The sequence below is a fragment of the Chenopodium quinoa genome, unplaced genomic scaffold (genome assembly GCF_001683475.1).
Source record: "Chenopodium quinoa cultivar QQ74 unplaced genomic scaffold, ASM168347v1, whole genome shotgun sequence".
NCBI classification, from domain to species: domain Eukaryota; kingdom Viridiplantae; phylum Streptophyta; class Magnoliopsida; order Caryophyllales; family Amaranthaceae; genus Chenopodium; species Chenopodium quinoa.
In genome coordinates, this window is record NW_018743218.1 from 2360092 (window position 1) to 2432180 (window position 72089).

The 72089-nt window shown below is 35.9% G+C and overlaps 3 protein-coding genes and 1 long non-coding RNA gene across 4 annotated transcripts; 3 read left to right on the forward strand and 1 right to left on the reverse strand.

Moving 5' to 3' along the window:
* The first annotated feature begins 6325 nt into the window (after positions 1 to 6325).
* LOC110734736 (ABC transporter B family member 1-like) lies at positions 6326 to 15192 on the forward strand. Its single transcript, XM_021914880.1, has 10 exons — positions 6326 to 7899; positions 7996 to 8050; positions 8172 to 8347; positions 8449 to 8649; positions 8759 to 9018; positions 9109 to 9425; positions 9516 to 9739; positions 11549 to 11922; positions 12345 to 13059; positions 13496 to 15192. The coding sequence occupies exons 1-10, from the start codon at positions 7459 to 7461 to the stop codon at positions 14780 to 14782; spliced, it is 4050 nt and encodes a 1349-aa protein (XP_021770572.1). The 5' UTR covers positions 6326 to 7458; the 3' UTR covers positions 14783 to 15192.
* Positions 15193 to 20667: 5475 nt separating this feature from the next.
* On the reverse strand, positions 20668 to 24926 carry LOC110734737 (zinc finger protein 593-like). Its single transcript, XM_021914881.1, has 2 exons — positions 24228 to 24926; positions 20668 to 20924 (listed from the first exon to the last, which is right to left on the reverse strand). The coding sequence occupies exons 1-2, from the start codon at positions 24482 to 24484 to the stop codon at positions 20822 to 20824; spliced, it is 360 nt and encodes a 119-aa protein (XP_021770573.1). The 5' UTR covers positions 24485 to 24926; the 3' UTR covers positions 20668 to 20821.
* A 2606-nt stretch (positions 24927 to 27532) lies between these two features.
* LOC110734777 lies at positions 27533 to 28270 on the forward strand. The gene has a single exon (XM_021914926.1). It carries the CDS (start codon positions 27533 to 27535, stop codon positions 28268 to 28270), a length of 738 nt encoding a protein of 245 aa, XP_021770618.1.
* A 9686-nt stretch (positions 28271 to 37956) lies between these two features.
* LOC110734703 lies at positions 37957 to 40635 on the forward strand. Its single transcript, XR_002513878.1, has 3 exons — positions 37957 to 38348; positions 38854 to 38961; positions 40269 to 40635. It is a non-coding gene; the product is annotated as an uncharacterized LOC110734703 (long non-coding RNA).
* The last annotated feature ends 31454 nt before the right edge of the window (positions 40636 to 72089 follow it).

Genomic DNA, 72089 nt, shown 5'->3' on the forward strand with positions numbered 1-72089 from the left:
CCGAAACATCTGTAGTGTACAAAATAGGGCATGTCCAGAAGACCCTCCTATATTATTGTAGTAGACTAATTGAGTTATTAAAGCTTTTTTGTGTATGCTTTTTTTTATTTTTTTTTTATTTTTTTATCAGGATCGATAGCCTGCTAAAGTCCATTGTAGGCATCACTAAGAACGTCGATGCTTCCACATGGATTGCTGTTGTCGCTAAGCTATATCCGTAACCTTAGAGACCTTGCTTGGGCACCCTAAATTCCTCAAGCCTAAATTCGATATAGGGTAGACAAGCTTTTTTTTTTTTTTTTTTTTTTTTTATTGGGGGTTTCTAAGGTGTGCCTTTATATTTTTTTCAAATTCTAAGGTGTCCCCTTGCCTTTTATTTCTTCATGATAACCTAAACTTTTTATTCCAAACTACCACGGGTGTTCCATCTTGCAAGGATTACTTAGTTATCCAACAAATGACGAAATAAGTAAATAAAGAAACTGATTAACACTAAGCTAACAATAAGTTAACAATAGGGATATGATGGTTTTAAAAAGTTGAGGATACCTTGTAGAAATGTTAAAAAACGAGAATATACACCTTAAAATTTGAAAAAATAAAGGGACACATAACTTAGAAAAGCTTTTATATATATATATATATATATATATATATATATATATGTCTCCCCTAAACCAAACCCGATGATGAACAACTTTTTACCGCCATTATTGGTCAGGTCGAGTATTTAATCTCGGGAGTGCTTAAAATCCACATTCAGTCAAACACAACTTACAAATCAGTCAACAAACAGTCCAAACATTTATTCAAACTCAATCCAACTCACATTTCAGCCCAAACCCTTTTTAATTCATTTCGTATTATTTATTAATTAAGCTCAATTAATAAAATAATAAAACCCTAAACCTGAAATAAGCTCAGAATAGTTGAAACGGCGCCTAAATATCACGTACTTAATGCTTAAGAAAAAGGTTAAAATGAATTTGGACAGATTTCTGGAAAACAGATTTTTCGTGTCATGGCAGAAATGCCACGCCACGGCAATTCCTGCCGTGTCACAGCAAATTGCATCGTGTCACGACAATTTCTGCCGTGACACGACAATTTCTAGGGTTTCCTCCGCGGCTCATTTTATTTCTTGGGTTTCGTGCCTCACCCTTCACATTTTCTCTATAAATACGAGGCTGATTTCTCAGTTTCGGGGCACCAAACAATTCTGTCTTTCTCTCTTATACACCAAATAATTCTCTCTCTCTAATGCTTTACCCTAAACACTAGCCTTCCCTATTCTTTCACAATACGTTCCTTAAGCACTCCCCGAAGTCCATATTGTACCCGAAGTTCTAAACTTAAACCAAGGCGTGAAAGGTAGAACTGTTTGAGGGTTTGGCCCTAAATCAACTCTACTTTAATTTAATTTCCATTCTTGTTTATTATTTTCCTTAAAGTTACTAACGCGTTCATTGTTTCATAGTTACAAGCAAACGCAATCAAAGTAAGGAATCATGTTCCTTTTGTTCCTGTTATATTTCTAACGGTTTTTGTTATGTTTTTCATATACTAATCGTTATTATGGTTAAATTGCTTCCAATATTAATGTTGATTTTATTATATTATTGATCACCATGCATATTGCATGTTTAAAGGGAATATGTAATTGAACATAACGCTTAATAAGATAATTTGGGCCACCGGTTTAGGATCCTTTTTAATCTTGTTTCTTAATCAAGTGGTCACAATATTTTAGAATTATATGTTGCATTAACATTCAACCAATTTATCCTAATTTAGTTTGGAGCAAATTAAATCTTTGTTTGTGTGCCTTTGAGATCGCAGGAATTACTTTTCACAATAAGAATCGAGTAGAGGTCAATACGGGCAAACGTGACTCCATGACTCACTTCGTACCATCATCATCCCCGATCCTCCTTTCGTGGTTCCGAACCATATGGAGTTAGTAATCTCATGGATTATGAATGGGGTGTAACCTTCACGAGTTAATCGTTGTTGCCTTTCGTTGTCCCATTATCGTGGTTACCTTAAATGATCCGTGAACAGTTTGCAAGTTCCTTATAAACTTGTTGGCGGCTCCCTACTTTGCTTTGTCCCTAATCGTGTCCCTAATCGTATGTTAATTCCCACTTCCTAAGAGTGCGAAGCATACTCACAACATGCTAACGTAGGCGCGCTTCGAATGACGCCTACAATATATATATATATATATATATATATATATATATATATATATATATATATATATATATATTTAGGGAGGGATCCGATGAGAATAGGTCTATATGTGATAACCCTATTATATATGAGAACAAATCTCAACCATTGGATACCTCATGATTCAACTGTTGAGATTGCTCACATAGTAATGGCAAAAATGTAAATTTACATTTTTTTTTGTTTGGCTCATTTTGATCAATAATTTTTTGTTCAATTATCAAATGAGCAAACAATTATTTGCTCATTTATCAAATGAGCAAAAATTCTTTGTTCATTTATCAAATGAGTAAAAATAAAAAAAAAAATTTAAGTTTTTTTTAACGTTAATTTTTTTTTTCTCATTTATATTTTTTTCTTATTTATCAAATGAGCAACATATATTTGTTTATTTATCAAATGAGCAACATTTATTTGTTTATTTATAAATGAGCAATTAATATTTGTTCATTTGATAAATAAGCAAATAATATTTGCTCATTTGATAAATGAGAAATAATTCTTTGTTCATTTATTTAACAAGCAAACAATATTTCTTTGTTTTGTTTGTTCATTTATCAAATGAGCAACTATTCTTTGTTCATTTATCAACTGCGCAAAAATTCTAAAACATTCAAACTAATATGAAACCTTGAACTTACTTACTATATCTGAAAATGTAAACAATTGTTGGACCATAAGAGACCAACAATATACTAGTTTATATTATGCACTTCATTTTCTGCCTATTTTTGAAGTAGATAGTTCACAAGGTTAATTTAATACATGTTGTTTTGCTCATATCCTTCACAAATGAGCAAACTGAAATTAAAATGAGCAAACTAAATTAAAATGAGCAAAAACACATACAATAAAAATGCATAAATGAAGATGAACAAACTTATATTAGAATCTCAGAAAATTGCTCCATACTATCATCACATAATACAAACTCATTAAACTCATTTTCGATCGCCGAAATCTTTCCATTTCACTGGAACACGCGACCATAATCGTCGTTGAGTGGAGCTCGAAAATGACATGATTGGTCTGAATTTTGAGCTTGATTTCTTTGTTATTGATGTTGCAAAGTTAATAACAATGATGCTAAAGGCGATGTTGCTGATGGCGAACATAATCGTCGCCGATTGGAGCTTGAAGACACAATTATCGACCTAAATTCGAGCTTAATTTCCTTGTTTTTAATGGCACAAAGATGATGGTGATATGAGCACAGTACAAAGACGCCATGGTTGATTAGAAGCTGAGCTTAATTTCTTTGAAATTAATGGCGTGAAGTTGATGATGCATACTGAACAATAGGTGAGAGGAGAGAGAAAAAAAGAAATGTGGAGGTGAAAGAGAGAAATAAGGGGGTTGGTTTAAAATACTATTTTGGTTTTGATTTTTTAGGGAATAATCACAGCCCTTAGATTAAAAAAATTCAAAGGTCTAGATTTATTCTCACATAAGTTGGGGTTCTCACATGATCCCATTTATATATATATATATATATATATATATATATATATATATATATATATTATATAATCCCCCATATTTTTAAATATTTTATATATGAAATTTTATTTTATTTATAATATTTATTGGTATTTTTCCAGAATTTATTTTAAAAGTTTCAAATTATTATTTTTGGGTTGATAAACTATTTTATTACATAAGGATGTTTTATGTGTTCGTTCTACAATTTATGCCCATACAAAACAAAAATCCAATCCATTTTTATTACTTAATTGGCCCAATATTGTCATGAGGCCCAATTTTACCCTACAACTCTCTCTTATAAATACCCCATGAATCCCCAAATTTTCTCCACACAAAATGGTTAGTCCTTATTTCTTTCCCTTTTATTTTATTTTTCCTTTTCTTTTCTTTTCTTTTTCCTTTTTCTTTTTTTTTCTTTTCTTTTTCTTTCTTTCCCTTTTCTCCTTCCTATGTGAGCAAAGCTCACTATTTCCAGCCACCTCCGGCATGCCGCCCTACTACTGCCGTCGCCGCCACCTGGTCGCCGATGACCACCTAGCCGACCTAGCTGGCCCACGTGGCCTCCTCCCCTTATTGCTCCTTTGTTTTCTTTTTATTTTGTTCAATGTTTATTAAATTGTTTTAAGTTTGATTTTTTTGTTTGAAATTAATTTAATTAGTATGAAAAACTATATTTTGGTGATTTAAAGTTATAATTTCAGATTATAATTGTTGTTTTTATGTTCAGATTTTATGAATTATAAACCAAGGGTTTTAATTTATGTAAATTGGGATTTTAGGGTTCTAATGAGCAATAAAATTGGGGCATTTGTTCCTATTAAATTTCTAATGATTAATTAAGCATAAAAACATGTTTTAAGGGGAGTTTTAATCAAATTTATATTGCTAAATATTAGTTTGGGTATTAATATTTGAGTATTGGTTGTTTTCTAGGAGGTGATTATTCCCTAGGAGACTTTTAATTGATTAAAAGTGGCACAAAGGATTGTTTACATGAGGCACGTACATGTTTACTTCGTTGTAAGTAGTATCATGTTAAGGTACCAAAAAGGAAATAACTTAGTTTCATGTTTAGGGAACTCTTGGATGGAAATTGTTTGGTTAAACATTGAATTAATTCATGTGCTTATGTTTATGAGACATGTTTTGGTGAATTGATTGTGTTTGTAATCACATAAAGTGAAACATGGATGAGCAATAAAACTCTGGAAAGCGTGCAATTCTAGAATATTGACAATTATGGGTTGGGGTACACGGTGGTAGCCCATGGCTTTCCGAGACTTGTTTGATAAACATGCACTCTTTTCTTTTGGTATTTACATTTTTATTTTATAACGAAAGTTAGATGGGATCCTAGGCTAACTTTGTGAGAATGGAGTCGCGCCCATTCTTGTATCGTGCTATATTTTTATTTTAAATGGTCATTTGGGACCAAAATAATTTAGTGGGTTGGACAACCTCGTCTATTTCTTACTCCAAATTAACTTAATTAAATTAAGTATAAAGAGTCAAGTGGATTGGAATTGATTAGTGAGTATGTTGAGTTGATTGAACTATTTTGGTGTGGAGTCTTGGTTAATGAGTTTATGTTGAATGCTATTTATTTTAATTAGTTGAGCATGCTAGGTTGGAATTTGGATAGATTTTAGGATAAAATTGTTGGTTTAGTGTTTTATTTCTGATAAAATATCAATATTTTTTTTCTACAATTTAAATTATAACCCTATTTTACAAAAAAAATTATAACTTTCAATAATTATTATCTTAATAATTTATTATTTTTATATCATACTATTCGTGTTAAAGAGTATTTCAAAATAAATGCATTTATGATCGGTGGCACTATATTTTTTTAGTTTACAAGTATGATTGTCAAGTGATTATTAATCCATGAGTAGAAAATTCGAATAATATAAACATTTTTCTCATATATAGTGTATACTTCTATAATATATATCCTATGTCAAAATATCCCAAATCAAAAGGGATATACACATCTTACATAAGAATGTTTGTATCAATGATGTGTTTTAAAATTTGGCATATAGATAAAAAATTTATTTAAAATTCAATTAACAAACCGAACATCTCCACTAGAATTAAAATTCCAAATAGATAGGCAAAAAATTCCAAATAGATAGGCAATCGTCTTTAAAAAAAAAATCCTAAAAGTCTAGGAGCCGAAGACTTACTTTCAAACCGAGGGTTTTGAATAAAGTCTAGGAGTACTCAAATTATTAAATGTCAATGGAAATTAATTACTCATCCGATTATGAACATTTAAAGCAACTAATGTATCAGACGTGGATATATTTAGACATTAGTGATAATGCCTTTGAGAAATAATTATTCCTTATTTCCTCAAAATTTAAAAAAAAATTATTCATTAAAATTATTTTATAAGTAGCCAATTAATGTAAGATTTTAAAAACATAAGGATATATATTATAGAGGGAATCCGGGGCATCACCTGGGGTACGTAATAGTAATAATACTACTTTTGTTTTTTTTAGTTGACACGTATTCCTTTTTGGAAAGTTTTTTTTTTAATTAACGCGTTTCCTTTTTGGGAAAACTTTGTAATGTTTAAAGACAAATTAACCCTTACTTTGCTTTACTTTCCTCCCCACAATATACACTATATCTCTCCTTCATTCACCATGGATAACATCTCAGTTTCTCTCACCTCTCCCACTCTCCAACTATTGATGACTCGCACAATCACCATGAAGACCACCGAAATCGGCGTCATATGAGGAGCAATCAACGTTGTCTGCCGGTCTAATTAATTTTACCTTCACGTTGCCTGAAATTAAACTTCGTACGTATTTCCAGGAGCTTCACCTAGGAGAACGCCAAACACAAGGAGGTCCGGAGGAGAGAGAAAGTGAGCATCAACACAGCTGGAGCTGTGTAGCCGGAGTTGGTAACGGTGGTGGCGGTGGCGGTTGGTTAGACGAAAGCTTGGGTTGGTACGGTGGTGGGCCTTGGCCATTGGTTCAGTTACCTGGGCAAGGAGAAGGGTAGGTAGAATAAGGTTGGGTAAGGGTATATGAGTCTTTTGTTTTTCTCTATCACTCTTTAATATACGCGATAAAATAAAACGTGTCAACTAATAAGAAATGAACGAAGTAATAATTAGATTATGCCAAGTTTTCACATAGTGTGTGCAATTGTTTTTTTTAGTACAACTCTAGCTCATAGGGTAAAAAAAAAAAAAAAAAAAAAATCGAAAATCGAAATCTTGATCCTCCAAGTTTTCACACAACAGTATAATTTGTCGGAAACTTTAAAATTACAAGAAGAATTAATACAAAACCTCCCCACATTCCACTCTTTCTCTCTCCTTCCTTTCCCTTATCATGTCACTTTCTTGCTTCTCTTTCTTTTTTCTACACAAACAAGCAACCAAACAATTACAAAATCAATGAATTTTGAAACACATCTTCTGTCACTCACTCATTCTCTCTCCCCTCTCTCCAATTTAACACAGAATCACATGTAAATTCTTATTACCAGTAGTAATTGTCAACTATTCTTGGGATGGTGTTTCCCACAAGCTTTCAACCCCATTAATTTAAAAAAGATTAAAAAAATTATAAACCCATCTTGAAGAGAGAGAAAGATGAAGTGGGTGTGAATTAATTTTTATATTATTCATTATTTATTTATTTTTAATTATTTTTGTGCATTTTTTTTGGAGTTATAAAAGAAGCTCAAATTTGGCTTGGTTTGCATATAATGTCACAAGAAGAATCTAAAGAGATAAAGACAATTGAACAATGGAGATGGTCGGAAATGCATGGTCTTGTGCTTTCAGGCTCTTCAAATAACAACACTCTTAACTCCAATCCTCCAACTCTTCTTCAAGAATTCCAACCTTCGAGCACCTCGAAGATGGAAGCTACTGACGGTAACGGTAATAGTAATGCGAAGAAGGATGCATCATCGTCGTCTTCGGGATCAACTGATAAACCCAAAGAAGGTCCACCACCAGTTGCGTTCAAAGAGTTGTTCAGATTTGCTGATAAATTGGATTGTATTTTGATGGGAATTGGTTCTCTTGGTGCTTTTGTTCATGGCTGTGCTTTACCCCTTTTTCTTAGATTCTTTGCTGATCTTGTTAACTCTTTTGGTTCTTACTCTAATAACCCTGATAAAATGATGCAAGAAGTTTTAAAGGTACACTTCATTTACTTTTTTAAATTAATCTCTAATCTGTATTTTTTCTTACTCAATTTATTGAATAATTTCTAAATTTGGCATTTTTTTTTGTAGTATGCATATTATTTTCTTGTTGTTGGAGCAGCAATTTGGGCTTCTTCTTGGGCAGGTGGTTTTTTTTATTTATTTTTGGTTATGAATTTGTGAATTTTTTGGGTTTTAATTCATTAATTTTTTCTCCCATTTTTTGTGGACTATAATTAAATTTAATTTTATTATATGGTGTATAGAAATTGCATGTTGGATGTGGACTGGAGAGAGACAATCAACGAAGATGAGGATTAAGTACTTGGAAGCAGCATTGAGTCAGGACATTCAGTACTTTGATACTCAAGTTAGAACTTCTGACATTGTTTTTGCTATTAACACTGATGCTGCACTTGTTCAAGATGCCATCAGTGAAAAGGTACAATTTTATTTTATTTGGACCATATTTCATACATGATTTTTGCTGTATTATATGGTTGAATTATTGCTGAATTTGATTTTGTGTTGATGAATTTTCAGTTGGGTAGTTTTATACACTACTTGGCAACATTTGTGACTGGTTTTGTGGTGGGATTTACTGCTGTGTGGCAATTAGCTTTGGTAACTCTTGCTGTTGTTCCTCTAATTGCTGTTATTGGTGGGATTCACACTACTACATTAGCTAAGTTGTCTAGCAAGAGCCAAGGAGCTATGTCTCAGGCTGGAAATATTGTCGAACAGGTACGATTTAACAAGAATATTTTGATTTTTTTGTTGAATTTGATCTTTTGAGCATGTTTTATGGTTAATTTGCTGATCGGGGTATGTCTCATTTGGTACTAATTTGCAGACAATTGTTCAAATTCGGGTGGTTTTCGCGTTTGTGGGTGAATCAAAAGCTTTACAGACGTATTCGGCAGCATTGAAGATTGCCCAAAAGCTTGGGTACAAAAGTGGATTAGCAAAGGGTTTGGGATTGGGAGGAACTTATTTCATCGTGTTTTGTTGTTATGCTCTACTTCTTTGGTATGGAGGTTATCTTGTTAGGCACCATTTAACTAATGGAGGTCTTGCCATTGCTACTATGTTTGCTGTCATGATTGGTGGAATGTAAGTTTATCATCAATTGTTTCCGATAATCTTGCAGATTAATTATTATTGTGAAGTTTTGATTAAAATTGTACTAATTTGGTTAATCAGAGGTTTGGGACAATCAGCGCCGAGTATGAGTGCATTTGCCAAGGCAAAAGCTGCAGCTGCAAAGATTTTTATGGTAATCGATCACAAACCAAGTATTGACCGAATCAAGGAATCAGGCATCGAATTGGAATCCGTTACGGGGCAAATCGAGCTCAAAAACGTCGAATTTGCATATCCATCAAGGGCGGATGTGAAAATTCTCAACAACTTCTCGCTTTCAGTTCCTTCTGGAAAAACCATAGCTCTAGTTGGTAGTAGTGGATCTGGGAAAAGCACTGTTGTTTCTCTAATTGAGAGATTTTATGATCCCACTGAAGGTAAAACTTTCATGATATGTCATTTATTTTCTTACAAATAATGAAGCATTTTTTCATTGGGTAGTTTGATAATAAGTATTTGGTATGCAGGACAAGTATTTTTAGATGGGCATGACATTAAAACATTAAAGCTGAGATGGCTGAGGCAGCAAATAGGGTTGGTGAGCCAAGAACCCGCTTTATTTGCAACCAGTATCAAAGAAAACATACTCCTAGGCAGACCAGATGCTAGCATGGTCGAGGTAGAAGAAGCTGCCAGAGTCGCCAACGCCCATTCATTTATCATTAAGCTTCCTGATGGCTTTGAAACTCAGGTAAGATCAATTTCACCCTTTTCTTAAAAATGTTGTATATCTTTAATACGGATCTTGTTATCGGTTCACAAGGCGGTTGGCTGAGGGGGCGAGAGGTGGGTGTGTGATTGTTCTTGTTCATTAGTTGTGGTTTCTGATGTTAATGGTAACTCGTGTTTTTGCACATATTATGGTTAAGAGTAGTGGTCTAAGTCTCAAACTTAGGAACATTGACCAGATATGGTTGTGGATTCGAGGATCTGACTTAACTATTAACTCTATCTATTCTTGGTCTGAATTATTGTGTCCAATATTCCTACTTTGTTTAAGTTTTGGCTTGCGTATTGCCCACAATAAAGAGTTTGCTTAAGAAAAGGAAGTAAATAGCGTCAAGTTCGATATATAACAGTGTAAAATTTACCATTTTACACTTCTTTAACAATTTAAGGGGGTTGCGATTGTTCCACAAGGAGTTAAATTTTACTGTTAAATAAATAGCTCGAGTCTTTGAATAACCATAAGAAGGGAATAAGAGGGTGGTTCATTATTTTATACCTTGGATAAAAGAATGATACTAGCCCTACTACTAGTATCTTATTTTAGTAACATTATTTTTCATCTCTCATGTTCATTTTTTAATCATTAATCAATCAATTTCTATGATTATTTTATTTTCTTGTTTTTCATTCCTTATGGAGTACTCCGTATTAATTTCATATAACTAGTGCAAGTAGTAGTACTAAAAAGATAGTCGTGAGATAGCCGGACTTTTAGATTCTATTGGTTCATTGCCGTGTTACAGGGACATTTAGATCTGTGTACCTTTTATATACGGAGTATTCGAAAAAATAAAGTTAGGCGTGATTTCTTTCTTATGTAACTCAAAATGGGATGATTGGTCAACAAACAAAACCTAACACTTTCTCCCTTTCAAAAAAGTCAATGCAATAGAAGGTGTTTGGTCATGCATTTAAAGAAAAGGTAACATGTCCCAGTCAACAATGCATGTGCAGATATTAATAGCATACTCTTCTGAAACAAGGACCATTTGGACAAAAGCAATTTGTCAGTTAGTATTATATTTCCCACTCACTGCCTTTCTTTTACTTATCTCTGTCTTGATTTATTTATTTAATTAGTAATATTCTTTTATCTTTGCTATTCTTTTTCTTTTTCAGTTTTTTGGGTTTAATTGTCAAAGAGAGTTAAGTAAATGTCATACTAAATATAATATTGGTGTTTCCACTACAAAGTTTCTTCTTCTGATTATAAAACTCCCTCAATTTGAGGGTCTTCGAAGACCGAAAACAGCTTCTTCAAACTTTAAAGCCTTGTTGAATTATTATACAAGTACTATAATTTTGAAATCCTGTCACCTTAAGTTAAAAGAATTAATAAAAATGGTTTGAGAATCAAGCAAGATTCCTTATTACGAAGTTTGACGCATTATATGCATTATCAAATATGCTATCCAATTAGCAATGCTTGACAAAATCACATGTCAATACCTAGTAAAGTTTAGTGCAGTATTTGGGCATATCAGTACCTTTGTCTTTTAGAGAAAATATACTTGTATGTAATATTGTTAATACAATCTTATTTTATTTTTCTGTAGAAAATTTCCTACTGTTGCTGGGAATGAACTAAAATTTTATGTGACAAAACATGGACTATAATTGATTTTGATGAGGAATAGCAACTTTCTGCTTCCAGTTCATTGATTTTATTGTACAATTTATTTTCTCACCAGTAGGCTTGCTGTGAATTAAATCCAAAAAATTGACAAGAATTTTGATAAATAAAGTCTGATAAACGTTCTGAAAATGACAGGTAGGGGAGAGAGGCTTGCAGCTCTCTGGAGGACAAAAACAAAGGATTGCTATTGCCAGGGCAATGCTTAAGAATCCAGCAATACTGCTTTTAGATGAAGCGACTAGTGCATTAGATTCTGAATCAGAAAAGCTCGTCCAAGAAGCTCTTGACCGGTTTATGATCGGCAGAACAACTCTTGTTATTGCCCACCGTCTCTCCACAATTCGTAAGGCTGATCTTGTGGCTGTACTTCAACAAGGAAGTGTATCAGAGATTGGAACCCATGATGAACTTATGGGCAAAGGCGAAAATAGTGTTTATGCCAAGCTCATTCGCATGCAAGAAACGGCTCATGAAACAGCCATGCATAATGCGAGAAAGAGTAGTGCCAGGTACTATCTTTGAACAATTGTCTAGGACAATCATCCTATTCAAATTCAAACTAGATTTTCTGCTATCTGCTGAAAATACATCAGTCCTATTTAATTTGAGGAAAGAAAACATGTTATGGTTATCATTCTCTACTAAATATCAATCTTAAGTAGCATGTTACAAAAAAACTTGCCAATCAAACAAATTGAGAAAAGAAAAGCTAGGGTTTGACATAAAGTTAGAAGCTATGCAGAGTTTAGTAAGTTTTATAATGATGAACTTAAAATCTAGTCATAATAATTATAAAACCCGACAACAAAAGCTGGAAATTACTTGTTCTGGTTCTGATAAAATAGAATGTTCAACTTGTGACTTTGTTAGCTATAATAGCTTGAACTGTGTACATCTGAAGTAGTATATGACCTTGTACTTTATCTTGCAGACCTTCAAGTGCCAGAAACTCAGTTAGTTCACCAATTATTGCACGGAATTCTTCGTATGGTCGCTCACCTTATTCACGTCGGCTCTCTGATTTCTCCACTTCTGATTTTAGTCTCTCTATTGATGCCACCCATGGAAGTTACAGGCCTGAGAAGTTGGCATTCAAGGAGCAAGCCAATTCCTTTTGGCGTCTTGCTAAAATGAATGCTCCTGAATGGCCTTATGCTTTGGTTGGTTCTGTGGGCTCCGTTATCTGTGGTTCACTCAGTGCCTTCTTTGCCTATGTTCTCAGTGCTGTCCTTAGTGTCTACTACAACCCAGACCATGCTTTTATGATCAGAGAAATTGCCAAGTATTGCTACTTACTAATTGGACTTTCATCTGCTGCCCTCATCTTTAACACACTACAGCATTTCTTCTGGGATGTGGTTGGGGAGAATCTGACGAAAAGGGTTAGGGAGAAAATGATGGCAGCTGTGATTAAAAACGAAATGGCATGGTTTGACCAGGAAGAAAATGAGAGTGCCCGAATCGCTGCTAGGCTTTCTCTTGATGCCAATAATGTTCGATCAGCTATTGGGGACAGGATTTCTGTTATAATGCAGAACTCTGCTCTTATGCTTGTTGCTTGTACTGCCGGGTTCATTTTGCAGTGGCGTCTTGCTCTTGTACTTATTGCAGTCTTCCCTGTTGTCGTTGCTGCTACTGTTCTGCAGGTTTGTTACTCTTTGCTGATTATTTCAAAGTCTCCCCGCCAAAAAGAAGATAAATTTAAGGACATGCTTATGCAATTATATATAGTGCTTAAAATTAATGATTTCCCAGAATAATCAATGACTAAACATGATTAAGGAATATAATACTTGTGCTATATGGAGCATGAGTTCCAAGTATGACCCCTCCTACCTTTCCTCTGTGGGCATAATCGTAATACAAAATACTGAGCATGTTAATTAGTCTACTTTTCCAGAATACGTCACAGTTATTGTTTGAAAATTGTATATGGCATGCTTGAAAAGATAAAAAAGAAGGATTGTGCAACCATCAACTTCCCATGTGATTGTTGCTAAACAAGACAGCAACTTTATCAGTTCATTTAATTTTTTATAATTAAGGTGATGGTTCCTAATGTATGTATTAATCTGGTAACAGAAAATGTTTCTGAAAGGTTTCTCTGGAGACCTAGAAGCGGCTCATGCCAAGGCTACACAGTTGGCAGGAGAAGCAGTGTCAAATGTTAGAACTGTAGCTGCCTTCAACTCGGAAACGAAAATTGTTGGCCTTTTCACTAGAAATCTTGAAATTCCTTTACGGCGTTGCTTCTGGAAGGGACAGATTGCAGGTAGTGGATACGGAATAGCTCAATTTGCTCTTTATGCTTCATACGCTCTTGGTCTCTGGTATGCTTCTTGGCTTGTGAAGCATGGAATCTCTGATTTTTCCAAGACAATTCGGGTTTTCATGGTCCTTATGGTATCTGCCAATGGAGCTGCTGAGACTTTAACCCTAGCACCTGATTTCATCAAGGGAGGACGTGCAATGAAGTCGGTGTTTGAACTTCTTGATCGAAAAACTGAGATTGAACCTGATGAACAGGATGCAACGCTGGTTCCTGAACGCCTTCGTGGAGAGGTAGAACTCAAGCATGTTGACTTTTCCTATCCCACACGTCCTGACATATCTGTCTTCCAAGACATCAACTTGCGGGCACGAGCAGGGAAGACCCTTGCCTTAGTAGGCCCCAGCGGATGTGGTAAAAGTTCTGTCATTTCCTTAGTGCTGAGATTCTATGATCCGTCGTCTGGGAGAGTTATGATTGATGGTAAGGACATCCGAAAGTATAACCTCAAGTCCCTAAGGCAGCACATGGCACTAGTCCCGCAAGAACCGTGCCTCTTTGCCACCACGATATATGAAAACATTAAGTATGGAAACGAAAATGCAACAGAAACTGAGATAATAGAAGCAGCAACCCTAGCAAATGCTCACAAGTTCATATCAGCCATGCCTGAGGGCTACAAGACTCAGGTAGGAGAGAGAGGAGTTCAATTGTCTGGGGGACAAAAGCAGAGGATTGCACTTGCCAGGGCATTTGTGAAGAAGGCAGAGATAATGTTGCTCGATGAAGCTACGAGTGCACTTGATGCAGAGTCAGAGAGGTCTGTTCAGGATGCATTGGACCGTGCTTGCTCAGGGAAGACGACGATTGTGGTGGCCCACAGGCTATCAACCATTAGAAATGCCCATGTTATTGCTGTTATTGATGATGGGAAAGTAGCGGAACAAGGATCACATTCACACCTGTTAAAAAACTATCCAGACGGGTGTTACGCCAGAATGATACAGTTACAAAGGTTCTCACACGGTCAGGCCATAGGTATGGCATCAGGATCAACCTCTTCCACACGACCACGAGAAGATGAGGGGAGGGAAAACTGATGCTCAGAAAAGGTGGAAGAATTTCCAAATTTAGTAAAAAGATAGGAAAAGGAAAGGAAGAGGAAAAGAAAAAAGAGTATACTCACATATCCCTTCTCATCAGTTTGGAATTCTTGATTTTTGCTGTCATATATAGCTTCTTGTGTATGTGTTATCTAATTTAGCTTATGAAATATAGTAATTTTATCCAAAAGGTTCGTCATTTGGATCCAACTTCCTAGCTATTGTACATGCCACACATCCGAAAGGTATCGATTCGCTCTGTTTTGCTCACTAGAATTTAGTACGGGTACAGATCCCACAGATATGTAATTCGAGTGATGAATTGTCATATTGATGATGAATACATGAAATGAAGTGTTTACATGACATAAATCTAATACAAGTACTTCGTATTGTGTAGGCGTCCATCTTTTTTCTTCTTTAGAACGAGTTAGGATAATAATATGTCTAGGTTTTTTTTTTTTTTTGTTTTTTTTTTGTTTTTTGAAAGATAATTATATGTCTAGGTCAGAACTAGGTAATGTTATAATGGAGTTAAGGTAGGGAATTGGAATAAAATAATTGGACACTGTAAAAAATCAATTTTGTTAGGTTTATGTAGGGTAAAGTATGACAAAAATTGAAATGGGTTAGGCAGTTAAGAGACGCAACTTTTTTTTAGCCACTAAATTCCATAACGTAATCTATTGGTTAATAAGTACGAAATATTTGTCTATGATTGTAATTTATCGCTCCGTAAGATAAAAGTAAAAGACAATTGAAGGGAGAGCATTACATTATTGCACCCATAGAATTTTAGTAAGCACAAAATAGTAGTGGTTCAAATAGGGGTGAGTATGGGACGGATAATTGAACCGTTAGTACTTACAGTTCGCGTAATCGATAACTAATATTACTAAAAGTGATATTTATAAGTCAAACTGATAAGTTCGGGTATTCGGATTTTGGATACCCGAATTTTTGGATCGGTCATCGAGTACTCAATAAGATATCCAATAATGATAATTATACTTAATAATGTAGTTATTATGATATCTTTTAACACTAATTTACAACAATACCACATGATCTTGACCAAATTATTAATAATATTACTAATCATTGATATTATATAGTGATTATGAAGTAAAGTAAGAGTTTAGATTTTGGAAAAATAGATTTAAGTAGGACAAAAAATAAAAAAATTGCTTATTGGATCGGATTGGGTAACCATTAATTTTAAAATGATACCCAATAACTATACCCGATAACAAATTATTGAAACGGATACCCAAACCGTTATGGTTAATTGAATCGGATACCCTAATTTTCAGAATGATGATAAATCGGATTTTCGATTTCTCGGATAGTTTTGTTCAGACCTAGTACTTCAAATTAAATGAGGAAATTGGTTGTGGGCATGAAAAATAATAAAGGGTGACAGAGCATGCGGAAGAGTGATATAAACCGGGGAGCAAAATAATTTTTATTTTTGGTTTCATTGTGGTGGTTGCACGTTCATAATATCACACATGAAAAGGTGAAAGTGAACTCATAGAAATGACACATTACTAACTTGAAAAATACTAGTAAATTATAAAGATGGAGTTTCTTTTGGGTTAAAAGGACACAAAAAAGTGGGCTCCTAATGGTGGGGGTGTGCATGAGCGCCAAGGAGTTATTTTTTTCTTTTTATTATTTTTTTTTCAATTAATTAATTAGTTTTATTTAAAAAACACAAAAACAAAAATTGAAAAGGAGATTTAGTTGGAGAAAATGACATTCAAATTATTCTGCTCTTAAAAGCATGCATATGTTTATGCTTTACATGGATGTGAGTGGTCCCAAGTGACCACTTATGTTTTAAATTATGAGAGTGAATTTTGTAAAAATTACTTGTATTTTTTCAATTTTTTTTTTGGGTGTATAGGAAGTTACAGAGGAAAATGATAAAGATAAAATTTGATCTAGATTTTGAAAACCACAATTTTACTAATTAGGTTAGTTGATTATCTACAACTTTGATTTTTCTATTTCTCCAGTTTCTAAATCCTATTTGGTATTAATGTGTATCAAGTTTCTGAGTCTACCAAATTATGTTATATATTTGAAAGTACTTATAATTGTATCATTTTAGACATTTCAATAAGCAATTACTTGAATAAACAAGTACAATGGTAACGCTTAAGATAATCTAATGTGCAATATCAAACAAAACTTGACTTACTTGATAGAAGACTCTTGTCTTACACCCTAAAAGTTTCAGGTTTGAATCTTAACAACAATTAAGGCTATATAGATATAGAGACCTATACTTCAACATACAGAACCTGTAAATACTAAACTAAAAAAATTGTGAGGATATGCGCTAGTTTGATTGTTCAGCCTTTGTGTAGTTTTGTGTATAAAAACAGTTCCAATAGATACACTTAAGTATTTTGCTCATTTCGAAATGAGTAAATAAACAAAATCTTTATCTAGAATCTACCTGTTATTAAATTGACTTTATTACTTGTAGGAAATCATATGGTACCTATGGTTGTATTATATTTCCCCTTATTTATAGGGGTTTATTCATCACCACAAAATTAAGGGACAACAACCCATTAATCTTGGCATATGCCTTTGCCTTTTAATGACATTATAACTCGGTGGATCATTATTTTGGTGAGTGTGCTTTAGGAATTTTACATTTTACCTACACATGCTGCCTTAATGACTAATGGCCAGAACCGGTTGAATACCATCATAACGTGTGAACTTAGGCTAAGCCGCTTAGGTCTAAGTTTTCTTTGATTTGAAATATTTCAAATAGAAATTATTTTTACTGATTAAACTCATTTTTACTTATCTGTAATTACCTATGTGGGAGATGGTAATTAAGGAAAAAGCGGACAACAAAGAATTCAGATCTTATTTTAGATTATTAATATCCTTGTAATGATGACCACTCTTGGGACATTAAAGCTCTCTGATGTGTAGTAAAGTGACATGATTCGAGGTATCCCTCTCCTTGGATCTAATTGATGAACCTTATTGAGGGGTCTCTACTCTCTAGTAATAAGAATATTACTTGTATAAATCTGGCACTTGGCTTGCACATAACAATAAAAATGAAAATTAATTAGATTTGGAAGTTAGATATTTCCCCAACATTGTAAATCTTTCTTTGGCGCTACTCCATAATGTCTAGCTCATTCCTACTAGAGTCTAGAGATATTGTTTGCTAAAGGTGCCATAATATTCCTATTTGTTGTGGCTTTCACAATAACTTATCACATGCCTATATAGTAGGATGTAGAAAAATAGAAAATAATTAACAAAAACCCAAAATGATATGCAAAACTCCTACCTTATAAAACGTACAAGATTACTCTTATAAATATTGTGCTACCAATTATACACTTCAAAATGTGCATTTACATATTTACCCTTATTAATATGTACAATTTTTATCTTGCTTTTATTTTTTTTAAACCTTTATTAATGTTGATTGCCTTTTTTTTTGCTGAACTATTTAAAATAATGTGCGGACATTTATACCCCTAAAATATTTGTTTTCATATTAATATAACAAACTGATAAAGCTCCCCAAACAAGGCTAGCTGTGACGCGTGCATTAGCCATCCTAGTACTGGAAAAAAAAATCCAAATGCCCCCTCCACCCCTTTAATCGATCAACTTTTACATTATTCACATTTCATAGAACACTTTGACCATTAAAATCTCCAATTATCTATTATTTCCTCTGTTTTTTTTTAGTTGCATTACTTTTGTTTTCACGGACTTCTAGGCAATTTTTGGAGTAGAGAGAGGAAGAGAGAAAAAATAAATGGGCCCATGTGATAGGAGAGAGATAGATAATTTATTACTTAAAAAGGAAAGTGATGCAACTAATTTAAAACTTCCTTTAATTTTAGAAAAGTGATCCAATTAATAAAAATGGAGGAAGTATAAAATAAAACCATTTTCCTAAAACAAAAATGTCATAATCCTCACTAGCTTAATTTGTGTAATTTCTTTGCTTATAATAATACCCTTCAAATTCCCTTACTTTTTTGTCCTAAATATTAGTGTAACAAAAAGGAGGAAATCAAAGTTCATGGCTTAAAAAAAAAAAAAAAAAATTAAGTTTGTTCATCTCCTAGATAAACTTTAAACATTTATCAAGCAGCAATATTGTAATAAAAACGTATTGGGAATTGTAAAGTAAGAATAAACAAAAGTTTCCTCACTCACATGTCCTATTTCGTCCAAATTTAAGGGAAAAAGTGACTTGATAAAGGAAAAGAGACATTATTTTAGGCATTATGCCTTAACTCAACTTTGAGTTACTTGAAGGTACCTTGCTATTTCGAATTAGGAGGAGGGAAGAATGGTGATCGCAAAGCTCTGCAACTAACGAACAACATGCGATTGTCTAAATTGTCAAAGGTATATGAAATAGTCGCCTTGAATTTGTCTAGTCAGAAAACTGACAAAAGAAAAAAAATATTTTAAAAAAATCACAAATCCACCCCCTGCCCACCACCACCCAAGCCCACCCCCTTTCCCTCATTTCCCCACCCCCATCTCGCTTACAACCCTGCCTACTCACACCACCACCGTCACTCATACCACCACCATCCACCACCACAAAAAAAAAATTCCATGACAAAAAAAAAGCATCAAATTAAAAAATAAAACAAAATTTGCAAATAGCAAAAAAAAAAAAAAAATTGAAAATTAACAAAATCTGCACTCGCAACTGCTACCATCCAGACCCACCACTTAACCCTAACCAACCTACCCACCATCTAAACGGCTAAACCCACTACCCACTCCTAACCCTCGCTTCTTCTCTAAACCCACCCTCCCTAAACCACGCACCCACCCCACCTAATCCTAATCGACCCGGCTATATACCCACCTGAACCGCTCACCACGAACGGCAAATTCCACCAGCACAACCCAAATTAAAAATAAAAAATAAAAAAAAAATAAAAGAAAGAAAATTTAAAACACAAAAAATACCTTAAAAACCAAAATTGGCTTTGAATTTCACCTCGAATTTGGTTTACTAAGGCCAAATTCGACCATGAAAACTCTAGATCTAAAGATTTCATGGTCGAATTTGACCTTAAAAACCGCTAAGTTAAATGAAAGAGAGCATGGAAAGAGAAAGAGAGGCGTGAAGAGAGAGAGAGAGAGAAACGGCATAAAATTGAAGTTCAAAGAAACAAGATTGATTGAAATTGAAATGGAGTTAATTCAATGGCGAATAGTGATGGGAAAGACCCCTATTAACTATGGTTAGATCCTTTCTACTTAACGACGTTATGTAGGAGTTACATGCCAATATTCTCTATGACAAACAAATTACAAAGGTACCCCTTCTTTTAGCAGGAAATTACCAGAACACCCCGAGATGAACCGGGTCCTGCTCAAAAGAAATGGTGTAACTAAATAGAAATGGAGGAAATTTTACCCATAACTTCTTGGGTATCTACTATATAAAATGTGCACCATGAAGCTAATAGCTTACCTGGTAGCTGGCAGCTTCCAGTCTAAAGACTAAACAAAATTCCCCAATCTAATAAAGCAAACAAAATTCCAACTTCAAAGAGAAGGAATTGAAATACATCTAATATCAAGGACAATTAAAGGAGCCTATTGCCTAGTAGCTCAGAGCTTAATGGTAATACTTAATATACACCCCCCTCCCCTTCTTGAGGTTGAGCTACAATATTCTTGCAGGGAGGAAGGGGGTAGGGAGGGAGGCAAAGGTTAGAGGACATTCAGCCTGCTACGTTTAGGGCTAGAATGGTCCAGCACTTCAGCAGGAGTAAAATCAGCTAAACTGTTTGGGACTGGAATGGTCCAGAAAAGGAGGCAAAGCAGTTAAACCGTTCTTAAACACAATGTACAGTAGACAGCTAGTAAAAGAAACCAGCAACAAGTTTATAATAATGCCTGAAAGTATTCTTACTAATCCAACTTTTTAAAAGATTCTCTGATCTTGCTACATTTTTTCAACAAAAATATTTATCATTACAAGGAAAAAGAAGATTTCACAATTCACATAGACATCAACTTTGGACCGTTATCCGGCATGCCCATACCAGCAGCTAGTTCGGCATCAAGTTGCGTGTGTGGTGCAGGTCCTAACATTATCTTCAAACTGCTCAAACGAAAATAATATTGAGTAAATATACAAACCATATATATCATGCTTAGGGATGTCAATTTAATGCTTAAAACAACAAAGGGGATAAAAAGGGATGAGGAGGGGGGGGGGGGGGATAGGATACAAACCATATATCATGCTTAGGGATGTCAATTTAATGCTTAAAACAACAAAGGGGATAAAAAGAGAGGGGGGTGGGGATACAAACCATATATATCATGCTTTAGGAATGTCAATGTAATGCTTAAAACAACAGAGGGGATAATAAGGGAAGGGAGAAGGGGGGGGGGGGGAGGCATGGAAGTCGAATGCTTAATATTCTTATGCTGCTAAGCACACCCCATGAGCACGCTATAACGCTGTCACACATTCACAACCTATCATAATAAAAAAATTAACATGTTTAACTAAAATCACCTTTGCAATAGTTGTCCATAGTACCCTCTCTTGTTCATTAATTCAAAACAAGGGCATCATGCAAAATTGAAACATTATCCATTTCTAATTCACAATATATGACGACTTTTTCTAACTGTTTTTGGACTATTATTGAACAATTGCAGTACAACTTCCTTCACTAGAGCTAAGAACATCAAGTACCAATTATAATAAAAAAAGAAAAAAGGGAAAACAATAGAGAACTGTGGCAACTCGTAACACAATTGCTCAAGATAGTCAAAGTCTGGGGAGCATCTACACAATCCAGCAGGGTAACAACTCGGAAAAATAAGATGAAATATAAAACCGTTGGATAATAGAATAACATAAGCTAACTTTCACCAATAGGGTTTATCTGCATCTAAATCAATTTCTGATAGGAGGAGGTTGTTTCTTAAATTCTTAATGACTTTCCAGAACTGGTTTATCTTTCATTGATACATCATTGATAATCCTTGCAGAAAACCCCAAGAAAGGTTTGTCCAAAGCTGCAATTTATCCTCCTACCAGAAGGTAAAGCTTTTTCCTAGCACCCTTTCCAGTTGTATGTAATAACATTAGGCCACGTAAGATTACCACATCTGCTGTGCCCATAAACAACATTCCCTTTCTTTGGGATCAGCATGATTTTGTAACTAGTTCTCAACTGGAGGGTAATTTTACAACTAGAATCACTGACAGAAATAGGTGTTTTGACTTACTAAAGACTGTTTCCTTTTTTTAAGGCTGAACAAAAAACAACAAAATTGCTCTAGTCATGCATAAAATTCTCTAATAAGAGGCTAAGGATAGGCTAGAACAGGATAATTTTTCAATTGAGTATTGCTGTATTGGTTTTATTTATCAGTGGGATATACTTCCTCTGTTTTCTTAAACTAGCAAGACAGACTTTATATAAGCACTTCTAGGAGATGATTAGTCAAAGTAAACAACGATTTTATCAAAATGATTTTAATACCGCGAGAAGGGTCAGGTACTATGCGTATAAATTATTTTGATTAATTTGTTTGTTTACAATCTCAACCTCAAATTGCATGCCACTGTGTTGCAAGTAATTTAAAATAGAGGAAGTAAAATTTAGTAATATAATGACACAATGTTGTTCTATTGTACAACAAAAAGCTTTGAGATTATACATGTCCCATTATGCTACGTTTCTAAAGACTGATCATCATTACTCCTAGAGTGCCATTGATTCGCAACAAAGCACTTCGTTAGAAAGATAAAACTTTTGGCTTAATTGCTATCGGAATAATAATTTAATCTGATAAACAAATGCGAGTACTTTATTGAGTTTAATAAACCAGTACACGCAACACTGACCCTGAATAAGAATCTCAACTTGGCCTAAGTTTGCACAGAAGGGGAACACCAAACCTCTAGCCTGCAACTGGGAACAACTACTAATAACTTCATATTTTCTTTTTTCAAGTATTCTGGCCTTTTGAGCAGCTCATATCATGATTTGTGAATTCTCGGTCAGAAGAAAAGTGAAAGAAAATCTTCACCTAATATCACTTGATTAGGTTGCTCTCAAGCCCATTATTTTTTCCAACCAAGCATAAACCCAATGTTATCCTTTCGATTCCAAAATAAAACCCGAAACTTGAAACACTTGGTTTCTCACTTCAATTACTCTTCATGGATTATACACGAATGACACTTCAATCTCTCCCTCTAATGGGTTAAAAAAATTTAAAATTTTATGTTTTCCTTCATTAATGGTAGCACCAATCAACAAAAGGATCTTCTAGCATCCAATCTTCATTCTAATTATAAAATCTCTTACATTAAAAAGAAGAGGAAGACATTGTTTAATATAAATATATCACTATTAATAATCTCCAACCCTTGTTTCTTTCTTAAAAATATTCCCATTTCCACAATAACACATAACAAAATTGACCATGGAATACCAGCATGCTTCAAAAAGCATAAACAAACATGGTAGTTGTACATTTGAACCAAACATAATTATGAAAAGGTTTCCTGATAAGAAAGGGATGAGCCAAAAGAACCTAAATGACCAATATTGCAAGAGTGTTATGTTGTCTCATTCTTCAAATTAGAATTCTATTTGCACTTACCAGCATAATTACCCTGAACTGTAAAATTTTTGATCCTGTAGTATCCTTTGACAAATCTCAATGGCAATCATCGTATATTGAACAATTGATTCAAACAAATATTAAACTAAAAGCGAAAGATAAGCCAACTCAAGAACCGTAAATATCAACAAACCAAATCTGGCCTCCATCAAACCAAATATTTCTTACTAGCACAATCCAACAAGACTTCCTCGATAAACATACTCCTGGAATATTATTTTACTTTAAAGATACTCTCTCAAGGGCAATTAACTCCAAAACTCCCAATTCGATAAGGTCACCCCAGGTTCAGGTTATTGACAAAAGCAAGCTAGGTATAAAAATCTAGGTCTGGATAACAAACGCACCAAATAGCCTAATCGATCTCATCATATACTAAACCTACTTGTGCACCGAAACAACGGTGCCAAAGGCAAAAAATTACTCTACATCACTTTCAAGCTTCGTCTTCAAGTAAAATCTTTCAAGGTAGTTTTATAATTCGTCTCTTACATACTAAAACCACAACCAGCTTCCCCCCATCAAAATTTCAGAACATCAAACTCCCAATTTCTAAACCACAATACAATTTTCAATTCTCACCCCAACAATAAACTAATGAACAATCTCATACATCAAAAATATAAAATCTTTCAAAAAATAAATAAATTAAACCACTAACAAAATTATATTTCCCAATAAATCATAAACTAAGAAAAAACAATCAAAATCAATATTAAAATCAAAATTAAGAAATTGAGAGAATACACACCGTTTCTTATGACGTTTGGACTTGAAGTGTTCATCCCTTACAGCAACATTGGAGAAGTAACGATCACAATGAAGGCAATAATACTGACCCATACCAGGCAAATCTTCATCAAGCGGCAATGGCTTTCGATTTGCATCGGGTTTCAGAAGATCATTGTAGACAATATCGTCGCCTTTAACTTCAAATTTGGAACGTCGATGAGTTTTGTGCGAGTATCTTCTCTTCCTTACGCTTCTATGCGGGCACTTTCCTCCCATTTTCGCTCTCCTCGAGACTGCAACAACAATCGAATTGCTTCTTGTTGGTGCTGCGAAGTTGCAATAATGGAGGTTTTTGGGTGATTTTGCTGGGTAAGAGAAAGAGAAACCCTAGAAATTAGGGTTTACCTAAAGGGAGGTTAGGGGATGAATTAATTTGGGATAATGGTTGGGTTGGGATAGGATTTGAGGTTAGGGTATAGGAGAATGCTCGAATTGTGGCCCAATGCTTTTGGGGCTACCTTTTGACCTCCTTAGCCCAATGTAAATGAGGCAACCTTAAAACCGAGATTGAACTTGTAAATCGAAAAAAATGAACCGAAAATGTCGTAAATTGTCGTAAACTTTTAGCTGGTCCTCCCATCAACCAAAGTTGGCTGGTCCTTTGTTTTAAAAATTGTACATTTAGTATAAAAAAAAAAATTAAACATTTTATTATTGAACATATTTTGAAAGAAACTTGAACATATTTTAAAAGAAACATTAAAACTGAAGATGGATATTTGAAATTTTGAAACATATTTTAAAAGAAACATTAAAACTAGAGATGGATATCTGAAAATTTGAAATGAACATTTCAATTAAATAACAATGAACTTTTTTTTCAATTAGGAAAAGGAACTCAAATCAGTAGACATAAATATTTAAAAATTGAAATTGAGCCGGCCCAGGTTCATAACCTTCATAAACTTGGGTTGTTAATCTTATGGCATATTTGTAAATATTTGCAATGTTTTTCCGGGCCCAATTATTAAAATATATTTTTTCACGGCCCATTATACCTTATGCACATGCTGCTTTAACGAATGGAGAAAACGTCCTTTTTCTCCGTCTGTGTATATTTAATCGGATGGAGCTAATGGCCGTTTGCTAACGTTAGCAATATAATTGACGGTAACACTTTTTTTTTTACTAACGTCTTCCATCAGTACTGCGGTAAAACTGTAAAATGAATAAAATATACATAGTAAATCTTATCTTACCATCCCTGGTGTAAAGAGAGGAAACCTAGAATTTATCAAGCTAAATAGAGGTCCATCCAAACGTATAAGGAGCCGTGAACATAGCAAGGCTGTTTCAATTAATACAAATTTTGGGAATGAACATTTACGTCTATATATCAACTCATATCAGTTTAGCTCTAACAATCTGTATTGAATACCGCACACACAGACTAGAAAACAAATCAATGTAAATACAGGATATGAAGTTACTGAAATCGAGTTCACCCAAAAAGTAAAACCAACTACAATCAATTACCTTAGAGAATCGTATCAAACTGGTAGCCGCAAACCGTATAGAAGCAGTGGCCAAATTCCACGAATTCCGATTTGGCGGTGGCGAAAACTTCTTTAGAAACAACCACAAGTATAAATTCCATGAATTCTGATTCACATGAACAAAAGCAGTTGGAGTGAGAAAATTTACCTCATGGGTAAAGTTACGAGTAACGAACATTCCATTGGTTCATTAAATCCAAGGGATAACGTCTTTGAAAAATTCGTTTAACGCCGCTTGAATAGAGGATAAACGGCGTTTTCGGCCCAAGGTAGATTTGTCCGATAGATGGACTTAAATGCCCTTACTAAACCACATGAAATGACAGCGCTACCCCTTGATAAACAAATTTCGTTTATCAAGGTTATAAACTTGTTTTTCTCTTTTGTAAAATCTGACAATTTGATTCTTGAGTGTGAAATTCTTGGGGTTTTGGGGTATTTATATCGCCTTTTTAAAAACAAAAACACTTATTTATAAAATTGTCATTACTAATCCTACTCCTCCTTGAATTTTCCTTTGAGGTCAACTTGTTAGACTCTTAAGAACTCTTTGATTCCCAAAAAGTTGATCTAACAATTTAATTGATGTTGACCCAAATTAAAACACTTTATTGGCCTAATTAATAGCTCATATTATTTTATACAGACTTATTTTATATTTAAATGATTAATTCATTTAAAATGAAATAAACCATTTTAATTGATAAATAAAATAAATAATTATATATAGAAAATATTATAAAAATACGGAGTATTACAATTAACAATATTGATGACTTGAAAAAAAAAGTAACAATTGAGTAGCTTCTGAAATAAAAATGAACATAATCTAACATGAAAATGAACAAATGGTATTCTCAAAACAGAGGCTGAATAATCAATTTTTAACATATTTTTTTAATCATTTTGAACAAAAGTGAGCATCATTCTTTTACCCAATGAAAAAAAGTACAAATCATTTTGAACATTTAATCAATAACAATTAATAATTTGAGTGACTTCAAAAAAGTAAATTCAACATCCTCTAAAATGAAAATGGACATCCTCTAACATGAAAATGAACAAATTGTAAATAAGAACAATAATCCTTATTATTATATACGTAAATGAACATAATAATGTTTTAAAATGAACATAATTAATTTATGATATGAACATATAATAAATCAATAATATGAAGAAAAAAAATATTTGAAAACGAACATAAAACTAGTTATAAATGAACATTAAAGCTTCTTATTTGAACATTAATGAAAACTAATATAAGATTTCCACAATATGAACATATATAAATTTAATCATCATAATTCCACCATAAACATATACTCTTAAATGAACATTGAACTTTCACTTTATATATATATACTACCTCCGGTCGCTATTAATTGCAACTTTGGAGGAGTTTACGGAACACGAAGCAAAATTTGATAATAAAATTAAAGGATAGTTTATGCATGTGATTAGGAGGAGAGAGAAAAAATTAAATGGGGGACCACATTATTAAAAATCTGCTTTTGTAGATTTAATTAGGAGGAGAGAGAAAAAATCAAAAAGGGGGACCACCAAATAAAAATCTGATTTAAAAAGCAAAGTCAAATTTTTTAAATGGTGGGATACCCTTTCCCCCCCAAAAGTGGTTTTACCTAAACCCGGACACATCGACGAAAAGTGGTTTTACCTAAACCCGGACACAAGGAGATTCTATCTTCTTCCAAATGAAGAAGATCCATACAACTGTGAACAGTCAAGGAGATTCAAAGCTAAAGCAATGTTCATGGCCATAATAGGCAAACCTTTGTATGATGAACAAGGCCACTTGATTCATGATGGGAAGTACGATATCTTCCCATTTGTGTACAAACAAGCTGCAAAGAAAGGAAGCAAGAACAGGCCAGCTGGTACAATAGAAACTAAGGCCACACAAAACATAAACAGGGAAGAAATACGGAAGATGCTGATCACAGCAGTTCTGCCAGCAATCAGAAGGAAGTGGCCAATCATGTTGCCAAAAAAAGTGTTAATTAAGTGGGACAACGCAAGACCACATCAAGTCCCGGGTTATGAAGAGTTTCTGGCAGCAATGGAAGAAGGGGGGTTCAACATTGAGTTTGTCTTCCAGCCACCACAATCACCGGACCCAAATGTGCTAGATCTAGGTCTATTTAGGGCAATTCAATCGATTCAACACCGAGCATTTCCAAAAAACTTGGATGCATTGATCAATAGAGTAAAAGAGGCATATGATGAGTTTGACCCTACGGTGAACAAACATACATGGATAACATTACAATCATGTATGATTGAAATTTTGAAATGTGAAGGGGGCAACAATTACAAGATACCCCACATGGGCAAAGAAAGGCTAGAACGACTCGGTTTACTTCCAGAAATTCTTGAAGTAAACCAAGAATTGGTGGACCAGTCATGTGCATTTTTGAACAACAATGTCATCAACACAAACACACAAGAAGAAGCTGCATATCAGTTCGAGGTGGATGCAGATTGAGGGACAATGAAGAAACTACTTGGACAACATTAACTGCCACACATAACCAGCCTTTTGTTTTTTTTTTTTAAATGTGTAAGGGACTTATATTGTTTAATCTATTGTTGGTTAGGTGTACCTAGTTTACTTAATAGCAACCTTTTGGGTAGGGCAGTTAGTGTTACATCTTTTGTAAAGGGACTCGTATGTAACTGAAAAATTGATTTGAATGAAGTCCAATTATTAAAAACATTGTCTGAACTTTGAATCCATCAATCCATCAGAGGGTTTTTTTATTCTCATAAACCATCAATAAACACGTTACCTCACAGTCTGTGATGTCACAGACTATAGCAACACGTGTTGGGAAAAGTTTTATTAATTGAGTCCCTTCATCATATGGATTTTGCCCTTTTATGAATAAATGAAATTGTTCATGAAAATAGAGGGACACGAGGGAAATGAAGGACATGAGGGAGGTGAGGGACGTGAGGGACTCCACATGTATCAACAATGAAGGGACTCCACATGTATCACCAGCAAGAACCATAAGCAATGAAGGGACTCCACATGTATCACCAGCAAGAACCATAAGCAAACCACATCAACTAAGCAAACCACATCAAACAACAACTAAGTAAACCACATCAATTTACAGTAATTGAGACTATAATTTTGTTAGGATTACTAAGCAAACCACATCAACTAAGTAAACCAAATCAAACAACAACTAACCACACTACATCAATTTGATTTTCCTGGACTATAATGAACTAAGCAAACCACATCAACTCAGCAAACCACATCAAACAACAACTAACCACACTACATCAATTTGATTTATCTGGACTTTAATTTTGCATTCTACTAAGCAATCCACATCAACTAAGCAAACCACATCAAACAACAAACACAACATGCTGGATCAACAACAACAAACATGATTCCACACTATAGCCTAAACAGCATAACACATATGCTGTTTCAACAACAACCACACACATTTCACCAACAATTATCCACCCTGCCAGTTACCTACTGGCATACAACATGATTAATTCTTCCACCACCTACACAGGATTCTAAAAAAAAAAAATTACATACAAACAAAACAGTTAGTGTTTCTTAGAAACAGTTACCAACGCCAAAACTAAGGTCGTTCAACGACTGGACTCCACGTTCTCATCATCATCATTGCAAGTAATTTTGTTAGGAATACCTCGATGCCTTCGAAATGGACACAGATAAGAACCCGTAGGGGGTTTGCCCACAGAACTGGGCTTGTTCAAGAAAGCAATTGATGACCCAGACCTAGAACCAAACCCTAATTCCTCTTTTTTGCCCAATTGTGTTCGCTGAAACCCTAATTCGTCAATGGGGGTGGGTTTTGGAGTGGTTTCATGGTGACACCCTAACCCTAACACCACCGTCCGTTGTGTTTTAACCTCAGAAACAAACCCCTCATCTTCACCCTCACCGGAAATGACAGAGGAGGACCCAGAACCCATAGATCTAACCACTAAACCAAGAACTTCCCACAATTTGGGACTCATAATGTCACGCCCTTTGCCGGAATAGTACAAAGAACAAGGCCAGAACGACCCTGACTCAAATGCATCCAAGAAAGCGTTTATCATCCCCTGCTCGATACCATCCTCTGTCGCGAACATTGCAATGTGAAGGGGGGTTAAATTCATGACATAAATTGGGTGAGCAAAAATGGGACTCAACAACGGAGGGGAGAGAGAAAAACTATCGCAGAGAGAGTATAAGGGGACTCAACAATGGAGGTAGAGAGAGAAAGTTAGGTGAGTGAAGTGAGATGTGAATCACGAACTGGGGTTTATGGAAAGCAGATGAACATTGAATGAATTTCCCTTTTTTTTTTGGTTTAAATACACACATTGAATGAATTGGTTGAGGATGAATTCTGTTTTTATTTTACCCTTACTTAGTGTTAGGAAAGTTAGATTAATAAGTTAGATTAATAAGTTTGATTAATATGTTAGATTAGTGTTATAATCTGTTTTTAGAAAAAAAATAAGTAAGGGTAAAAATGTCTTTTTAACCAAAAAAGTTTGATAAAAAGGGAAAGTAATTGGAAAGTTGCAAATAATGTTGGGCGGACAAAAATAGTAAAAGTTGCAAATAATAGCGACCGGAGGTAGTATATATATATATATATATATATATATATATATATATATATATATATATATATATATATATATATATATATTTATATATACCCACACACACACATATAGAGTGTTCCTGTGAGAACCATCTTAATATGAGAACTACTCTTATGGTGAGAACCACTTAAGGTACGTGGTACATAACTATAAGGTACATGATAAAAAAAGAACAAAATAATTTAAAATAATTTTTTTGAAATATTTTTTTTAAAAAAATTGAAATATTAAGGTGCACGTCTTATATCTATAAGGTACATGCCCAAAAGATAAAAAGTACATGTTACGAAGTTATAAGGTACAACACATAAAAATAAATAAAAAATTAAAAATTGAATATTTTGCAATTTTTTTTTTTTTTTTTGAGGAATTGCAAACTTTAAAGTACATGTCATATATCTATAAGGTACATGATCAAAAGATAAAAGGTACATGTTATGAAGGTGTAAGGCACATCGCTTAAAAAAAATGGAAAAAAAAAATATTAGGGAAAAATAATTGATGTCTTTTTAGTTTTATTGCATGTACCTTATGTGTGGTTCTCACCGTAAGAGTGGTTCTCAGTGTAAACATGGTTCTAACATGAATATATATAGAAATGGGATCATGTGAGAATACATCCCTTATGTGAGAACCCCAACTTATGTGAGAATAAATTTAGACCTTTGAATTTTTAAATCTAAGGGCTGTGATTATTCCCTAAAATAATCAAAACCAAAAGAGTATTTTAAACCAATCCCCTTATTCTCTCTTTCACCTCCACTTTTCTTTCTTTCTCTCTCCTCACCTTCTCTTTCTCTCTCCTCTCACCTATTGTTCAGTATACATCATCAACTTTACGCCATTAATTTCAAAGAAATTAAGTTCAAATTCTAATCAACCATGGCATCTTTGTGTTGTGCTCATATCACCATCGTCTTCGATTGCACCATTAAAAAAAAAGGAAATTAAGCTCAAATTCAGGTCGATAATTTTGTCTTTGAGCTCCAATTGGCGAAGATTATGTTTTCCATCAACAGCATCGCCATTAGTGTCATTGTTATTAACTTTGCAAAATCAATAACAAAGAAATCTAGCTCAAAATTCAGACAAATAATGTCATTTTCGAGCTCCATTCAACGACGATTATGGTCGTGCATTCCGGTGAGATTGAAAGATTTCGGCGATCGAAAATGAGTTTGTATTATGTGATGACACTATGGAGCAATTTTCTAAGATTCTAATATAAGTTTGTTCAATTTTCATTTATGCATTTTTATTGTATGTGTTTTTGCTCATTTTAATTTTAGTTTGCTCATTTGTGAAGGATATGAACAGAACAACATGTATTAAATTAACCTTGTGAACTATCTACTTCAAAAATAGGCAGAAAATGAAGTGCATAATATAAACTAGTATATGGTTGGTCTCTTATGGTCCAACAATTGTTTACATTTTCAGATATAGTAAGTAAGTTCAAGGTTTCATATTAGTTTGAATGTTTTAAAATTGTTGCTCATTTGATAAATGAACAAAGAATATTTGCTCATTTGATAAATGAACAAAGAATATTTGTTCATTTGATAAATAAACAAAGAATATTTGCTCATTTGATAAATGAACAAAGAATATTTGCTCCTTTGATAAGTGAGCAAACAAAACAAAGAAATATTGTTTGCTCGTTTAATAAATGAACAAAGAATTATTGCTCATTTATCAAATGAACAAAAATTATTTGCTCATTTGATAAATGAACAAATAAATGTTGCTCATTTGATAAATGAGAAATAAAAAACAAAAAAAATAATGTAAAAAAAAATTAATTTTTTTTTTCTCATTTGATAAATGAACAAAGAATTGTTGCTCATTTGATAAATGAGAAAATAATTGTTTGCTCATTTGATAAATGAAGAAAAAAAAATCTCAAAATGAGCCAAACAAAAAAAAATGTAAATTACATTTTTGCCATTACTATGTGAGCAATCTCAACAGTTGGATTATGAGGTATCCAATGGTTGAGATTTTTTCTCATATATAATATGGTTTTCACATATAGACTTATTCTCACCAGATCCCTCCACACACACACACACACACACACACACACACACACATATATATATATATATATATATATATGGGATCATATGAGACCACACCCCTTATGTGAGAACCTGATATATGTGAGGACATATTACAACCGTTGGATCAATTGCATCCAATGGCTACTATTTATCCCGGTCAAACATAATTTCAAAAAAAAAATAGAATTTTCTCTCTCCTCCTTCATTTTGCAAGTTAATTTCTCTCTCCTCCCTCATCACCATTGCTGAAGAAATCTATGAATTTCCCTCACTTGCAGCTATTCTCTCTTATCTCCCTCTAGATTTCTAGCAAAACCTACGATTCTCCCCCTCTTATTGCTCAAATTTCTTTTATTGTTCAAATCTCTCACATTCTCTCTCTGAAATTTCGACTTAGGGGCTTCACTTAGATGAAGACCAAATTGGCGATATTCAATTATTCATCATCAAATTGTTGTAAGTTTTGCAATTTAATCACTTAATTCTTGTATTATTCGAATTTTTTTTCCATAATGTTGTTCAATTTTGCTCTTTTTTTCAATATTTTGTATGTTTTTTCAGCTTAATTTTTTTTTATCATTTGTATACTTTTTCATGCTGAATTACAGTTTTGATTGTTCCAATTGGATGACATTTCAATACATTCTTTGTGTGTGTTCAATTGTTTTGAGTTTTGTTTATTTTCCAAATTTTGTGTTTGCGATCGATTTTATACTTTTACTGTTGAAGAATTATGGAGGTTTCTCTTTTTATCTTTGTTTTTCAATTTTATTAATTTGATTGTGAATTTATTGAATTTGGTTGTTTGAATCTTTTTGTGATGTGGGTTATTGATTTATTATATTCTTGATGTTGTACGCAAAGAAGCTGAGAATTCTGACTGCTTACAAGGTATTCGACGAAATGCCTCACTAAATTTTTTTTTTCAGTTTTCTTTCATTTTTGTCTACGTATGTTTGTCTATAAGCTGCCATCTTTCTTGGTATTTAATATTTATGGTTGAAAGTTATCTTGCTGAAATTTCTATTGATGCTTTTCAGGTTGTCCACATCTCTTCAACCTCGTTGCCCAAGTAAAACCTAGAACTAATGCATACGGTTCTTCATGTGTCCAGTTTAATGCTTTTGTGGCTTCCTAATTGCCCACAAGAGGAATGCTTATTAAAGGATGATCGATTTTTTTTTTTAAAAAAATTTTCCCCACTACTAGTATGTAGTGCATGAGTCATTGTTCTGTTAGTCTCTGGGTCTCAAAGTCATATTCTACACAAGTATGGTATTACTAGGAATTCAGATTGAGACACATACTCATCATATATTGCAACATTAGACCTCACGATCCTGTAAAAAGGATTTTGGTGTGTTGGAAACTCACTTGTTTAGTTTTATTTCTGAGGTTCCGTACATCTACTTCTACAAGAGATTGAAATCCACAAGGAACAACCAAAGTTTATTAAAGCCGTCAGTGGGATTCAAATAAAGGGTAGCACATTCTAAATTTCTTATCCAGAGGAATCCAACTAGTACCATCTCAATTAGAGATGATGGGGGTGTTGATACTAGTTCATCTATGCCGTGTGTTAATTATTTCCCATTCACTAAAAGACGAGGCCATTATCAAATATTCTTCTTGATTTTTGCATGGAAAATCTGAACACGTTATATGCAGCCGCGTTTCTACTTAAAAGGATCATTATGCTTCTTGTCTTGTTGCTTTAACATTTAAATTAAACAAGATCTGCAGAACAATAGTATGCAGCTTGTTACTTCCTATTTCTCTTTTTTGCTGTTGATTCCAATCTTATGGCATCAATAACTCTACTTTCCTCTTAAAATTAACTCAATTTCTATGTAATATAGCATCATCTTTAACAAGATATTTCATTTTAAAGAAGGCAGATGGAAGTAATAGCCATAAAGAATTCTAGGTTACTCCCCCCTCCCCTCCGCCACATACACACACACACACAAAGTAGCCATTGCATATTTGCATTACACTGCCAAACATACTGATTTTGGTCTTTTTGAATCTCGAGTGGCTCAAGGCCTCAGCAGTTTCCTGCAGTCTTTCCACCCTCCTACTACAGCTACTCGGGATTCCATATACGCTCCATCATCAACACCAGCACCATCACCCTCACATGCTTGGGGAGCTAGGGTGCCTGGTTCCACAGGTGCAGTTTTACCACCTCTAGGTTCATTTCCAGGCAGCGAACCTGCTGCAAGCACTGCTGGGATTACTCATGTGGATGATACTCTGCTTATTACAAGAATATCATATGCTTGTTGATTGCTCATGTGGATGAAATGAAAAAAGAAATACTTGTTGATTTAATGAATGATTAAAGAAATGTTTGCTCATTTGACAAATGAGCAACTAAGTTTTTGCTCATTTGTTAAATTAGCCACTAAGTATTTTCTCATTTGACAAATGAGCAACTAACTATTTGCTCACTTGCTAAATGAGTAAAAAATTGATTGCTCATTTCCCAAATGATCAAAAATTAGATTGTTCATTTCCCAAATGATCAAATAAATGTTTGCTTATTTTACAAATGAGTAACTAATTATTTGCTTATTTGACAAATGAGAAAACTAATGGTTGCTCATTTCACAAATGAGCAAAGAAATGCTTGTTGATTTAATGAATGATTGAAGAAATGTTTGCTCATTTGACAAATGAGCAACAAACTATTTGCTCATTTTACAAATAAGAAATTAAGATTTTGCTAATTTGTTAAATTAGTAACTAACTATTTGCTCATTTTCTAAATGAGCAAAAAATCGATTGCTCATTTTCCAGATGATCAAAGAAATGTTTGCTTATTTTACAAATGAGTAACTAATTATTTGCTTATTTGACAAATGAGCAAACTAATGGTTATTCATTTCACAAATGAGTAAACTACACTCAATTAGCATGTAGAGTAGTGTGAAAATGCAGAGTTCGAAAATTTTGAGTAGTTAATGAAATTTATTTCTTTTGGCTATTGGGAAAACAATACAAAAGACACCCACTATTACAGGTTATAAAATTGTAAAACAATTCTTTGCTCATTTATCAAATGAGCAAACTATTAATGCTCATTTGTCAAATGAACAGATAATTTTGGCTCATTTGTCAAAAATTAATATTTATTCTTTACTAATTTGTCAAAAATGAGCAAATAATTTGTCAAAATGAGCAATTAATTTTTTGCTCATTTGTCAAATGAGCAATTTTTTTTTGCTCATTTGTCAAATGAGCAAATGATTCTTACTCATTTTGTCAAATTAATGCTCATTTGTGAGAGTGTTTGAATGTTTTAAATATGTTATCCTACTAGCTCAAGGGTAGAGCATTGTGCAAATGCACAAAAGATGTGGGTTCGAATCCCACGTAGGTTCATTTATGTAATGTGGAGACACAAGTTTGTATGAGAGTTTAATTGTAACAAAGTTTATATAGTTATAAATCATTTCAAACCATTTTTTTGCTCATACAATTTAGTATGAATTTGATTTTTTTTTAATTAATTTTGTTTATAGAGATAACCTATGTAGGAATTGAACCTACATCCCCTATGCATTTGCATAGTGCTCTACCAATTGAGTTAATAGGTTTATCATATGTTTTAAATCATTTTCTATGTATAAATCAACAAAGAATTGTTTGCTCATTTGATAAAATGAACAAAGAATTGTTGCTTAGTTTGATAACATAAAATAAAAGACTGCTTAAAGGGATTGTATAACTAGTAAAATCAAGAATATTCGATGTATCAGACAATACCAAGCAAAAATAAGTAGTATATTGCTGCAGAAAATATAGGAGTTCAAACATTGTGACTTGTGAGATCATGCAATAACACCACAGTAAATCTCTTCAGAGACCACATCAAAATCCAACCACAAAGTTGATAAGCAGGATGTCCAAGAACTAAGCCATTCCTAAACAGTTTGACCTTCGCTCATCTCATATATTTTATAACTACACATGATGTTCTGCTTGAAATCCATGTGCTCACCTATATCATACAGAATAAATGAAATGCAACTCTCATAATGTACCATGGTCCAGCTCCAAAAAAAAAAAAAGAGTTTCTTTCCAGCATGATTTAGTTAATACACTAGAAAATGCACACATTAAGCATGAAACTGAGAGGCAAATAATTTCATTCTTTCCCTTTAGAAGATGTAGTTAAAGCAGAAATATCCTGAGCTTTGAGTTTGATAAGTAAATTATCAACAACTGAGTTAGTGTATGATGTAAGCAAAATAGATGTTCCTCTCATCAACAAAGCCTTGACAGTATATACCATAGTGGATGTTTTCCCAGTCCCCGGCATTCCCAGAATAAGAGCGTAATCTTTCACTGTAAGAATCTACATAAGGAACTAGGTTAACTACTGTTACCAGAAAATACCAACCAGAACATTAAATAGGCCAGTGCGTCTGAAAACAAATTGGGGGGGGGGGGGCTGAAAGGATTCATCAAAAATACTTTCACCTTGATGATTTCTCTGCGCTGATCAACATTTAAATTTTTCTCAGACCAAATGTAGGATATAACAGGATATTGGCTAAGTGCAGACCCACTGTCGAATCTAGGAGCCTAGAGAACAACATTGTAGAATTAAAACACAGATTAATCAGTACCAAACGGAGAAGCCGAAAATGGAAGTAAGACCTACCTCAAGATCCACAATTAGCTTCCTCAAATGGTCACTTTGTGGACTTAGCAGAAAGAGCTGTACCAGATTGAACTTAGGGGGGAAAAACACTCAGTTAAGTGTAATTGTACAATCTAGCCAGTTTTTTTAACACAACTTAAAAAAGTAATCCGTAACTACTATAAAGTAATGATAATAATCGTTCATTAGAATGCCAAAATATATGTTTATCTCTAGTTTAAAACTCTACTAGACTACACAATTATTTCAATGCTACTTTAATTTATCAACAAACCTATGGATGCTCTGAAATTTTTTACATCAATAATATAGCTCATTGTCAATCAAGTGCAAAGAATGAATACAAAATAATACATTAATCAAAACTAAAAAATGTGAAACCCAAATTTTTGTAATCAAAATCGCATAATCTTGATTTAAAATTCGAATTAAATTATAGACAACAACGAAAATCAAAATCAAATTAACTTACAGTGCCTTAAGTATACAAGAACAACAAAGGATGATGAAAATTTTGTGATGTTTCGAATTTTCCCAATTGTAAATCGCATAACCAGATTTTGGCAAAAAACCTAATTTTCGAAATCAAAATCGCAAAAACATGTTTCAAAATCGATCAAATTCAAAATTAAACTGAAATTTACATACCTTGATAGATTATCGCGAGAAATTGATGAGCAAAAGCAAAGAAATTGATGAAGAGCGAAGAAATGGAAGAGCGTAGAAAAACCTGGAGGAAGAGAGAGAAAATCTAAAGAGGAGAGAGAAAATCTCAGCGGTTGGATTTGATCTAATCTAGCGGCTGAGGTTTGTCCTCAGATAAGGTGTGAGTTCTCACATAAAGGGTAGTTCTCATATAAAGGGTAGTTCTCACATAAAGATCTTAGGGAGTGGATCATGTAAAAACAAACTTAAAGCTAAAAACTAAAAACATAGGATCTTGACCTTAGATTATAATCTACCGCTAACATATCAAATTTGACGGTTGGTTTTTTCTTTCTATCTCCATCTTCATTATTATGCATTATTTTCTCTTTCCTCCATCTCACGTTCTCCATCTTCTTCATTCTCTCTCCTTCCCAATTCAATATCAACGCTGAACATCATCAAATTATAGAGGAATTTGGTTCAATCTTCATCAATTTCGTCATTAGCTTACAAAAAGCGAGGTTTCGTTTGTGATTTTTGTTTAATTTGGTATTTTATACGTGTTTTTGGAAATATCAAATTGATTTTTCGATTTGATTTTTTTGGGGTTTTTTTTGCTTAATCGAGTTTCATATGAGTGTAAATATGTTAAGATTCAACTTAATTTCTTCTTATGGCATTTCTGAGCTTAATTTGTATATTTTTTTTTCACAATTTGAGTAGATTTCAGATTTTTAATTTTCGATTTTATTTGGCAATTTTATCAATTTTTTTTTGCGATTTTGTTCGATTTCTTGTGCGATTTTGCGTGTTTTGTTCATCAATTTTGTTCGATTTCCAGTGCGATTTTGCGACTTTTGCTCATCAATTTTTTCGACTTTTTTTCATCAATTTTGTTCGATATTGTTTGATTTTGCGATTTCCTGTTCGACTTTGTTCATTTTTGTTCGATTTCCTGGTTGATTTTGTTCAATTTTATTCACTCATTTTTTGCTTTCAAATTTTTTGATTTGTGGGTTTTTGCAGGTGAAATGTGGGAATTGTGGAGAGGTGACTGAGAAGGAGAGTTATGTGATGTTGGGAGAAGTTGTTCCTATCCCTAAGAGTCGTGGCCAGGCTAATCTTGTTTAGAAGGTTTATCTCTATTACTCTCTGATAATCTGTTGTTCTATTCTGATTTGATTGTGCTCGCTCTATTTGAGATTTAGTTGTCGTGTTGATAGTGTAATTTGAATGAGTAATGTTATAATTATATTTGAATGGAGGTAGTATTTTGGCACTATTGATTGGTTTTGTCAGTGTTTATTTCTTTTTCTGGACTAATTTCTTGCCATTTAGTTTCATGAGGGTTTTAGCATTATATTGACTATTTCTTGGTTATTGTAGTGATTGTAGTTATGTGTTGATCAATGAATCATATGCTGTATTTATCTTACTGTAAATGTTAAATGGTTATTGTAGTGATTGTAGTTATGTGTTGATCAATGAATCATATGCTTTATTTATCTTACTGAATGCTACAAAAATGTGTGTTATCTGTAAGATTATCATTGTTTATGAAGTCTATTTCTAGCGTATCTTATAGTGAAGGAAAGTGTTTTAAAGTTTTTGAGAACTTGTGGGTTCTAGGAGCTTTGAACTTTCATCTTTTATGTTTAGTGATGATCTTTCGTCAATTTGCTAGAAGCGAGTTAAATACCCCTTAAGCTTCTTCATCCATTACAGGAGTATTGAACATGTATTAAGGATTATGAACACCAGGGTTGCAAACTGGAAATTTCTCCTCGTTGTTTTGATACCTGTCTGATTTATTGAACTGTTGAACATGATATAGTGTTTAAGTTTGGTATGAAATTTCTGCAATTCTGTTATCTTAGGATTATTTGCTTAGGAATTAGGACTTGTTTAATATATTTCTTCCGGATGTCAATTGATGGCCTTGTATTGGCACTTGGGGAATGGTTTATGATAGTGTATTGGTGTTGTACTAGTACTTCTGCTCTGACTATTAGAATTCTTTTTTTATTTTTTTATTTTTTATCTATTGTTTAGTCATTTGCTGTACTGATTCCATCTTTTTCAATAATAGTGTGCCCGTTCAAGTGATATATGGCTTACGTTGTTGCTATATCTGTATTGACTAAGCCTTCAATAATGTCCTGCAGCTTATAGAATGCGTTTGATGCTTTGATTCGTATGAATCATGTGTTGCATTTATGCATTTTTCTGGTTTACACTTAATTGACATTTGATGCATGAATTACAATACAATGTATAAATTTTCTGTGAGCTGTTAACTTTGTTCCATTCCAGCTATTAAAATTCTGTTGCTTTTTGTGTGTTATTGCCTTCTAAATTTTGGGTTTTCTTACATTGGTAATGGTGATAGTTACATTGTGTTTTTGGCTTGTTGCTAATCAATCACCCTTTCATTATTTCAGTGCAAGTTCTGTGCCAGGGAGGGTACTATTACAATGTTACCAAAATCTGGCTGCTATCTAACAGGTGATGACTGTGAAGCAGGAAAGTTTGTCCGTTTGATGATCTTTGACTGCCGGGGTTTGGAGCCAGTGGACTACTTCTTTGGTGGTGACAAGGAGGAGCAGCAGAAATTATCTTATAATAAGGAGCAGCAGGAGAAGTTATCTGATGACAAGGAGGAGCAGGAGAAGTTATATAATGATAGTTACCTTATTTTTGTAAATAGTGACTTCTATATAAATGTGGTCAATGTTGTCAAAATTGATATAATCACCTTATTTTTATATATAGTGACTCTTGTTATTTTTATATATAGTGGCCTCTGTATAAATGTGGTCAAAATTGATATAGTTACCTTATTTTTGTATATAGTGACCTTTATGTAAATGTGGTCAAAATTGATATAATTATTTTATTTTTGTATATACTGACCTCTAATTACATATTGTAAAAATTGATATAGTTACCTTATTTCTATATATAGTGACCTTGGTGTAAATGTCATCAAAATTAATATAACTTGATATAATTACCTTATTTTTTTATATAGTGACTTCTAGGTTGTTTCACACTATCAGATTATCTAGTGAATATTCAATGGCTAAGATTGCTTGTTTTTAGTTTTCACCGTTTTCAGCGAAATCTCTCTATGGAAATTACGGGGTGGGGCCCTTGTAACGGTAAAAAGAAAACTTTGTTTCAAAAAAAAGGAGAAATCTTGTATATGGTATGAAGTATAATACATGAGAATAATACAAAACAAATTTACACTTTACAGCCTCCTTTTTTTTTCCTTTTCACCTTTTTTTTTTTTTTTTTTTTTTTTTTTTTTTTTTTCATTTTTACTTTTCACCATTTTCATGGATGTGATCCTATGAGGTTCTTTATAAAACATGAAAATCCTTTGAGGCTAATGGTGGAAATGGCGAGGACGGTGGGTTGGAAGAATTCAGCGAGCCATCAGGTGAAGGTTACAAATGGGTTATCAAGAATCTCATTTCTTCCGATGTCGACCTCAATCCTCTTCCCGATTCTCAAAACCTTAAAAAACTTCTCTGATTTCATACAAGGTATCTTCAATTTCGCAATTGTCTTCTTTTAATTTGATTTCACTCTCTTAGGGTTTGATACTTGTTGGAAATGATGTAATTATTAGGACTAATTTTCGAAATTGATTTCGTTTGAATTGAAGTATAAGGTAATGCTGAGGTTTAGTTCAAGTTTCTGCTAAGAGCTCACATCTCCTTTGGGGCTTCTTTTATATGGCCCATTTGTTTGATCTACTTTACCCAGGTTCATATTTTGATATTTTCTATCATTTTCATCTTTTTATTTTGGGTTGATGATTTTTTTTTTTGGGAAATTTGTTTTTTACGTTTTCTGGGTATGATATTTTTAGTTTGATGAAATGGGGTATGATTTTTTAAAATTTACTATGTTAATTTTAGATTTATTTGGGGTAAATTTGCGATTATATGGTTCTGGGTTTGTGTCTTAGACTTAGGATTGATAATGTTAATTGTTATTGCTTTTTAATTTTTTAAAGTTGTCAATTTATTGGAAAAGTTATTGTGATTTAATGATTTTGGCTTGAAGTAGTAAGTAGTTGATGGAGTTGTGAAGTGATGTATTATTAAGATTATAGCTGTTTGGGTCTAATTTACTCCGAATGGGCCAAGTCCACAAATGATTCAAATACAAAGTTCAAAAAAAAGTTTAATTCTCCTAAAAGCATGCCAGGTCAATTAAAGGTCCGGTCAACATGACAAGCCCATTTGACTTCAAGGCCCAAGTTATCTATTTAAGCAAGGTATAAAAGTCTTGATTTTCTTCTCTTTACATTCATTCACTTCAAGCCTCAAGCATTCTTACATAGCTTTCTCTCTCTAAACACTGTACTTACTTCGGCATTGGAGGGGCCTTTCTCGGCACAACCCATGAGGTCAGTTTTGTAGGAAACCCTCGTCCCACTCATCACTTGGGCCGATCTAGACGAAGGACCCATTGTTTTCACCCAAAATAATTTGGCGCCGTATGTGGGAAAGACCTTAAAAAACAAGCCCAAAATCCATCATCTTAACAACATGACTAAGAGCGGATTAAGCGCCAAGAGCGTCAAAAAGAATGTCCCTTCTTCCTCAAAGAAAGGCCCAATTCCATCTTCACCCTCGAGAAAGGGTCCACCTTCTTCATCATCTTCCGAGGCTACCTCGTCAGGAAATGCTGCCTTGGACAGATCACCTCGCAACACAGGTCAACCGTCCATTTCTTGGCGGCCGAGCTGATCAAATGTTAGGAGTCCAACTCCTAGCCGCCATTCCCAATCTCGTCCAACGAGGACGCCGCAAACGGGTCCCACTACAGAGGAGATGGCGAGAGCCCTCACTACCTTCATGGACTTCATGAAGGCTCAAGCGAATCAACATCTCCCACCTTCTGCTTCCTGGGTGCGTGTTGACACCATAGAGCAGCCAAGACACCCGAGAAGGAGAACAGGACAATAGGAGGGAGAGCGAGTTCCCTCTTTTAAGGAGCTCGAATATTGGGACGAGGATACTTGGAGAACTAAACGGGAAAGAAAAAGAAACCCACAGTTCTTCGGTGATTCCGAACCCCGAAGTATCAAAAGCAGCAACACCGCATCCATGTGGCAAGGCCCACCGAAACGTTCACGAACGTATCGGCTCGAGGGAGGCCAGCGTGCACAGTCGCCTCACCTACCCCGAAGGGACTGCACCTTACCCTGCACCGTCCTAGCCGAGCACGAAAACCACTTCTACCTCTCTGAGAGGGGGAGTGAGGTCCTAATGGCTGGGAACAAGGGGAAAGCAGTAATGATTCCCTCCAGTTCCCTATTCTTGAGCTTGATTTTGGAAGAACATGTGCCGACGGTGAAAATCCCGGCACACATCACGTATGACTGTACTTCGGATCCGAAGGACCATATTAACTCTTATGAGAGGCACATGTATCTTAACCCCAAGTCCAAAGCGACCTGGTGTAAATACTTCCCAACCACTCTGAAGGGTTTTGCATAAGCGTGGATCACCAAAGGGGTAAAGGAAGACTTAATAACCGGTTGAAAAGACCTTTCCATCAAGTTCAAGAGCAAGTTTTCTACGGCGAATCACCGAGAGAAATCAACTGCAGAGCTCATGAGTCTGCAGCAAGGGGAGGACGAAAGCCTCCGAGATTATCTGACTCGCTTCAGCAACGAGTCGTCCAGAATTACAAGTCTGACCAAGGGCTAGCCGTCTTCGCATTGCGGAACGGGCTACAAGCTAGAAAGTTCCTTGATTTCATGGTCATGCACACCCTGCATACCTTGGAGGAAACCCTTGACACTTCAAATAAATAGATTCGAGCCAAGGAATGGAACAAAACCAAGTCCCAATCTCAAACTGGGTTTGGTAAGGCAAAAAGGACAATAGTTCGAAGACCAGGGCCAGAGGAAAGGGAAGACGAAAGCCTCAAAATCGTCCTCGACAACTAAGCCGAAGAAAGAAAAAACCCGGTTTGTAAGGAAATACGAATCCTACACTCCTTTCACTCTTCCGCGAGCTAAAATTTACAGCATAACGAAGAAAGAAGAGAAGTGGAAGAAGCCGAGGCCACTTCCATCGTGGCATCAAAACAAAAATAAAGACCGATGGTGTGAGTTCCATGAGTCTCCTGGACACCACACTGAGTACTGTATCCAGCTGAGAGATCAGATCGAGGATATGGTCCGAAAGAGCTATCTGAAAAAATACCTCGCGAACCGCCGTGAAGAGAAAAAAGCTGTGTAAGACTCTCGACTGCAACTGGACTTCAACCGGAAGAAAGACAAGCTGCAGGATAAAGAGACTCGTGACATCCTTGTCATTTCCGGGGGGACGAGCTCCCGCAACGCTCGGAAACGCCACTTGAGGGGTCTAACCTATCAAGTCAACCATGCCTCCATCCGAGGTCCATAGTCTCTGGTGCCGAACATTACGTTCACAGCCGATGACCGTTGGGGGGTGGCATACCCCCAGGATGACCCGCTAGTAATCATCACGGGGATAGCAAACCGCAACGTCTTGCGAACTCTCGTAGACGGTGGTAGTGAGGCTAACATCCTATTTTGGGATGCCTATGACCAACTGAACCTGCAGACCAAGGACCTGAGTCCGGTATCTGGATTCAATGGGTCTACAACATATCCAGATGGGAAGATCACCCTTCTTGTCACCATCGGTAGAGACCGAGCAGCTCGGAACGTGATGGCCGAATTTTTGGTCATGGACGTTCCATCTGTTTATACCGATGGGGAGACCCATGTTTTATCAGATTCACGGAGTGGTCTCCACGTACCATCAGATGATGATCTATGTCTCAGATGAAGGCCACTCTGAAAGAATTCAAGGGAGCCAAGAGCGGAAGTGCAACTACCTCAAGCTATCCAAAGAGCGTCGTGAAGACAAGGATGATGAGGAGAAAGAAAGAGAAAAGGACCGAAGCACCAAGAAGCAGAAAGGCTTAAGTGCTTCGGCCCAAGGGATCCCTGCCAAGAAAAATCAAAGGAGAAAGGAAAGGCTGGCTACTCATCCGAACCAAAGGATTCGGAAAGCCAGTCGAAGTAAAAGAAGCGAAATTACTCCACTAATAAGAACCGAGACATCACAGCCGAAGTAAAAAAACTTTAGATGCATGCTTCATTGAATCCTGTCAATATCCGGAATGACTGGCCAATGTGATGATGGTTCAGAAGGCAAATGACACCTAGAGAATGTGCGTTGACTTCACGGACCTAAATAGGGCTTGTCTGAAGGACTTCTATCCCTTGCTAAGGATCGATCAGCTAGTCGACTCGACAAGTGGCCATGCGCTACTTAGTTTCATGGATGCATTCTCGGGGTATCATCAGATCTTTATGCACCTTGACGATCGAGCAAAAAGGGCATTCATCACGAATACTGGGGTGTATAACCCAAAAATGATGCTGTTAGGATTGAAAAATACCGGGGCAACATATCAAAGGCTGGTTGATCAGGTCTTCGACGAGCAGAAACACCGTAACCGAAAGGAATGGTGTCCTTCGAACAAGTGTATTCTTCCGATAGAGGGTTCGGAACTAATTAGGAAAACTAATTATTCAGTGAGGTCAAGTGATCAGAACCAATCTTGACTGTATCATTCGGGTCACACCCAATCGTGTAACCGAACCGAAACGAAAAATTAATTCGAAGGATTAAATGAGTCGATAGAGATTTTACGAACTAAGACGTCGGATTCCGAGCTTAGAGCGTCGAAGCCGAGCGTCGAAAGTCGATTCGAATTGAGGAATCGACAAGATAGAAAAATCAGTCAAACAACAAGTCAACGTGCACGAAAATCCTAGCCTTTCAATGGCCTAGCCATACGAGGGCTAGGTAGGCTCGCATGGCTAGCCAAGGTTCATGCCGTAAGGCCATCACTAGCAGAACGACGAGCTTGGTGCGCGCACGCACAAGCTAGGTTTGCTGGCCGAGTGCGTGGCGCTAACACTAGGCCACTAGCAGCCATGCAAGGCCCAGCGTGCTAAGCAGCCTAATGGTGTCGCAAGCTCACATCCGCATGGCCTGCTAGCAGCACGCAGCAGCCCGCTAGATAGCGAGGCTTGCTGGTGCTCGCGGACAAGGCCGTGAGGCTTGCGGCAAGCCAGCCAGCAGCGCATAGCAGCCTAGCTAGCTAGCGGTGGGCTTGCGGTGCGTACAGGCCATCCCTGCCGAAGCCACAAAGGCCTTGACTGGTCCTGGCTTATTGTGACTGGTGGGTTTGGTGGCTTAGGGAATAAGGAGGCCATGTGGGTTGTCCTTGTGGTCCTCACCAAATCCCTTACTCACCTTATGCCACTTGTTGTTTGATGATTGCTTTGTCATTTTAATTTAATTTAGAATTAAATTAATTCTTTCTTTTGACATTTTACCAACTATCCCATATTGAAAGGTGATGGGAAATCTTGGCGACATTTCCCTATAAATACCCATCATTGGATATTGGAAATTTTACTTAAGTTGGTGAACTCTAAGGGATCTCCAAAAGCGAGAAGACCTTTGTTCGTAAACTCTAAGTTATTTTTTGTCTGACCCCGTCTAAGTTTCGGGGTAGGGACCAATTACGGTTCGATAGCGAGGGTGTGAGCCGTCGGAGGTTCTCGCACTTGTGGAACTTAAATGTTTCAAGTCCGAGCTCATCGGTTGAGCGAAGCACGCTTTTAGGGTGAGTATTCTTTCTCTCTCTTCTCTCTCTTCTCTTATGTTTGTGATTATTTGTATGCTTTTATTTGTGTTGTAATTATTATGTATGCGATCCGGTTATCGGGTTTTGTTTCACGCGGTGTCGGACACCGCAAAACTCAACAGCGGTATAAAAGCCTCTTGCTTTTTAGTTTTACAACTAAAAAATTAATTAAGGTGATTTAAAATGGATTTTATGTCTTGTTTAGCATCCTAATAAGATTAGGAGCTCGTCTTTAATTGGATTAAAATCGTATTTATGCTAATTTTGGATTACGAACTCCGATTTTGACTCAAAAATGGTGAATTTTGGGTGGAATCGACGTTCTAATTTAGACTCTATCCACTTTGTGATTAAAAATGGCCTTCCAGAAGCCAAAATCCACCTAGAAAGTGGTTTTTCGAGGGGTTTTTCGTTTTTGACGAATATTTTAAAAACTTTAAACCTTGATTAATTATGGCATGCAATTTGTTGGATTATGTGTTAGATTATACCATTAATATTCTACGATTTTAACTCTTATTAAACATGCTCTTATTTTCACATAAACTTGCAATTTCATGTTTTTGCAAATTAATTACTTGGAGTGTCAATGTTTATGGTGAATATGCCTTTTGAAGCCCCTAAAGTGTTAAAGATTCAATCTTAAATGGTTTAAATGGTTGAATCTTAACTTGCTAAAATTCATAATGAACTAATTTTTGGTTTTAATCATTTTAAGTTGATTAAAATCTTAAATGTTCATACCTGTGCTTGAAATATTATTGTTCTTCATATTGGAAAATTACAATATTCAAATGTGCACAAGTGAGTGTTGGATAAATTTTTTCATTGGATGAATGATTATTTATTCAACAATTTTTGTCAATTCTCATTATTATTTTATGTTGGTTGAATTAATTGTGAGAATAAACCTCAATTTTTGTGGCATCAAGTTGAGCAAAAAATAATTTAAAGAATGGTTCTTGAATTAATTTTGTTTTGTGCACTAAAATTGAATTATTTAAGTTGAACTTATTTTATTTTCATTATTACTCAATATTAGTTCTAAAATAAATTTAGAATTAATTTTTTATGTTACACACAAAATCGAAATCAAATTCCGAGGTATAAGCATGTAAATCGAGGCACCAAGCCTCGAGCACCACCCTCGGCTAGCTGCGCAACAGCCCACATGTGGCTGTCGTGGGAGTCAACCGTCCTGGTGCGCGAGTGTGTGTAAGCAGCAGCACTTGGTGCGGCAGTGCGTGCGTGTGGTGCAATGCTGCAACTGCTAGGCAGTGCAGCCTGCATAGTAAGGTTGCGGCCAGCACCAGCATGGACGCTAGCACGCTGCTATGCCTGTGCGAGCAGCACCCACGCATGGCAGCAGGGCCTTGGTGCCTAGAAAGCCGATCCTCGTGGCTTGGATGCTAGGCTCTTGGCCGTTGAGAGGCTATTATTTTGCGATTTTTTGCAGTCTTGTTTTAATTAAAACAAGGTTAGGCCTTGATTTTTCCATGCACTTATAAAATAATTTGGCAAAATTTTGGGTTAACCGGGTTAATTAATTTTAATTGGATAGATTTTAATTAAGTTGGATATGGAATTTAGTGGGAGCTTCATTAATCGTTTGAGCTATTACTATTGCGTTGATTCACATAATCGGATAACAACTTTGACTAGTTTTAATTAGGCGATTTAATTGGATTAACTACCTAAGTTAGTTACTACTTTGCGCGTGTTTTGCATTGTTGCTTGATTTATTTTGTAAAATGCTTGGCCATTCACTTTAGAAGTGAATGGATGAATGAAATAAATATTCTAATGCAGGTTTTACAAAATGGCAACTAGTGGGGCCCGACTAGGATAGTAAATACGGACTGCGTTCCGTTTTATATTTTTGTAAATCTAAATACGGATTGCGTGCCGTTAAGTATTTTTGTGCTTAAATTATTTAGATTAGTTCTAGGTTTTCTAGTAGTTGCATAATTAGTGGTGATGTCTCGAAGACGACGTTGCTAAGAAGACGAAACCAAGAAGATGCAATAAAGGCTCTTGAAGATTTGAAGATTCAAGTTTCAAGGGGTCATGCTAGTTGCCAAATGCGTCTTTATTTATGCTTTATATATTTATGCTTATGCTTATATATAATTGCGATGTTAGATGCATGTTTAGAATTTAGAATGTTGAATGATTAGTTTAGTTCACTTCAATTAACCAACATTAAAACCAAAGTCCCAAAGAATATTGAGTCAAAATTGTCATTCCAAAATGACACTTACGGAATTAAAGAGAATAGTAATGAGTTATGCCAAAGCAATACATTATTACTTTCCCAAGGAAGTAAGGTATGTTGATGGGTTTGCTAAATCAAGGCATAATATGCATGTTAGTTTTGGTTAAATTCAACGATATCAGTAAAGAGTCCTTAGATGTCGTTGCAAAGGAGATAATCGTCAAGGAAGCATTGGATGCGACGATTTATCGAACAAGACAAGCTAAAGTATGCTTAATCACTTTCTGATTTTTGGGGTCTTGGAATCGTTTTATTCTCGACTAATTGGGACAGATTTATAAATGTGAATAGAACGTAATTAAGTTAATTGAAATTGCTAGTTTGCATGTATTTCAATGCTTATTATGTTATCTTGATAAATGGTAATACTTTGCACTTATATTTGTAAAATTCTAAATGAATTTATAATGTTTCCAAATTTTTTTAAAAGGAAATCTTTTGAGAATGGTTCTCAAGGAAAGAAGAGGCATTTCTAAAATACAACTTCTTATGAATGACTTTTGGGTATTGAGAAATTTGCTTGAGTTGGTGAACTCTAAGGGATCTCAAAAAGCAAGAAAGCTTTTGTTCGTAAACTCTAAGTTATTTTTGGTCTAGCCCCGTTTAAGTTATGGGGTAGGGACCGGTTACGGTTTGGTAATGACGGTGTAAGCCGTTGGAGGTTTTCGCACTTGCGGAACTTGAAGCTTTCAAGTTCGAGCCCATCGGTTGAGCGAAACACGCTTCTAGGGTGAATATTCTTTCTCTCTTTTCTTTCTTCTCTTATGTTTGTGTTTATTTGCATGCTTTTATTTATGTTGTAATTATTATGCATGCAATCCGGTTATCGCGTTTTGTTTCCGTGCGGTATCGGACTCCGCTAAACCTAACAGTAACATGGAAGTTTATGCTGACGATTCCATCGTCAAAAGCAAAGAAGACAAAGACCATGTTGCGGACTTGGTTCAAACCTTTGTCACCTTAAGAAAGCACCAAATTAAGCTGAACCCGAAGAAGTGTGTCTTTGGCGTGTAGTTAGGCAAGTTCCTCGGCTTCATGGTCAGCAAGACGGGGATTGATACCAATCCCGCCAAACTACAAGTAGCGCTCGATTTTCCCGAGCCGAAAACAAAGAGTGATGTTCAGCGCCTCACCGGGAGAATGACAGCTTCGGACAAGGGGTTACTGAACGCGGGATATTAGGTCGTTGACTGACCTCCTAACGGTCAAATGAATTTATAAATCCTAAAACTAACTCCTAAACAAGTCTAGTGGTAAGTTCGGAGTCGAACCACAAGGAATGGTCATGCTAGATTGTTCTTGATCTAATGCTTAAGCTACGCCGAAATCGGTTTATGGATAGAGGACACTACAACTACACTAAACCACATATAAATAACAAGGTATGATAAATTCTATAAGGGGAAAATATCCACATTGAACAATTAATAAGCTAATGAGAATCCATTTGATAATTAATTATGAAAAGAAAGAATTAAAATGGGAATTAACTACACTCAAAAGTAATCTCTCAAATTCCTAGCCTAGATCCCCCATTGACTAGGTGCATAGAACAAATTTACCCAAAATGCAATCAAATATATCAATTCTAATTCGCAATCCTTTTTCAAACTAGAACCAATATGCAATTAAGTTTGCTATCATGGGAGATCAAACTAATCTAAAACAAACAACATATCATCATCAATTCAATCAATTTAATCACACAATTATCATCAAATTTATCTCAAATAACTCAATTAATCATTGCAAAGCTTTACTCAACACCTAGTAGAAGGAAAACTACTCAAACATGATGAAAGCAATTAAATAAAGCATAAAGAGAAGAGAGAGTAACAAATGCTCATTGATATAAAATGGAGATCTTCAAATAATCAAATTCTTCCTTTGATTATCCAAAATTCATGAAAACCATTGTGTTTCTCACATTCTCTCTCCAAAATTTGAGAGTTTCTCTCTCTAAAAACCTAAAACTATCATAAAAAACTACTGGAAAAATGAAAATTCTTCCTCTAAAATGAGCAAAAAATCTATTTATACCCCTTACTAAATTGCCTAGGAAGCTCCGCAAAAAGTCGAGCAGCACATATAGGAGCTGGCGCTCTAAAGTCAGTGCACGGGCGGTCCTAGCTGCAACAGTGAGAAGCAGAATTGTTCTAGAAAGTTTAGAGCGGGCGCTCCTCTTAGACTGCGCACCCGCTCCTTCGCGCTGGACAAAACTGCTTAGTTTCAAACGAACATAACTTCCTTGTTTTACATCGGAATTGACCATATGACCTGTCGTTGGAAAGATATTGAGATAAGCTTTCATCTCCAATTAGAATCACTTAGAATTGTTTCGTGGATCAAAAGATATAGGCGTTTGAAGTTCGATCTTTGCAAATCAAGTGCACATTTCTTCATTACTTGTTCTTTTATGTTTTATATTTCAGCAATGAACTTATCAAAGTGTTCCTAAACATAAGAATAAACCAATAAAGTTTAATATAATGTTAAAAGTAACCAAAAATATGCAAGAAAAGCCAAAATTGATCAATAATGACATTTCACATGCAAACACGACAAATGAAATAAAATCTTATTAAAACCATGTAAAAAGATATCAAAACAATGAAAAACTATTTAGAAACTCCTAAAAAACTAGTCACATGAATTACACTTATCAACTACCCTTCTTCAAAGCGCTGAAACTCCCAAAAACAAAGCAGCTTATTTGGGAGGATGAGTAAAAAGAAGCCTTTAAGCAGCTCCGTGAGCACCTGGCTCAACTCCCGACGCTTGCTCGCCTAGCCAAAGAAGAAACCTTATACTTATACGTGGCAGTTAGCCCTGCCACTATAAGCGCGGTTCTACTGAAGGTGGAAGACAAAGTCCAGAAGCTGATCAACTTCGTCAGCCACACCCTGACGGATGCCAAGACCCGTTACCCCTTACTCGAAAAAGTTGCATATGTAGTAGTGATAGGCACTCGGAAGCTGATGCCCTATTTTGATTGTCACCAAATAGTGTTCTTAACTCATCAGCCACGGGAAAAAGTCCTTACTAAAGTGGAAAAATCTGGTAGGCTAGCAAAGTGGGCTTTCGAGCTCACTAAGTTCTGCATCAGCTACTAGCCGAGGACAGCCATGAATGCGGACTTCCTGGCCAAGTGCTCTTACCTGGAAACGCTTGAAGAAGAAAAGAGGACCTGGATCGTTTTTACAAATGGATCTTCCACCGTAAATGGTTCTGGGGTGGGTAGTTCTTACCTCGCCCGAAGGCAAGTCCTTTGAGTATGCATTGAAGTTTGCATTCCGAGCTTCAAAATTAATTAGGAAAGCTAATTATTCAGTAAGGTCAAGTGATCGGAATGCCTAGATGGAGGCCACTTCCGATCAGTAATACTAATGTATAATTAATATTACAGCTTAATCTTGACTGAACCCTTCGGGTCACACCCAATCGTGTAACCGAACTGAAGCGACGAGTTAAATTCTTAAGTCTTTTCGTGATTATTCTAGCAAAATTGTGCATATGAAATATGAAAAAATAGATATCGAACTGCCTTCCAAAAAATGAGATTTTGGAAGAGACTATAGATATAGTCTAAGGGTTTTGTAAATCTAAATAATACAAGATTTGAAAGCAAGCTCAAGAAATCCATTGGTGGATTGAGGGAAGCATGTAGGAATTGGAATTAGTTTTCTCATAAAGTTAATATAAGGTTTGGCTTGTTGAGAAACACAGAAATTCTTCAGTGAGAGCAAAAGTCAATTTTGTAAGGTCCAATAAGAAGTTTACGAACTCTATTGTAAAATAACTATCAAATGCTAAATGCTTAGATTTGAAAGAAATTTTCAAGGATGGACCAAGCTAATGGCGATACTTAGTACATAGTGGGAATTAAGATCTATTGGATAAACTTAATAAAATGTTTGAACAAGTAAGGGAACTTATCGTATTAAACTTGAAGGACCTGAAAGGCTTTCGACCCATATGTATAAAACTAAGCACAAGCTAGGCAAATACTAAGTCAAACAAGAAATACTCTGGTAGAGACTTTCAAATGTATCATATAATAAACAGTTTAGCAAGACTCAGTGAAACTGGATGAGCTAAAAGTTACATGAATGGGATCAAATTGGAATAATTTTGTAATTAGATCCATCATGTATGCTATGATATGGAATCGTCACATGACCTGCATGCTGAGAGCATGACAAGTATAAAATACCAATCGATTTGAATCTAAGCAATGGATCTTCAGATTATGATCAAGAAAGTCCAAAATACTTGGTTAAGTAAAGGGATGAGTTCTTGATGCATGGAAACAATTATAATTTGAGTATTGATGTTGCAAGCACAACCTTAATAAGGATTAGTTCCTTGATGAGGAAGCCACTTATAAGCACGAGGTTAAGACGCGTCGTGGCTTAAGAATGGCAACATGAACTTATGTCCATGTATATTGTGCGGAAATTTAAGATAGATTTCCATAATCACAAATGATTAGGGTATCCAAATCATTGTGAGCCAGTTGGAGTATAATCCAAATAAAACATCATTAGGAAATCTACTAAAGTATATGTTGAGAACATTGCTGCCTTAGAGGCAATAATAAGGAAGTTGTTAAATGGATAGTTTGTTGTTGAACTTTTATGATTGTAGGTTATCAAGTTGAAGATCTCAAATCATGAAAAATTAGTGGGAGCCATCACTTGGACAATAAATCCTAAATCACATATAATCCATAACACATTCAAATTTTATCATCTTATTATGAAAGTGTTCGATAATGAAGATACTAAGATTTGCAAAGTAATCGTAACTAAACCTATGCAATAAGTGAACCACAACATTCACAATTGCATGAAAGAAATCAAGTATATTAGATATAGGTGTGATTTTTATAAATGTTTTGCTAAGAGTATTACTCTTAAAACATTTGGGAAAACCATTTATCATAGGATGAAACGTTTGAAAGTTTCATAGTAGAATAAAATTGTACTAATTATTCCACAAACTATTTAATTGTGGTTTAGAATTAATGACGACATTCAAAATAGGGAATCAAGACAAGTATTGGATAAAGAAACACCTATTAAGTGAACATTGAATGTCATATCAAAATTTATCCCTAACCGAGTTCATTTGAAAGTTGGACGACTAATGACCGCGTGAGATTAGTGTGTAGTTTAATTTATAGCACTGTTTCTTGTGCTACAAGGACAAGAATGTCATAATTCATTTGCACAGGTATTGGTTTGGAACTATACTGGATCGACCTATGAGAATACTTTAAGAGATTTAACAATCGTCGTAAGTATATTACTCATTATGGCTATTGGAATCTCTTTCCTCGACCATGAGTATTATAAGTTCTCTTGTTTGAGTACTAGTCCGTTTTGATGTTGTGAAACGTCTGTCGATCAAGGGGATTATAAAAGCAACACTCAGGTGGCTAGGGCCTCTTAGTAAGGGAAGCTAACAATGCAAGACTGAGAATGTCCCCCTATTAACAAGGCCTCTTGAAGAACGAGACAGTCGAACTCAAAAATGGAGAAATACTTCTGGACGTAATAAGGATGAAGAAAATTCTTGCCTTATAGTTCACGAGGAGAAATTAAGTGACATATGAAACAGGCTATACACAAACATCATACTTGTCCGGAAGGACAAGTGGGAGATTGAAAGGAATGACATCCTTTGAACAACTGTATTATTCCGATTGAGGGTTCGGACCTAATTAGGAAAACTAATTATTCAATGAGGTCAAGTGATCGGAACGCCTAGCTGGAGGCCCCTTACGATCAATAATATTAATGTTTAATTAATATTACTACTTAATCTTGACTGAACCCTTCGGGTCACACCAAATCGTGTAACCTCACCGAAGCGACGGATTAATCTGAAGGATTAAATGAGTCGATAGAGATTTTACAAACTAAGACGTCAGATCCCGAGCTTAGAGCGTCGAAAGTCGAGTCAAATTAGAATCGACTAGACGGAAAAATCAGTAAAAAATAAGTCAACGTGCTCGAAAATTCTAGCCTCGCAATGGCCTAGCCATATGAGGGCTAGGTAAGCTAGCATGACTAGCCGAGGTTCATGCTGCAAGGCCAGCACTGGCAGCAAGCCGAGCTTGGTGCGCACACGCACAAGCTAGGATTGCTGGCCGAGTGCATGGTACTAACACCAGGACACCATCAGCCATGCAAGGCGCAGCGTGCTAGGCAGTCTAATGTTGTCGCAAGCTGTCACCCGCATGGCCTACTAGCAGCACGCAGCAGCACGCAGCAACCCGCTAGCTAGCAAGGCTTGCTAGTGCTTGCGTTCAAGGCCGTTAGGCTTGTGGCAAGCCATCAAGTAGCGCTTAGTAGCCCAGCTAGCTAGCGGTGGGCTTGCGGTGCGTGTAGGCCGGCCCAGCCGAAGCCACAAAGGCCTTGACTGGTCTTGCCTTATTGTGATTTATGGGTTTGGTGGATTGGGGAACAAGGAGGCCATGTGGGTTGTCCTTTTGGTCCCCACCTAACCCCTTGCCCACCTTATGCCATTTGTTGTTTGATGATTGCCTTGCCATTTTAATTTGATTTAGAATTAACTTAATTTTTTCATTTGGCATTTTACCAACTATCCCACACTGAAAGATGATGGGAAATCTTAGGGACATTTCCCTATAAATACCCATCATTAGGTATTGGGAAATTCAGTTGAGTTGGTGAACTCTAAGGGATCTCCAAAAGCGAGAAAACCTTTGTTTGTAAACTCTAAGTTATTTTTGGTCTAGTCCCGTTTATGTTACGGGGTAGGGACCGGTTACGGTTCGGTAATGATGGTGTGAGCTGTTGGAGGTTTTCGCACTTGCGGAACTTGAAGCTTTCAAGTTCAAGCCCATCGGTTGAGCGAAACACGCTTCTAGGGTGAGTATTCTTTCCCTCTCTTCTTTTTCTTTCTTATGTTTGTGTTTATTTTCTTGCTTTTATTTAAGTTGAAATTATTATGCATGTGATCTGGTTATCGGGTTTTGTTTCTGCGCGGTGTCGGACACCGCAAAACCCAACGGTAACATGGAAGTTTATGTTGACGATTCCATCGTCAAAAGCAAAGAAGACAAAGACCATGTTGCGGACCTGGCCGAAACCTTCGCCACCTTTAGAAAGCACCAAATGAAGCTGAACCCGAAAAAGTGTGTCTCTGGCGTGAAGTCAGGCAAGTTCTTAGGCTTCATGGTCAGTAAGAGGGGGATTGATGCTAATCCCGCCAAAGTACAAGCAGCGCTCGATTTTCCCGAGCCGAAAACAAAGAAAGATGTTCAGCTCCTCACCGGGAAAATGTCAGCTTCAGACAAGGGGCTACCCTTTTTCAAAGCGCTGAAACTCCCAAAAAAAGCACCTTATCTGGGAGGATGAGTAAAAAGAAGCCTTCAAGCAGCTCCGTGAGCACTTGGCTCAACTCCTAACGCTGGCTCGCCCAGCCAAAGGAGAAACCTCATACTTATACATGGAAGTTAGCCCTGCCACTATAAGCGCGGTTCTACTAAAGGTGGAAGACAAAATCCAAAAGTCGATCTACTAGCCACACTTTGACGGATGCCGAGACTCGCTACCCCTTACTCAAAAAAGTTGCATATGCAGTAGTTGTAGCCGCTCAAAAGCTGAGGCCTTATTTTGATTGTCACCAAATAGTGGTTTTAACTGATCAATCACTGGAAAAAGTTCTTGCCAAAGTGGAAAAATCTGGTAGGCTAGCAAAGTGGGACTTCAAGCTCACTGAGTTCAGCATCAGCCGAGGACAACCATGAAGGGACAAGCTCTAGCGGACTTCCTGACTGTGTGCTCTTACCAGGAAATGCTGGATGAAGAAAAGAGGACCTAGACCTTTTTTACGGATGGATCTTCCATTGTAAATGGTTCAGGGGCAGGTAATACATACCTCGCCCAAAGGCAAGTCCTTTGAGTATGCACTCAATTTTGCATTCTGAGCTTCAAACAATGAAGCAGAATATGAGGCAGCGATTGCTGGCTTAGAACTATGCATGTCATTGGAAGCCGAGCATATATGTTTGAAGACAGACTCTTAGCTCGTCGCAAATCAGATCTGAGGCGAGTATGAGGCAAAAGAGCCCTCAGTGATTTCTTACCTCGCAAAAATAAAAAAGATAATTGCAAAGCTGTGAACTTTTGAAGTCGAGCTGATCCTAAGGGGTTAGAACGCACAAGCCGATGCACTCTTTAAACTTGCAAGATCAACTCTAATTGAGTTGAACCGATCTGTATATGTCGAGGTGTGGCAAGAGAGGCGTGTTGACGAAGCACCTGAAATTCGCCACGTCACACCCAAACCAAGCTGGATGTACCCTATCTTAGCTTACAAACTTGGGGGAGAAATTCTCGAACACAAAAACTTAGCCTCCAAGCTGAAGACTAGAGAATCAACTTAAGTTTTATCGTATTCAGAGGAGAGCTACTGAAAAAATCTTTCTCAGCCCCAATGTTGAAATGTGTGGGACCAATAGATGTTGACTACATCCTTCGGGAGATTCACCTCGACATTTGTGGGAACCTCATCGGGGGGGGGGGGGGGGGGAACTCTCGCCCACAAGGCACTGAGGGCAGGGTATTATTGTCCCACCATGATCCTAAACGCTAAGGAACTGGCCAGAAATGTGAGAAATGTCTAAAATTTGCACCAGTTATCCATCAGCTAGTCCAAGATCTCCAACCGATTTTGAATCCCCATCCATTTTCCCAATGGGGGCTGGTATCTTGGGGCCATTTCCAGATGCTCCTTATTAGAAAAGATGGTTGATAAGTCGGCATTGACTATTTCATAAAATGGATCGAGGCCGAGACAGCCTCAAACATCACAGAGCAAACTGTCAGAAAATTCATCTGACATAATATTATCACTCGCTTCGAAATTCTGAAGGTTTTTGTCTTCGATCATGGGAGGCAATTTGACAATCTGCTGCTAGGGCGGTACACTGACCAATTCGGCATCAAGTAAGCCTATTTTGCGGTTTGCCATCCGCAAAGCAACGATCAAGCCGAAGCAGCAAACAAGCAGATTCTCAACGCACTCCAGAAGAGGGTTGAGGATCAAAAGTCCAAGTGGATAGAGGAACTCCCTGGAACCCTCTGGGCACTTCGGACAACTGAAAAAGAGGTTACGGGACATCCACAATTTGAGCTATTGTATGGATTCGAAGCAGTTCTTCCAGTGGAAATTAGCACATAAAGTTTGCGGGTGCATCACTTCTCAGCTGAAGAAATTAAACAACTCATGAAAGAATCCCTTCATATTGGATGAGGTTAGAGATTCGGCCCGAGACAGAATGGCTGCATACAAACAAAGAATCAGCAAATTCTACAACCGAAGGGTTAATGCAAGACCACTCAAAATTAGGGACTTAGTTCTTCGGAATGTTGCAGCAGTGCAAAAAAGCCGCATTCATGGGAAATTCTCAGCCACTTGGGAGGGACCTAATGAAATATATGATGAGCTTCAACCTGAAACCTACTGACTTCGTCAGTTAGATGGAATAGAGCTGAAAAACCACTGGAATGCTGATGTACTGAAAAAATTTCATGTGTAAACCCTTCGGGAAAGAACAATCTATGTAAGAGCATCTTTTAAAATTAATGAAAGGCCTATGAGCCACCATTCTTATCTGTTTTGCAAGTTTTTATTTTCTGTCTTCTATATTTTTTGAAAAGGGTTTCTCTTCGGCACTGTACAAAGTATAGCCCAATAGTGGCACCATACTTCGAATTGCCGCCAAACCCGCCCAACAGGGAACAATGATTTCACCACTAAAGTATAGCCTTATGGAGGCACGGTACTTCGGATAAATTAGTTCCTTGGGGCAAAGGGGTCGTGGACAAATCTGAAGCATTGCAAAACGCTGGCACTGTGCTTCAGAGGAATTATATCGAGGCATTGCCAAACTCTGGCACTGTGCCTCAGATAGTCATTCCCCTGAAAAATTTTCAAGGATCGAGGGAATACTGCTCTTGCAGTCTAAGATTTCTGAGTAGCAAACTCATCTTCATCTGTACTAGTAAAACCAAGTGAACACCTTAAAATCCGAAGACTGACATTTCAGATTTGTGGGGGGCAAGAAGCACTCAGTCTAGTCTTACTTTCTAGCAAGTGGGGACCAAATAGGTCCAAGCCGCAGCTCAACACTTAGAAATTTTTTTGCAAAATTAACAAAGAGAGCAAAGTGAAAGACTAAGTAAAAAAGGCAAAGAAGCCTTGAGTTGACGCTCGTCTTCGTCTTCTTCCTCTGCGACTCTTGGAGCAGCTGTCTCGGCAGCAGGAGTAAAGGGCCCAGTAGCACTAGAATTCCAAGCAGCAGTGGGAGTTCTAGCAGCAGAAGAAGCACGAGCTGCAGTGGCTTGCTCTTCGGCAGTCAGAACAAAGTAGGAATCACTCTTCTCCCACCAAGGCTTATGCGATTGATACTCAGCCGCGCTGACTATCTAAAATCTCTTCTCGTACAAGCTGAGAGTCCGATTCTTTGAATTTGTGATCTTGGGAGTGTTGGTGATCGGATTCCTCTCGTGAGTGATTCCGAATACCTCGTAATTAATGCCAGAATTCTTTTCGTTCAGAACTGAAAGGACTTAAACATCAATTAGCTTCGCCGAAGAAAATAGGCATAAAAAAACAAATGAAACAAAAAAGGAAATAATAAAGTCCTCGGCCCCAGCTGAGCTCCTTACCACCTTGGTACTTTCGGCCGAGGCCGACAAAAGCAAGCATCTTCCCTTGTAAGATGTAGTGATAGCAAGGCAGCCAAGTAGTAGGCACGTCCTTCATCCGGCCTATGGCCCCACCCACTGTGGTCCGACCGTAAAGTGTCATCTGCTTCAGGTCCGCATCGGAGAACTCATTAGGACCGATGCTTGACATGCTAGATTCAAGCTTTCTCAGGTACCTCGGCGCCGAAGTAGTTTGGATGGTCTTCATCTTGGGGAACCTTTAACCAGATCCATTGACCCCTCCAATCTTTTTTCGAGGTATTGTTCGGCCAGACTGAAAGGTATCCCTTCTCATCTTCAATTTTCTACCAGCCGGGGCCATGAAATCTATTTGCTTGGGTGTTAGGGACCAATTTATGTATGCAGCGAAAGCAGTGGATGCTTGGTGTAAATCCATAAAATAGGCACACCCTAAGATAAGTCATCACCCTTCGAATGCTCACCGGAGTCAGCTGACACAACGAGATGTTATAACCGTTCAGCACCGAAGTTATAAAGGAGTGAAGTGGGAACCGAAGCTCGTACCGCAGCTGGCGGGTGTAAACCCTAATGTAGCCAGGTGGGGGGCGGTGAATATATCGTCTGAAGAGGGCATTTGGCACCAATACCCATATTCCTCCAGAATTCTGTAGCAAATTTCAATTTGCTCGGCAAAGTACAACTCGGTGTTTTTCTCAATTCACCATTTATAGGGCGGAGATGACATATTGCCGGCGTTTTCACGCTCATCCAGCCATTCCCTCTCCTCAGAGGTTAGTGGCCTTTACTCCAAAGCCGCGCTTCGGCCAAAAGTACTGACTTCTCTCGAGGCCCTGGGCGGCAAGGCGGTCAATGGAAGAGCCCTCATTGTAGAGCTGCTGGGAGTGGCGGAAGCACCTATCCTAGCCCTAGGGTTCTTGTCGCCAAGGGGTGGCATTATTGCCAAGGGACGGTTCCGCCGCAAAGTCGATTGCGAAACCTCTTTTTCTTCCTCGACACTCGGCTCAGCCTCTACCTTTTTCTTTCCACGGTCGCCGCCCATTTTCGAAGGTGGTTGCTCGAAAGAGGGAAAGAGAGGGGGTACTCAAAAAGTAAGAAAAAACGAAAGGATTTCAAAGAAAATTACCTTGTTCGAATACAGAATACGCCGAACTATACGTTAGGAGCAATGAAATTCAAATATTGGCTTCGGATTGCGAGATTCGAGTAAAAGGGGAAAGAGTTAACTTGGAAATTAGCGAAACAAGAAAGGATTAGCGAAAATTGAAGTACATAGAGAGAAAGGGACGTGTGGTCTTTAAACCTGCAAATTCGTGGATGCTCGAAGGTCGTGCCACGAAAAATCCCACTAACTCCACTTCATTGCTTCATCCGTTCTTCTTCCTTTCTAATTAACCGCCCACTAAACCCTCAATATTCCCTAATAACTGTAAATAGTAGTTATTGCCTCAATAACCACAAAATTCAAATGCGAATTAATCATTTTCTTCCCTCCACTTTGCAAGTCAAAACCCAACTCGTCAAACTTTCGAATCGGGTCTGGGGGGCAAGTTGTTTGGGTCCAATTTACTCTAATTGGGCCAAGTCCACAAATGATTCAATTACAAAGCCCAAAGAAGGTTCAACTCTCCTAAAAGCATACCAGGTCAGTTAAAGGCCTGGTCAACATGGCAAGCCCATTTGACTTCAAGGCCCAAGTTATCTATTTGATCAAGGTATAAAAGCCTTGATTTCCCTCTCTTTACATTCATTGACTTTAAGCCTTAAGCATTAACTCTCTTGCATAACTTTCTCTCTCTAAACACTGTACTGACTTCGGCATCGGGGGGGTCTTCCTCGGCACAACCCCTAAGGCCAGTTTACGTGTGTTTGTTGTGCAGGAAACCCTCATCCCAGTCATCACTTAGGTCGAGTCCAGTCTTCAGCCCACAAGAGAGGTCTAGACGAAGGACCCATTGTTTTCACCCGAAACAATAGTATATAGTTTATCTACTACAGTTGGCCTATTTGGAAAATTCCATCTAGATCAGCCAATCTTGAGATGAGGTAGAAGAATATGTTCTTAGTGATTTGGAAAGTATAAGGGTTCAGGAGGTAGAGAATTACCTGGCTTCTATTCTACCCGGTAGCCTTATTAGTTATTACTTTGAGGGGATATTTTATTTCTCTAGAGAAATTACCATGGTGGAGATTGTTGTTAATGAAAGGAATGGTGTCCTTTGAACAAGTGTATTATTCCGATAGAGGGTTCAGAATTAATTAGGAAATTAGGAAAGCTAATTAATCAGTGAGGTCAAGTGATCGGAATGCCTAGTTGGAGGCCGCTTCTAATTAGTAATATTAAAGTATAATTAATAATACAGCTTAATCTTGACTAAACCCTTCGGGTCACACCCAATCGTGTAACCGAACCGAAGCGATGAATTAATCCAAAGGATTAAATGAGTCGATAGAGATCTTACGAACTAAGACGTCGGATTTCAAGCTTAGAGCGTTGAAGCCAAGCGTCGAAAGTTGAGTCGAATTTAGGAATCGACTAGACGGAAAAATCAGTCAAACAACAAGTCAACATGCACGAAAATCCTAGCCTCGCAATGGCCTAGCCATACGAGGATTAGAAAGGCTAGCATGGCTAGCCGAGGTTCATGTCGCAAGGCCAGCACTGGCTGCTAGCCAAGCTTGGTGCGCGCACGCACAAGCTAGGATTGCTGGCTGAGTACATGGCGTTTATACTAGGCCACCACCAGCCATGCAAGGCCCAGCGTGCTAGGCAGCCTAATGCTGTCTCAAGTTCGCACCCGCATGGCCTGCTAGCAGCACGTAGCAGCCCGCTCGCTAGCTAGGCTTGCTGGTGCTTGCAGGCAAGGCCGTTGGGCTTGCGGCAAGCCAACCAGCAGCGCATAGCAGCCCTGCAAGCTAGCGGTGGGCTTGCGGTGCGTGCAGGCCTGCCCAGCTGAAGCCACAAAGGCCTTGACTAGCCATTCCTTGTTTCCCAAGGATATTGACCGGTCTTGTCTTATTATGATTGGTGTGTTTGGTGGGGCTTGGGGAACAAGGAGGCTATGTGGGTTGTCCTTGTGGTCCTCACTTAATCCTTTGCTCATCTTATGCCACTTGTTGTTTGATTATTGCCTTGCCATTTTAATTTAATTTTGAATTAAATTAACTCTTTCTTTTTGGCATTTTACCAACTATCCTACATTGAAAGATTATGGGAAATCTTGGGGACATTTCCCTATAAATACCCATCATTGGGTATTGAGAATTTCACTTGAGTTGGTGAACTCTAAGGAATTGATAGGGTTATAAAAGTACAATATTTTATTTATTAAACTCTTGATTTTATATTGATGTTTAATGATATAAAGGTATATTAAGTGATTTTCTTCCGAGACACGAGTTACTACTATGTGTTTTTTTATTGTTTGTAGGAAATAAATTATCGTTGTTAATTTATATTTAACGTCACTCCGATTAAAAGAAGTAAAGCCCACAAGCCAGTTGGACTCTTGTGTTTCAAGCTGAATGATATAAAAGAGCTACATTGATTCTGAAGATAAGTCACAAATACATCCTTTGTCGATAAAAACTAGGACATCCAAGTTCCTTCTTTCCCGTGGAACCAAACAACAAACTATGGTGCCTTTGAGCGAGATTTTCGGTTATCAATTTATCCAACAAGAAAAGATAAACATGAAATCAGATTATTTGGGAGCTTATCTTCAGAGGTGTTGGCTGCGAAAATGGAGGAAGAAGATCAAGAAGATTTACATGTAAAGGCGTACTTTGGGGCGACATTCTGGAGGACAGCTTAACTTTCTGGTAGGCATCCAAACAAAGGATATATCAGCTACTTGGGTATTGCTTGTGGCGGTAATTCCATGATCCTTTTGGGAATTTTGGGGAAATTAGTTTCAATTATTAGATCAGGCGTTGGTTCATGAATTTAGTGGATTATTTACAACTTTTGCATGTATATTTCAATAGTTGGATTTGATAGTAATTGATTTTATTTTCTGATCTCTAGCACAGTAGTATTAGATTAAGAGGTGATTTCTAGTATTATTGGATTTATTCATTGGTTTATTTATATTTTTCTTATTTTCTTCAAGCAATATGATTATATTAGTTTTCCTTGTTATATTTTCCCTTTTCGGTATGTTAGGCTAGATTAGTCTTGGGTACGGAGATATATTATACATTGGAATATTGCGTTGTGAGAACAAGAAGGTGATAATTTAATAGTATTATGTTTAGTTCTTGATTGGTTTGATATTATGTTTTATTGGTATGAATTATCGGGTTATATTATAGACCGGCCATCGTTAGTATAACTTGTTAGTTTAATTGCTAAAGTATTAATGTGTGATACGTAATTGTCCGGGTTAGTACTCATTAGTAGCACTAAGGTATTTGATAGGTGACTAAAACTTGTCCAATAGCTATGATTATCAACCCTTTAAGTTGCATGAATCCGAGCTTATGAGATTTGTGGCTTAAGTTAGCTACTTCCTAGTTATCAATGCTGCTAATTAATCGAGCCTAGAGAGCATGTTCTAGATTGTTAGTTAGTTAGACAATACACCAAGAGCTTGTTTGGTTTATTTGAAATTAAGGGAAGTGTTGAATGCTTGTTTGTGTTCATCGGCTAACATTGAGATAAGAACATAATTTTTATAATTCGATGATCAATAAATACTCCAATGCTATAATATGTCTCCCGATCCCTGTTTTATTATTATTGATTTTTATCGTATTTCAATTTTAGTAGTCTATCTTTCGTACTTTATTCGTCCTATAGTTCGTAGTAGTTTATTTATTAGATCGTAGTACTATTTCTTCAAAACAGGGGTTTCTAACATACACAAGTTATAATTTGATAATCCAATTACCCTACTACATTTTTAGGAGGTTAGAGTTAGGTTTATTTTTGGTAGACACACGACAGTCATACCAGGGATCTCCAAAATCGAGAAAACCTTAGTTTGTAAACTCTATGTTATTTTTGGTCTAGTCCCGTCTAAGCTACGGAGTAGGGGCCGGTTACGGTTCGGTAGCGAGGGTGTGAGCCGTTGGAGTTTTTCGCACTTGTGGAACTTGAAGCTTTCAAATTCGAGCTCATCGGTTGAGCGAAGCACGCTTGTAGGGTGAGTATTCTCTCTTCTCTTGTGTTTTGTTTATTTTCATGCTTTGGTTTATGTTGTAACTATTATGCATGCAATCCGATTATCGGGTTTTGTTCACGCGCGATGTCGGACACCGCAAAAGCCAATAGCGGTATACAACCTCTTGCATTTAATTTTTACAACTAAAAAATAATTAAGGTGATTTAAAATGGATTTAAATTTCTGGTTTAGCATCCTAATTAGATTATGAGCTCGTTTTTAATTGGATTAAAATCGTATTTATGCTAATTTTGGATTACGAACTCTGATTTTGACTCAAAAATAGCGAGTTTTGGGTGGAATCGACATTTCATATCAGACTTTACCTACTATGTGGTTAAAATGGCCTTCCAGAAGCCAAAATCCACCTAAAAAGTGGTTTTGTGAGGAATTTTTTGTTTTTAACGAAAATTTTTAAATCTTTAAACCTTGATTAATTATTGCATGCAATTGTTAAATTATGTGTTTGATTATACCATTAATCTTCTGCAATTTTAACGCTTATTAAGCATGTTTATAAAGTCATAATTGGTGCTTAATTAAGTGAGCTCTTAATTTCACATAAACTTGTAATTTCACATTTTTGCAAATTAATTACTTCGAGTGTGAATGTTTATGGTGAATTTGTATTTTTGAAGCCCCTAAAATGTTAAAGATTCAATCTTTAATTGTTTTTTTGGTTGGATCTTAACTTGCTAAAATCTATTATAAACTAATTTTGGTTTTAATCATTTTAAGTTGATTAAAGTCTTAAATGTTCATACTTGTGCTTGAAATATTATTTTTCTTCATATTGGAAGATTACAATATTCAAATGTGCACAAGTGAATGTTGGATAAATTTTTTGATTGGATGAATGATTATTTATTTAACTATTTTTTGTCAAATCTCATTATTAATTTATGTTGGTTAAATTAATTGTGAGAATAGCCCTTAATTTTGTTGCATCAAGTTGAGCCAATAATAATTTAAAGAATGGTTCTTGAATTAATTTTGGTTTGTGTACTAAAATTGAATTTATTTAAGTTGGACTTGTTTTACTTTCAATATTGCTCAATATGAGTTCTAAAATCAATTTAGAATTAAATTTTTTTTATGTCAAACACAAAATCGGAATAAAACTTCGAGGTAAAAGCACGAAAAATGAGGCACCAAGCCTAGAGCACCACCCTCGGCTAGCTGGGCTGCTTGTGCAGCCTACATGTGGCTGCCGAGGGAATGCACCGTGTTGGTGCGTGAGTGTGTGCGAGCAACAACAGTTGGTGCGGCAGTGCGTGTGTGTGGTGCAATGCTACAACGTTGCCAATGACTAGTAGGTGGCTTGCACCCACGCATGGCGGCACCCACGCATGGCAGCAGGGCCTTGGTGCCTAGCAAGCCTAGCCTCAAGGCTTGGATGCTAGACACTCGGCCGTTGAGGGGCTATTATTTTGCGATTTTTGCAGAGTTGTTTTAATGAAAACGAGGCTAGGCCTCGGTTTTCCCGGCACTTGCAAAATAATATGGCAAAATTTTGGGTTAACCGGCTTAACTAATTTTAATTGGATTAATTTTAATTTAGTTGGATATGGAATTTAGTGGGAGCTTCATTGATCGTTTGAGCTATTACTATTGCGTTAATTCAAATAATCGGATAACATTTTTGATTAGTTTTAATTAGGCAATTTAATTGGATTAATTACCTAAGTTAGTTACTAGTTTGCAAGTGTTTTGCATTGTTGCTTGATTTATTTTGTAAAATTCTTGGGCCATTCACTTTAGAATTGAATGGATGAATGGATGAATGAAATAGATATTCCAATGCAGGTTTTACAAAATGGCAACTAGTGGGGCCCGACTAGGATAGTAAATGCAGATTGCGTTCCGTTATGTATATTTGTAAATCTAAATACGGACTGTGCGCCGTTGAGTATTTTTGTACCTTAATATTTAAATTAAGTCCTGTGGTGATTTCTCGAAGACGGCGTTTCTAAGAAGACGAAGCCAAGAAGATGCAATGAAGGTCCTTGAAGATTTTAAAAGATTCAAGTTTCAAGGGGTCATGCTAGTTGCCAAATGCATCTCTATTTATGCCTTATATATTTTTTTTATATATAATTGCGATATTAGATGCATGTTTAGGATTTCGAATGTTAAATGATTAATTTAGTTCACTTAAATCAACCAACATAGAAACCCTAAGTCCTAAAGAATATTGAGTTAAAATTGTCATTCCAAAACAACACTTACGGGACTAATGAGAATAGTAATGGCCTATGCCAAAGCAAGGCATTACTACTTTCCTAGGGAAGTAAGGTATGTTGATGGGTTTGCTAAAGCAAGACATCATATACACGATAGTTTTGGTTAAACTCAACGATATCAGTAAGGAGTCCTTAGATGTCATGGCAAAGGAGATAATCATGAAGGAAGCATTGGATGCGACGATTTATCGAACCAAGAATAGCTTAGAGCTATTAGCAATTAGATTGCTTACCTTAAAATATTAATTGTTAAGACAAGCCAAAGCATTCTTAATCACTTATTGATTTTTGGGATCTTAAAATCGTTTTATTCTCGCCTAATTGGGAGAAATTTATATGTGTGAATAGAACGTAAATAAGTTAGTTGAAATTTCTTGTTTGTATGTATTTTAATGCATATTATGTTATCTTAATAAAGGGTTATACTTTGCACTTACATTTGTAGAATTCTTAATCAAGTTATAATGTTTCCAACGATTTGTATAAGGAAATCTTTTGAGAATGGTTCTCAAGGAAAGAAGAGGCATTTCTAAAATACAACCTTCTCATGAATGACTTTTGTGGCTAAAGTCCGAAAGGACGGTTGGACATCATGTATTCAAAATACTAGGTAGTTTTGATAAACATGAAGTATTTAGTTGAAAAACTCAAATTGTCAATAGTTGACAATCAACATATCTTTTCGCTTTATACACTAATGAATAAGACTCATTAATGAAGTAATTCAAGTAAGAGTTAAAAGAAAAGATAGAATATTGTTTAACGGCGCATTAGATGCTTAATTATGCCTAACAAAGTATAAAAGTCAAAACACTTAAAGAAGTGGTTCTTAAATTTATGAGATGATGTATGATAAGAGATATAGGAAATAAGGAACATAGAAGAAGAATTCGAGATTCCAATTCTACCTAAAAGTTCATGTTATCGTAGTTAAACTTAGCAACTCATTATCTTCACAAGTATTGAATACTGCTTGAGTGTTCCACTTTTAAAGTGACCTCAAACCATTTAAGTTAAGCTAAGTTATTAACTTACAATCTTAGAATGAAGCAAATAGTGCTACATCAGTTGTAAGGTCATCTGCTTTGTTTAAAAACCTTTTAAGCTAAGGCTGGAACGAATAATGGTTATTGTGTTCCATAATCAACAAACAATCTGTTTACACACGGAAAGACTCACATTCAAAGTAAAAGAGGTTTTATTTGAATGGAATGGTTGTCTAAGCCATGAGTCAAGGATGCTTGATTATAAACAAACATTTCTCTAAACATGAAAACTCATAAGGTTTAAGTCATGGACATGATTTGTGTTCCAAACATCTTTAGCAATGTCACATCAACAAGAACGTACTCAAGGCTCTATTAGATAGACTCTTGATAGTTAATCGATTTGGAATCGTTCTAAGGCAAGCAAGTCTTACTTGTTGAAATTGACAAAGAAAGGAGCTATTGTGCTTGGTATTGACAATTGACTCCGAAAGCTAAAGAGGATTCCATTACTTCAACGTTTTCACAAGAATTTGAATGAATATGACTATATTCATCAAATGTGAACAAACTGGATCTTGAGTAGACCAAAAGTTCAGTAAAGTATAGAATCGACTTGGCAAGATATCAAAACATCTAAATTAGATCGATGGATGTTTGCTTGAGCCAAAAGTGATCATCTCAAGGTTATGAAATTGGAATTCCATAATCAACTCAACAAAGAATATAGTATATCTTGACAGAGACCTCGATGCCATTTGGAAATGACTCGAATGATGATGGATCACATCCCTTCCTATAAAGTTCTTAAAGATTTGCACAAATGACTAGTGTTACACTAAAATTGTCAAAGCTAACAAAGGACACCATATTCAATTATGGATAGAAATAGTTTCTAGCGTCTTTTCAAGTATTTGTCTAAGGCTCTTACCTTCAGTGGGAGTTCATTGGCTCAGTGGCAGTTAAGTGGCTTAATAAGGGCTAAGGTAGCTCAAGTGGGAGCTAACTGTTTGTTTCGCAACGAACTTTTACCTAAAGACAATATACATGTCTCTTTGTAAGCATTTAAGTGAGACTACGGACATTACTTCCACAACCTAATTAAGAACATATTATTTGTTGCTTTAAGTAGTGTCTTTCTAGAAAATAACACATTTCCAAAACGACAAGTGGGAGGAAAACGAACTCGATGACCATCGAGATTAGCAACAAACTAGAAATGAGAATCTCGGGAGACTTTGGAAGGGCTTCATGAGAATGATTGATCAAGAATACTCAAAGGACTTTACAAGTGCCTTAAAAGAGAATTCAGTATTCACAAAACTTTAGAAGTGTTGGAGCAAGATCAATATAATCAAAGGGCTTTAAAAGCACCTTGAAACTCAGTGTTTAATGAAATTACCCCGTATAGGCATAGAATTCACCAAAGGGTTGGATTGAATCCTATAAATTTCTATTAAGTTATAAATAAACCTTAGACTTACAAACATACTATTTACTATAGGATGGTAAGGAAATAATGTCTTGTAAATTAGCTACGACGAATCCAAATTCCAAATAATGGTTAGAGGCCATAAAAATCCGAAACAGACTCCATGTTTGAAAATCATGTTGAAACTTGATTAATTTGCATGAAGGGTAAAGACTCATCAATTACAAATAAGTTTTCAAGGAGAAAACTAACAAATATGGAAATGTATATGTATACATAGCTTAATTGGTTGAAAAGGTTACAATTAACTTCATGGCGTTGATTTAATAAAACCTATTCACCAATCGGAATGCTTAAGTCTTTTCATGATTATTCTAGAAAAATTGCGTATATGAAATATAGCAAAATAGATATCAAAATCGCCTTCCTAAAAATGGGATTTTGGAAAAGACTATGGATATAGTCTAAGGGTTTTGTAAATCTAAATAATGCTAGATTTGAAAGCAATCTCAAGAAATCCATTGGTGGATTGAGAGAAGCATTGGATGTAGGAACTGGAATGTGTTTTCTCATAAAGTTAGAAAAAGGTTTAGCTTATGGAGAAACATAGAAATTCTTATAGATAAGAAGTTTAGTGGGAGCAAAATTCAATTTTGTAAAGGTCCAACAAGAAGTTTACGAACTCTATTGTAAAATAACTATAAAATGCTAAATGCTTAGATTTGAAAGAATTTTTCAATGATGGACCAAGCTAAAGGCGATACTTAGTACATAGTGGGAATTAAGATCTATTGGATAGACTTAATAAAATGTTTGAACGAGTAAAGGAATATACCGTGTTAAACATGAAGGACTTGAAATGGCTTTCAACCCATATGTATAAAACTAAGCAAATGTTTTAAACTAAGTACAAGCTAGGCAAATACTAAGTCAAACAAGAAAGACTCTAGTAGAGACTTTCAACTGTATCATATAGCAAACAGTTTAGCAAGACTTAGTGAAACTGCATGAGCTAAAAGTCACATGAATGGGATCAAATTGGAATAATTTTGCAATTAGATCCGTCATGTATGCTACGATATGAAATTGTCACATGACCTGCATGCTTAGAGCATGACAAGTATAAAATACCAATCGACTTGAATCTAAGCAATGGATCTTTAGATTATGATTAAGAAAGTCCAAAGTACTTGGTTAAGTAAAAGGATGAGTTCTTGATTCATGGAAACAAATATAATTTGAGTATTGATGTTGCAAGCACAACCTCAGTAAGGATTAGATCCTTGATGAGGAAGCCATTTATAAGCACGAGGTTAAGACGCGTTGTGGCTTAAGAATGGCAACATGAACTTATGTCCATGTATATTGTGCGGAAATTTAAGGTAAATTTTCATAATCACAAATGATTAGGGTATCTAAATCATTGTGAACCAGTTGGAGTAAAATCTAAAAAAAGCATCATTAGGAAATCTACTAAAGTATATGTTGAGATCATTGCTGCCTTAGAGGCAATAATAAGGAAGTTGTTAAATGGATAGTTCGTTGTTGAACTTTGATGATTGTAGGTTATCAAGTTGAAGATCTCAAATCATGAAAAATGAGTGGGAGCCATCACTTGGACGATAAATCCTAAATCACATATAATCCGTAACACACTTGAATTTTATCATCTTATTATGAAAGGGTTTGATAATGAAGATGCTAAGATTTGCAAAAAAATCGTAACTAAACCTATGCAATAAGTGAGCCACAACATTCACAATTGCATAAAAGAAATCAGGCATATTAGATATGGGTGTGATTTCTATAAATGTTTTGTTAAGAGTATTACTCTTAAAACATTTGGATAAACCATTTATCATAAGATGAAATGTTTGAAAGTTTAATAGTGGAATAAAATTTTACTAATTATTCCACAAACTATTTATTTGTGGTTTAGAATTAAATAATGAGTCCATTCGATTTGACGACATTCAAAATAAGGTATCAAGACTAATGAACATTGAATGTCATATCGAAATTTATCCCTAACCGAGGTCATTTGAAAGTTGGACGACTAATGATCAAGTGAGATTAGTGTGTAGTATGATTTATAGCACTGTTTCTTGTGCTACAAGGACAAGAATGTCATAAATCATTTGCACAGATATTGGTTTGGAACTATACTGAATCGACCTATGAGAATAATTTAAGAGATTTAACAATCGTCATAAGTATATTACTCATTATGGCTATCAGAACCTCTTTCCTCAACCATGAGTATTGTAAGTTCTCTTGTTTGAGTACTAGTCTGCTTTGATGTTGTCTAACGTCTGCCATACCAGGGGATTATAAAGGCAACACTCGGGCAACTAGGGTCTCTTAGTAAGGGAAGCTAACAATGTAAGACTGGGAATGTCTCCCTATTAACAATAGGGAACATGTCTTTGTTGTTTACAAGGCCTCTCGAAGAGTGAGACTGTGAAAATGCATGACCGTGCTCAGACGGATTTCAGAAATCATCTGCTTATTGACAGTCGAACTTGGAAATGGAGAAACACTTTTGGACGTAATACGGATGACGAAAAATCTTACCTTATAGTTCACGAAGAGACATTAAGTGACATAGGAAACATGCTATACACAAACAACACACTTGTCCGTAAGGATAAGTGGGAGATTGAAAGGATTGGTGTCCTTCAAACAAGTGTATTATTTCGATAGAGGGTTCGGA

Bases quoted from the DNA above. Each gene is read 5' to 3' on its own strand.
- LOC110734777 (XM_021914926.1), top strand. From the start codon at position 27,533: ATGTTCATGGCCATAATAGGCAAACCTTTGTATGATGAACAAGGCCAC.
- LOC110734736 (XM_021914880.1), top strand. From the start codon at position 7,459: ATGTCACAAGAAGAATCTAAAGAGATAAAGACAATTGAACAATGGAGA. The intron at 8,348-8,448 runs GTACAATTTTAT...ATGAATTTTCAG, and splicing joins AAGATGCCATCAGTGAAAAG to TTGGGTAGTTTTATACACTA. The intron at 8,650-8,758 runs GTACGATTTAAC...ACTAATTTGCAG, and splicing joins CTGGAAATATTGTCGAACAG to ACAATTGTTCAAATTCGGGT.
- LOC110734737 (XM_021914881.1), bottom strand. From the start codon at position 24,484: ATGGGAGGAAAGTGCCCGCATAGAAGCGTAAGGAAGAGAAGATACTCG. The intron at 20,925-24,227 runs GTGTGTATTCTC...TCGTTTGAGCAG, and splicing joins TCCAAACGTCATAAGAAACG to TTTGAAGATAATGTTAGGAC.